This window comes from Halichoerus grypus, chromosome 13, assembly GCF_964656455.1.
Source record: "Halichoerus grypus chromosome 13, mHalGry1.hap1.1, whole genome shotgun sequence".
Taxonomy (NCBI): Eukaryota; Metazoa; Chordata; class Mammalia; order Carnivora; family Phocidae; genus Halichoerus; species Halichoerus grypus.
The window spans coordinates 12,970,575-13,042,663 of record NC_135724.1 but is presented as its reverse complement, the minus strand read 5'-3'; the positions used below and the strand labels follow the sequence as shown (position 1 = coordinate 13,042,663).

The following is a 72,089-nucleotide window of genomic DNA, read 5'->3' as shown; positions in this document are numbered from 1 at the left end:
CAGGACCCTGGGATCATGACCTGAGCCGAAGGCAGACGCTTAATGACTGAGCCACCCAGGCGCCCCTGAACTGGCCATTTTAAAGATTTATTTATTTATTTGAGAGAGAGAGAGAGAGGTGTGGAGGGGCAGAGGGAGAGGGAGAGGTAGAGAGAAATTTAGCAGACTCCGTGCTCAGCGTGGAACACACACTGGCTTCATCTCATGACCCCGAGACCATGACCTGAGCTGAAACCATGAGTCTGAGGCTTAGCTGATTGTGCACCCCAGGCGTCCCTGAACTAGCCATTTTAGAATTTACTTCTAGTTCTCCAAAGAGTGGGCATGTATTTCTACTTCTGCTTTTCTCAGCTTTAGTTATGATCTTTCGACTTTCCACTCTGGAAGGTGAAGATTCAGCCCCTTCCCTTCCCGTCCCCACCACACATGCTTACCTCTCCCATTTCCTAGTCCTTCTTCCTCTCTGAGTTTCCTCCCCAGGCTCGGGCTGGGTTGCTGCTCTCAGTTTACCCCATGTGCTTCTCTCTCTTATCTCCTGCCCCACATTAGATTACAACCATTCACTCGGTTCATTGCTCCACTGGGAATCTCTGAGGATAAGGTCTATGCCTTTCTACTCTGTGTCTCAGGTGTTTAAGACATCCCAGCTAACGTTCGAGGAATACAGAAATTAAACAAGGCACGTGGCAGTCTGTGGGCTGCTGCTGCAAGAAGAGTATGGAACGCCAGTGGCAATTAAAGCCTTCCCCACAAGGAATTCATTAGGCAAGGGACATCCATCTCTCCACACCTGTTACTATATCTTAATCAGCATCCCTCTCCCCTGACCATCCTCCCCCGCCTTGGCTTTTACATTGAGGTTCCTCTTATTTCCCCATCCTTATGTTGGTCAACTTTGTCTCCAAGTTTGTCTACAACTGGGAGAGCTAAAAGTAAATCATTAAGGTCATTTAAGTTGAGTGTTCTCACTGAACGATCCCAAGTGGAACTGTGTTTTCTCCTGAAAAAAGAGAAACAATTAGGACGGTTCTACATTAGGACCATTTAAAGATTCAGGACAATACCCAAAGACGGAGATGGGGCTTTTTTTTTCTTGCAGAAATGTGTCCCAAGTAGAAACTGTGACTGAGCAGCGTGGGTTGTGTTCCAGGAAAAGCCACCCATTTACTTTTGCTATAAATTAACTCTACTTGTGTTGGATGTTCCACCATAATTTTGTTGATTAGATTTGATGCACTCTTGCCTTCCAGAGGAGCTTGTACATATTTGTGGAGGTTTGTGTGTTGTAAATGTGTGAGTAGAGTATCTACCAGATTCTGTTGAAAACCTAGCATAAGACAGGCACCATGCTGGACCTTGCGGATAGATGCAGTCAAAAAGACATGGATCTTACAGTCCAGTTGATGAGATAATCACAATAATCAATAAATAGTAAAATAGATGATCGCAGGCAATTATAAGTACAATAAATGCTATGAGGAGGATGGTGGGGGTGTGGGGGGGGGAGTCATGGAAGGTGTCCCTTGAGAGAACTGGATGAAACTCACCTTCCACTGGCGAAGATTGTAGGGATGTGGTGTGGTGGTTAAAAGTCAAATTCCGGTGCTTTAAGGAATGGAGATAGAGCAGCTATAACAAGGAAATGTTTAAAGATACAAGGCAAATTGTGAATTAATGTGATGAACTTTCAAAAATCAGACATAAAGATGTAAGTCTCTGGATAATTGAATTTAATTCTAATATAGAGAAAAGAAAATAGTCTGGCTACTTTTAAGTCAATGCAGCTACATTCAGTCATTCGTAGGGGGCATCACTGATTTAAAATTTTGCCACTCTCCGAACAAATTCAGTCACATTCAATCTTACCATTCCGGGCACTATTCCCTCCCCCAGGGTGAATATTAGGATGTGATGGGTTTGCATCCCAGCCCCCTGGAAGAGGGGTGGCCACGGCCCGCCCACATGCCCTCAGGTGCCTACACACACACTCTTGGAATGTCATTTCCCCTGGAGGGCCGCCCCACCTGGTAACCCCAGACAGAACCCCTCCGCGCAGCCTGCTGTCCTGTCTCTGGCAGGATTTTGAAGCCCTGGTCTTGTCCATTGTTCTTGGATTCTGAAACTTCAATGAGGCCTTAATCGTGTGCTCTTTCTTCTCCTTCCACCCCCAACCCGATTTGCCAAGGGATAGGCGGATTGTGTGGCTCCCACAGTGAAAATGACCTTCTTGCTTCCTTTTCAAACCTTCCTCCTCCTTCTTCCCAAATGAGAGGGTCTTCTATTTTATTGGAGTGGGAGTGGGAGTGGGGCCTGGGGAGCCCAGCTCTATTATTCCTCCTTTCTCATCTTTTCTGCCTTACTTCTTTCAGCACTGTTCGTATTATAATTCTGGCCAAGCCAGGGCTGCGGGGCAAGCTTGGGAGGTGAAACGAGATTCGGATCGAGGGTGGAGCCACCTGCAATCATAGCTCACGAGCGCCCCCTCTGTTCACAAGGGAACGGGGATTCCAAAGTGGCCTTGCCTGGGGAGGGCGGTGGGCGGGGGTGATGTGGGTCTGGTGAGAGCTACAGCTGGTCGGGACAGAGCAGGGAGCCTGGGAGGAAACAGGGCCAGAGGTCTGCACCAGGAACCAGCGACAGTGGGTACTGGGACTCAGGGGAGCTGAGTCAAGATCAGTGTTGTGCTAGCAGACGTGGAGGCATTCCAAGTAAACAGAACTTAACCTATATTCTAGTTTATGCATTGGTTCTAAAAATTTTATTTATTACTTTTTTTTCATTGTTTCCGATTTAAGTGTTGAAACAGGATTGCTTACTTTATTTCTTGGGCATGAACACTTACTTTCTTTTATCCTTGAGTAAACGCGGAGACATTTGAAAGCGCAATAAATTAAAAGCATGTGGTAGCTTATAAAAATATGACTCGCCCCTCCCAAGCCCAGTATGGCTGAGTGGGTCAAGCTGAGTGTCTCCTTAAAATGTGCTGAGTGGGCCAGAGGTGATGTCACTCGTTGGCAGTGAACCCAGGAGGGCTATCATTGAGGCTGACAGGACGTTAGAAAAAAACGATTCCCCAGGGAAACCCGTTGCTCTGCCTCTCCTTCCTTGAGATGTAAATCGTCTCTGGAAGTGCATCCATACATGCGTTACTTCTCGCCACATAAATATTTATCCCTAGGGTAGAATGAATGTCATGATGGATCAGTGTGGTCAGCATTCATTCCTCAAAGGTACAGTTCCAGAGCCTCATTCCTGGGGTGACCAGGATCCAAAATAGGATCCTTTTAAAAATCGTCCCCTGAAATTCCCTCCTTGCCCTTCCTCAAAGTGTGAGTTCACTGTGTTGAGCCAAGATTGGGTGAGAACAACGGGGCTTGCCCGTGCCCTCCTGGAACGTTCTTTTCAAATGCGTAACAGAGATACACTCATTCATCCCTGAGTACAATCTGGTGGTTTTTTTTTTTTTTTGCAGGGGCCTGTTTGGGCGATTCCTCTGCTGGAGCAGATCCCATGGGAGCTGTGCCCAGCTCCTGGGCAGAGAACCTGCCCACTCACATGTGCATCCAAGAGCCAGATGTCTTACGAGGAAAGGAGCGAGTTCTCCTGGAAGGTTTATGATCACAGTGGGGGAGAGGGGTGGGTCTGATGGAAGTGAGAGGCGGCAGGTGATTTCAGTTTGTCCCTCTCCTGCTGACGTTAACTTTAACCCCTTGATTAGGCCTCTTGTTGTAATAAGGTATTTTTTTTAGAGCGGTGTTAGTTTCATAGCAATGATGAGAGGAAGGTGCAGAGATTTCCCACATACCCCTTGTCCCCACACATGCTCAGCCTCCTCCGTTGTCAACATCCCTCACCGGAGTGGTACCTTTGTTCTGACTGGCAAATCTACAGGGACACGTCCTAATCACCCTAAGTCCAGAGTCTGTGGTTGTCCATTCTATGGGTTTGGATAAATGTACAATGATGTGTATCAATCATTATGGTATCATACGGAGTATTTTCACTGACCTAAGTATCTTCTGTGCTTTGCTTCTTCATCCCTCCTCTCCCCCACCCTCTGGCAACTGTTGGTCTTCTTACTCTCCCCACAATTTTGCTTTTTCCAGAATTCCATATGGTTGGAATCATGGTATGTGGCCTTTTCGGATTGGCTTTCTTCACTCAGTAATCTGCACTTACGTGTCTCCCATGTCTTCTCATGGCTGGATAGCTTTCTTTTTAGTGCTGGATAGTATTCCATGACCAGGATGGATCACAATTTATTTATCCATTCACCTACCAAAGACATCTTGGTTGCTTCCAAGTTTGGGCAAATATGAGTAAAGCTGCTATAAACATCCATGTGCGGGTTTTTGTGTGAACATATGTTTTCAGCTCCTTTGGATAAATATCAAGCAGTGTGATTGCTGGATTATACAGCAAGAGTATGTTCAGTTTTGTCAGAAAAGGCTCTGTAGTTTTCTTGTAATGTCTTTGTCTGATTTGGGTATTAAGGTAATGATGGCCTCATAGAACTAGTCAGAAAGTATTCCTTCTGCTTTTATCTTCTAGAAGAGATTAAAGAAAATTGGTATAATTTTTTCCTTAAATATTTGGTAGAATTAATCAGTGAACCCATTTGGTGCATTCTGTTTTGGAAGGTTATTCATTATTGATTCAATCTCTTTATTAGATATCAACTGACTCAGTCTATTTCTTCTTGTGTGAGTTTTGGCAGATTATGTCTTTCAAGGAATCGGTCTGTTTCATTAGGTTATCAGATTTATGGGTAGCATCTCTTGGCCTCAGTATACCCATCTGTAAAACAGGGAGGCTGCTTGCTACCTGCTTTCTTCATGAAGAAGCAGGATTGTGGATTAATAGCCTGGCCTTCTGACAACAGAGGCACATATACATGAAGGCTTCATTCTCATTAGTAGTAACGATCTCATTGTGTTTTCTGTTCTTTCATTGACTTAACATACAGACTAAAATTTGTTTCTCTCTTGCCTCAAAGAGTTATGAGGCGTAATAGGGCTTATAGGTGCTTTCTTGTCCCCACTTGAAAGGTGCTATGCGAATGGGAAATTGAAAATACTAGCAAGCAGCAAGGTCAGATTCTAGGCTTCCTTGCCCACTGCCTGCCTGAGCCAATTGAGGCGGTTTTTAATTTCTTTGACTCTCAGTTCCCTCAACTGTAAAAGAACGAAAATAGGATTTTGTCTTTGTGAAGGCAGTGACTGGTCCAGTCCATTTCTTTTTTCCTTTCTATCTATATTCAGTTAATTCAATTACTGATACACATACTTAAAATCACGTTATACAAAACAATACATTCATTTTGAAATATCACATTTCTTCACGTTCACATTTCTGAAGGAATTTTATTCAAATTCTTTTGTGTATCTTTGCATCAATGTCTTGTTTACCGCCAGAGCCACTTCCTGAGTCAGACTTTTCTAGAGCCCACGACGGCTTTCATCTGGATTGTCTGAAATGCCGGCTCTGTCTGATTGCACTTTGAAATTGCAGCTGGCCCCCAAGCCTCACAGGGTTTTTCATCTGTTTTATAGGTATCGTAGCTGTGACCTCTGCTATGTCACGGCGGATCTTATTGCTTACTTTTGAACTTTAATTTTCATTTTTATCGAAATCATAGGTACGCATAGTTTAAAAAGTCAGTGTTTCAGCATGCTCACCAAAGGAAGTCTTTACTACCCAGAAGCAACTATGCTCAATACCTTTGCCTCCGTCATCACAAAGCCCTTGTCCAAGTAGGTCTTTCTGTCTTCTTCCCTGCATGTGCATTTTTGTGTCCAAATTTCCCTTGTCTTATAAGGACACCAGTCCTACTGGCTTAGGACCCATCTTAACCCGATCACATCTGCAAAGACCCGATTTCCTAATAAGGGCACATTTAGTTATTGGGGGTTAGGATTTCAGAATATCTTTTGGGGGGCACAATTCAACCCACAAGACCTAATGACTTCCTTTGATGGTGGATGAGAATTTTATATCTCTTACACCTTCACCTCTTTTTCCTCCTCACATCTTCCCAATATAGTTACATCACAGTTCCTGGTTAAAATCTGCACGCTGTTTTCATTCTTATAACGATGTGAGCGATCAAAATTACCTAATGATCTATGAATTCCATGGATCATTGTTTGAAATCTTTCTGGCTCTTGGCTCTGTGGTTCTAGCAATTCCTTAGGTCCACTCTCAGTATTTTGGGAGATATGGCAGACAGTATTTCGTTAACTCAAAGCACAGCTTGTAAATGTCTAGTTTACCCCAGAGGGTAACTGATAGGATGGAGCCAGCATCTCCTGGAGATAACACAGAGATTGTTGACCATCCTGAGAACAATTGCTTTTGTGTCATCCTAGGCTGAACACCTGCTTCAGTTGTACCCGAGGGAGAAATAACTTTTGTTTCTGGCGGGGAGACGGAAGGGAAGAAGGCCATTGGGACGATAGTTGTGGGAAGAAGACTTCTCATTTGAGCTAGACATTAAAGGTGAGTACATGCTCACCAGTGGAGGGAGGAGAAACGGAATGTTCCAGATGCACTGATGGAAATGGCACAAAGCAGGAAAACAAATGTTTATTCAGGGAACAGGGCATTCCCCTTGACCAGAATAGGGGCTCTAGATCGACTTGCTAAAAGTCAAGTCAACTCAATCATTGAAGGATCCATTCACTGAAGGAATAGTCTCAAATAAATTCAGTGAATATATGTGTGTGTATATGTGTGCATTTTTATGTGTGTGCATATATATTCGTGTATGTATATATGTGTATATATGTATATATCCACGAATATTTAGTTCTAATGGATATATTGGTGAATCTGTTCTTCTTGAATAAATATATTATGGTTTTGCCTTTTCTCTTCTTGAAGCTGGAGAGGTGGAAGAAGTTCAAAAAGGAGAGGGAACGTGGGGAATCCCAACAGATGAACTTACATTCCTTCCCAAATGAATAGGCGGCTGGGTCTCCCACCATCTTCTTTCATGTTAAAATTGAGAGTTAAATTGGTTTAAGAGTATCCTCATCCTAAATACAGATTCTGGATCATGTATCATAGAGTTGGTCCTTTGTATCTGAGTGATAGAAGTGGTGGAAATCTAGATGAGTGATTCCCAAACCTCAAAAACACATGAAGAGGGACACCTGGGTGGCTCAGTCGGTTAAGCCGCTGCCTTCGGCTCAGGTCATGATCCCAGGGTCCTGGGATCGAGTCCCACACTGGGCTCCTTGCTTGGCGCTCTGCCTGCCTCTCCCCCTGCTTGAGTTCTGTCTCTCTCTCTGACAAATAAATAAAATAAAATCTTAAAAAAAAAAAAAAAGAAACACATGAAGAGATATAAAAACAAGACAATCTTTTCTGGGGGTAGGGCTCAGAGAAATGTCTTTTCAACCAGATTTAGGAAACATTGGCCACACCAACCTCCTGCCCCCCACACCTCCTTCCTAGTCTTGAATTTTAGTACATTCTAATTAGCTGGAGAAGCTGTTAAAAATGGAGATTTGGGGCCTCTTCCCAGAAATTCTGACTCAGTATGTATAGGGTGGAATCCTCATTTTACAACCAAACCTGGTGATTCTGTTGGATCACAGTTTGAGAACACTCCTTCCTTCCTATCCAGTGATTCTCAACCCTGGCTGCTATTTAGAATGGCTTAGGAGCTTTTTGGGGGTATTGATGCCTGGGCCCCGCTCCCTCCCCCTAGGTCAATTACACAGGGGTTCTGGGGGCGGGGCTTGAGACCTGTCTTTGTTAATTGCCCTCTGGTTAATTACAACATGTAGGTTGGGCAAGGAGGATCCTAGCTAGACAACAGAATCCTAGGGTGAAGTTGGCATTAGATTGCATATGTGGAAAAAATGGTGCTTACTTACAATTTAATGCATTTATTTAAATCTCACAACACTCTATGAGTTTGGTGTAATTATCCCCATTTTATAGACAAAAAAAATCTGAGGCTCAGAAAAGTTGTATAATTAATCTGAAGGTGTGTATCTTATGAGTATTGAAACCAGCATTGGATTCTGGGGCCAAAGATCTCTTCTAATAACTTTTGCTGCCTTCTTCCACCAAGAGATGCTATGGAAGAATGAAAAAGAATTTGATTCAGTTTTGAAATTCAAATGAACCGATGATCAAAATGTCTTAATGGAAAATTGCCCCCCTTAAAACCTATTTTTAAACATTGTTTTATAACCTAGGTAGGTCTCATGCATGTACTGTGATGAACGATCAACCAACCAGTTGGACACAAGTTTGTTAACCGATAAAGACAGTGTTGCTGATTTATCAGGAGTGTTGGAAAGGAGGGTGAGGTCTAGTCTCCCCACCCCCCCACCACATACCAGTGACTTGCACTCCCTGTGGCCAGAGATCCCCTCCGGATGAGTCAGTCAGCTCCTACGAAGCAAGGGCTGCCCAGAACAATTACCTCTTGTTTCTCCCCATTTAATAATTGTTTTGAGTCTCAGTGGACATGAATTCATGTATAATAAAGGAAAAGAAAATACTCAATCACTCATGTCCTCATTTGTGGTGTTTCACACCTGACTTGGCACAACTTCTATGGAGAGGTGTGACCCCAGCAGTCATCTGGCTTCCTCCTGGCCTGTGACATCATTGGCTGCCAGACGAATGGGGCTTGGCCTCGACTTTGGGCAGATTCATACTTACTCACGGAGAGCTTCCAGTGGCCTGGGGCTGTTTGGACACCGCCATTAACTGCCCCACCCATTGCCCCATTAACTCCTGATTTAAGAGAGGGGCTCTCTCCATAGTGCTCCTTTTAATTAAATATAGGAATGTTGTGTATTTTGGGCATTCACATAAGGATTGCATTTTTCTGAGAGGATCGCAACACAAGAACTTTGATTTTGAAGGCAGTCTTTGCGTTTGAAAGAGGGTCTAATATTCCAGGTTGTAGGTTTGTCAGTAGTGCTCTGGAATGATATTTAGAAGTGTTGCTCAGTAGTGCTCTGGAATGCTACTAAGAAGTGTTGCTCCTGTATGATGTAAAACAAGCCACTTACCCGCATGTCTGTGAGCAGTGTGGCTTTCTCGTTCCTCCTCTAGGTGGTCCGCGGGGACACCTTCAAAGCAAGGGCTGGAGGGCTGCCCCCCACGCGCTCCCTCTGCCCACTCTGTCTTCCACTGACAATCTCTGGTTCATCTTGCCTGGTTTCTTATCTTTCCAGAGCCTCTAAAACAGCCCCTGATTCTTTCAAGGGGTAGCTGGTTCGCTACTAGCCTTTATGGGTTACTCTGACTTTATGGAATTCTTTTTTAAATAACTGCTTTACTGAGATAATTCACATTAAAATTCACTCTCTTAAAGTGCACAATGTTTTTTTTTTTATTAGCATATTCACAGAGTTGTGCACCCATCACCACTACCTGATTTTAGACATTTTTATTAGCCCTAAAAACACCCGGCACCCATTCATGGTTACTCCCCAGTTCACTCCAACTTCCACTCTCCTAGTCCTAGCCAACCACTAATCTACTTTCTGCTGCCACTGCTGCTTCCTCTTCTTAAAGATTTATTTATTTATTTTAGAGAGAGTGAGAGAGCAGGGGAGGAGCAGAGGGAGGGAATCTCAAGCAGACTCCCTGCTCAGCGCAGAGCCTGATATGGGGCTGCATCCCACGACCCTGAGATCATGACCTGAGCTGAAATCACGAGTCAGACATTCAACCAACTGAGCCACCCAGGCATCCCCTCTACTTTCTGCTTCTATAGATGTGCTTATTCTAGGCATTTCATCTGGACAAAATCATACAATATATGGTCCTTTGTGATTGACTTATTTCACTTAGCATCATGTTTTCAAGCTTTGCCCATGCGGTAGCATGAATCAATACTTCCTTTTTTATGGCTGAATGATATTCCATTGTATGACTAGACCATATTTTATTCATGCACTCATTAGCTGGTGTATATTTGGGTTTTTATTTTGGTTATGAATAATGCTGCTGTGGACATTTATGTTCAAGTTTTTGTGCACATATGTTTTCATTTCGGGGGGGTATATACCAAAGGGTGACATTGCTGGATCATGTGCCAGATTGCTTTCCAAAGCAGCTATACCATTTACATTCTAACCAGAAATGTCTGAGTGTTCCAATTTCTCTACATCTTTAATTTTAATATTTATTTTCTGTCTTTTTAATTATAGTTATTGTAGCGGGTGTGAAGTAGTCTCTTGAATTTTATTTGCATTTTCCAAATCATTAATGAGATTGAGCATCTTTTCCTGTACTTATTGACCAATAGTATAACTTTTTTTGGAGAAATATCTATTCAAATCCTTAGCCCACTTTTAAAAATTTTGGCTGTTTGCCTTTTTATTGAGAGATGGGAATTCTTTATATATTCTGGATTCAAATCCCTTACCTGATTTGCAAATGTTTACTCCCATTCTGTGGAGTAATTTTTTTTTTTTTGTCTTTTCATTTTCTTGGTGGTGTCCTTTGTAGCACAGAAGTTTTAATTGTGATGAAGTCCAATTTATCTATTTTTTTCTTTTGTTACTTGTGCCTTTGATGTTATATCTAAGAAACCACTGCTTAATCCCAAGGTCACAAAGATTTCCTCCTATGATTTCTTCTAAAAGTTTTATAGCATTTGACCTAATATTTAGGTCAATGAGCCATCTTGAGTTAACTTTTGTATATGGTATGAGGTAGGGGCCCAACTTTATTCTTTTGCATGTGGATTTCCAGCTCTCCCAGCACCATTATTTGAAAGGACTATTCTTTCCCCCATTTAATTGTCTTAGCACCTGCATTCGTCAGCTTGGGCTGCCATAACAAAATACCCTAGAATGAGTGATATAAACAACAGAAATGTATATTTCACAGTTGTAGAGTCTGAGAAGTCCAAGATCAAGGTGCTGGTTGATTCGGTGTCTGATGAGAGTGCTCTTTCTGGCTTGCAGACAGACACCTTCTTGCTGTGTCCTCATATGATGGAGAGAGAGAAAGATCGATCTCTGTTTCTTCCTCCCCTTATAAGGCCACTAATGTCCTTGTAAGGAACCCATCTGCATGAACCAATCTAACCCTAATTTCCTCCCATCTCCAAATACCATCATATTCAGGGTTAGGGCTTCAACATATGAATTTTGGGGCATCACAAACATTTAGTCTATAACATTATTCCCCTGGCTCCCTCAAATTCATGTTTTTGTGTACCAAATGCATTCATTCCATCCATAGCTCCAAGAATCTTAACTCATTCTAGCATCAACTCTAAAGTATAATGCCTAAAGTTTCATCTAAGTATCATCTAAATCAGATATGGGTGAGATTTGAGGTATGACTCATCCTGAGGCAAAACTCCTCTCAGCTGTGTATCTGTGAAACAAGACAAATTATATATAATGGTGGGACAGGCATAGGATAGATATTCCCATTCTAGAAGGGAGAAACGGGAAACAAGAAAGGGTGATGGGTCTCAAGCAAGTCCAAAACCTGGCAAGGGGAATTCCATCAGACTTTAAGGCTTATAAACAATAGAAACGTCCTTCTCACGGTTCTAAAGGCTAGAAGTCCAAGGTCAAGGTGCCTGCAAATTCAGTGTCTGATGAGAGGGCCCGCTTTCTGGTTCACAGACAGCTGTTATTTCACTGTGTCCTCCCACGGTCAGGGGGCTAGGGAGCGCTGTGCGTTTTTTTTTTTTTTATAAGAATACTAATCCCATTTATAAATACTAAACCCATTTATAAGAATACTAATCTCATAAGAATACTAATCTCCACACTCATGACATAAGCACCTCCCAAAGGCTGCACCTCCTAATACCATCATATTGGGCCTTAGGTTTCAACATATGAATTTGGGGGGAGGAGCATAATATTCAGCCCATAGCAACTGGATAACTCAAGTGCTTCTTTGTTTGACAAAAAGTTCTAATATATATATATTTCTTATATATTTTTTTCTTCATCATTCTAGAATTTTCTTTCACACTTGAATGTTTTTCTAATACTATGAATTGCTATATATTTTGGCTATAGGTAAGTTTATCCAAAAGCACCACACACCTCAGGTGAAAAAACCACAGCTTATGCAAATGGGATTTTAGGTATTAACAAACATGTTCTAGATCAAAAGAGATACCGAGAATCCATGAGTAATCACAGTGGCTCCCTACTCCTTTCCTTACACAATGCTTACAATTCCATTGATCTATGATATCCATAGCTCTTTCATAACTGTTCAACATTCTAATTATAGCATTATAAAAGATGAGACCTAGATTTTGTTTCTCTTATGTGTTCAACCCAATATATAATAATTTGTATTTTTCTCAAAGAATTCTGAGAAAACTCATTTTCATATGGATAAAGGATTCCTATAAGTTTGTGTTCTGGTTTTACATAATTTTTAAATTTTTATAACACATCTAGGTATTATTTTGATCAACGTCATGATTAGTATATGTAAGTTTTTATCTAGAATATCTTCTTGAAAAGCAAAAGTATTGGTTTCTGTTCTTGTCAGTAGTGCTGTGGAGTCTTAATTATAAAAGCTATGTGTGTTAATTGAAATACATCTGAAAATATAAGAAAATGAAATGAAACACAGAAACATTCTATAAAGAGTGGGTACTTTTGACCTACCCCAAATTACATTGCTTTGGTTACTCTCGTCCATTCCAGCCAGGTTCCAGAACTTTGTCCTGATGCTTCTATGGGGTAAGGAGAACAGGGATGGAGGATGGGAAGTTGGAGAAGGGAGCTTGATTTCCTCAGAACTAGACTTTGGGTGGAAATGACTGCCCCTTGAGTTTGCCACACCCTACTCTTGTTTTTATTTTGGTTCTTCAGACCCTGACCAGTGGACCACCCTGGTTTCTTCCTGCTTAGGTGGGACTCCCTAATTCTTTGCTCTGGGGTTCTGCTTATTTGAATATTCTATCTCAGGTTCAAAACATTTGATTTGATGTTCCCAATTCATTTGTATTACTGTATAAAGTGAAATAAAGTCACAAGTTTTAGTTATAAAATTCCACTTACTCTAAGGTTGCTCAGATTGATTTTTTTAAACTTTTCAGACTTATGGAAAATTTATAATAATAATACAAGGAATTCCCTTATATTCTTCACTTAAGTTCTCCAAATATTATTATTTTACCTGATTGCTTTATTATTCCCTCTCTGCCTCTACCACTTGAGAATAATTGCAGACATGTAGCCCTATTACCTCTAAATATTTCAACGTGTGTTTCCTCAAAATAAGGACATTTTCTTCCATATCATAGTACAAGTATCATAATTAGGGAATAACCATTGGCATAATACTGTTATCTTCCCCCCCCAATTTTATTTAAATTCTAGTTAGTTAACATATAATATGATACTAGTTTCAGGAGTAGAATTTAGTGATTCATTACTTACATAAAGCACCCAGTGATTATCATAACAGGCACCCTCCTTAATACCCACCACCTGTTTAGCCCATTCCCCACTCATCTCCCTCCATCAACCCTCAGTTTCTCTATTGTTTAGAGTCTTTTATGGTTTGCTTCCCTCTCTTTCTCTCTCTTTTTTTTTTGTTTCCTTCCCATATGTTCCTCTGTTTTCTTACTTAAATTTCACATGTGAGTGAAATCATATAGTTTTTGTCTTTCTCTGACTGATTTATTTCAGTTAACATAATACACCCTGGCTCCATCCACGTTGTTGCAAATGATAAGATTTCGTTCTTTTTGATGGCTGAGTAATATTCCATTGTGTGTGTGTGTGTGTGTGTGTGTGTGTGTGTGTGTGCACACCATATCTTCTTTATCCACATAATACTGTTATATAATGCACAGATCCCATCCAAATTTTTCCAGTTGTCCCAATGTTTCAATAATGTCAGCAGGGAGTCTGCTTGCCCTGCTCCCTCTTCCCTCCCCCAACTTGTGCTCTCTCTCTCTCAAATGAATAAATAAAATCTTTAAAAAAGAAAGAAGTACACAATGTCCAATTGTGTCTTCTTTTGTGATGGTATCAACCATTGATGATCATGGCCTACATGTACTAGTTCACTTGTGGTTGTAAAATGGTGCTCTAATCCTATAACTTCTTTATTCATTAGCTGGAATACATCTGTAAAACAAAAACTCTTTATCAACTGCCTGGTTATCTGAGATTTGCATAGAAAAGGCAAAATAAATGTTGGGTTCTTTCCCTTTTGCATCCATTCTCAAAACAGTAAATTGGTTAGGAGATTGTATTCCTTAAGACAGTGGAAGAATGTAACTATAGATGGTGTTTGCTTATTTGCCAAGAATTACCCATACAAACTCTTTATGACAGTCTCATCTTTGGTTTTCCTGAAGAACATGCCAATGCAAATGGAAAATTCGGCATCTTTTGTCAGACAGTGAGCACCAAGAGTAATGTGGCCCTTTTCATCTTCAAAGCATTTCAGGGCTAATTATTTCTCTCATCTCCCCAACAGGCAGGTGTTATTAACCTCATTTTAAAGATAAGTGAGTCTTGAAGAAGATATGAGAGCAACCTGCCCCAAACTAACAGGGCGTCATGAAAGATGAGAATATAATTTGTGTATGGCTTAATTTAGAATTTCATGCTGGGAAAAAGATACAGGGAGAACCAGAGAAAAAGAGAGTAGAGACCACTGCGTCAGTTCTGACACCATGAATTGTGTAGGGTGCAGGAATTTGAGGACTTGCTGTGCCGTGGGGATTATCAGGGAAGCATTTGATATTGTAATGCCTGACGGATGGCAGGTGCTGAGCAAATGTTTGTCAGATGACTAAAAACAAATATCTTGTTGCCACTATGAATATCCTTGTAGTGTGACGAGGACCAGAAACTCTTCACTAGATTCAGACCCTTCAACTATTGTACACCTGGCATTTGGAAGACGATGATGTTTTTCTCTAAGTTAGAATTGTTTTGCCTGCACTGATTAATTCTTGTGTAAAGGAAAGATAGTATTTGTGTGAAACTTTCAACATTGTTCCTGCTGATAGATCACATGTAATCGTGAGCCTAGATCCAACAAGAGATGATATAATTCTTGGGAATTGGTCTTCTCAACATCAGGGTTGGCACCCAGATTTTTCACTGTAGAGATGGTGAAGTTAAAATAATCCCAATACTTTGGAGCTCGAACATACAAAATTTGTGTTCTCCACCCAGGCTAATTGCCTCAACAACTATAATTGCTTAGACCTTGGGCAAGCTTGCCTCATCAGCACAAACATTTCTGCCAGTGGTACGAGAGTGAGGTGAAAAGCAAGGCAACAGAAGGAGTTTTTCAAATGGAAGAAACCCAGAAGCTTCCTTCTGACATTAGGTTTGTCTTATTAGTCACCTAACCATACCTCCTAAACTAAACCCAGCTGGTGAGCTTAATGGTGACCTGGGAGTTTATCTCCTTGAAAAGCACTGCTAATACTTTCCAGGTACTATAGACTTGTAGTTCAGGAATCAAATTCTACGGTAAGACTTCCCAGGTGAGAAATCTCAATTTAATTTGCACTTCCTGTTTCTTCTCTCTTTTTAATTCTCAATTCATCTGCCAATAAACCTATTTATTGACTTAATATTTTTTTCTTTTTTTAAGGAACTGCATTCCTTCTTAGCTTTTCTCCTTCCCTAACCTAAAGTTAGCTTTGATGGTATGGCTGCTCAGCTGTTTAAAGGCATCCTTGTAATTTTTTGGACAGGTGAAGAGGAAGGAGGAGGGATCCTGCCCATCTAACACAGCCTCCTCCTACTCCAAATCTACTCAAAGCCTTGCTCCACTTTCCTTAGGCTCCTCCTTCTCTGGCTAATGATATCTTCCTGTGAAGTCATGACTGCTAACAGTATGCTAACATTAGTTTGCTCATTGAATCTGGGAATACTAGAAGCTTGAAGAAAGTAGGTTGAAAACTAATATGAAGGACACATTGTCTTACACAAGGAGAGTGAATACATCATCTTTTTAATACTAATAGGTGGTAGATCTGGCAATATAATTCAGCTTAGGGGTGTGTAAGAATCATGGCTCTACCATAGAGATGTGTGGGAGACACCCATTATGGAGGGCAGCCATGACTCCCACCAATGAATGGCGATTCACACAAGGGGTGGGAGGGAGCTTGATTCTAACCAAATGAGTCAGGATGGTGGTTTGGCTTTGTGGTGAGTCTTTGGGCTTCCTCTTCAAAACTGCTTTTGAAAAGAACACTGATAATAAATGTCAAGGGATTCAACTTTGATTCATTTATTTTCTTCCATTCTTGAGCTGTAATTAGGACTCTACTTATTTGTTAACTTTTTTCTTTTTTTTTTTTTTTAAGCAGTGGAGGTGGTGTAGTATTCGTACAGGCTCAGACTTTGGAGTCTGAGTTCTGGGTGTGAGCTTAACTCCATCGCTCACTAGTAATTACTTAAATTTCTAATATCACTTTTCTCATTTGTAAAATTGGACTCATGATATGTAACTGACTTGAAAGAGATAATCACAAATTAAATAAGCACAAAATTGCTTTGGGGAAAAGGCTGGGTGTACAATAAGAACTTAAAAGTTGCAAAGTATTGTAGGTGGCCATAGGGATAGTAATAATAAATATCTATGATTTAATATGAAATTTAATATGAAATATTAAATATATACTCCCCTCTTCAAAGTCTTAATCCTCCTCTCTTACTACTAGTGAATTCCACTTTTATTTTTGTTTTTCATATTTTTCTTTTGCTGTTGCTCTTTGCTATTTATAAAAAACCCAGACCTAAATGTAGAAAGGGAAAACCTCATCTAAATTGGGTGTGTGTTTGTGGATATATGTGTGTGTGAGTGTGGATGTCTGTGCATGCATGTTGTACAACCAGTGATTGTTAGTTCCTCTCAAGCTTTGTAGACTTAAATTTTCTTCCATTAAAAAAAAATCTACACTTTTTTTTCTCTATATCTACTATCTAGGTAACATTAATCTTTCTGAGGTTTGTAACCTCATGGCAAGTTTTAGAGAGTAAAATTCATGATGGTTAACATTTATTGGACCTTTATTGGTGGCAGGCACTCTTCGAAGCACTTGATATGTGTTCTCTCATTTCGTCCTCATTATATGAAGAGTTGCTAATGTCACCCCATATTACAGATGGGGAGACTGGGGCAAAGTGAGTTTAGTAATTGTCCGAGGCCACGGAGTCAGTAAATGGCAGAGCTGGGAATCAGCCAGTCTCACCACTAACCATTGGATGGCCTGTGTCAGTGAGTCCCCTGATGGAAGCCTGTGATTTTGAAGGGATGATTTGTGAACAACCAGTCCTGAACCACTTAAAGGAATTCAGATTCCAGGGCCTGGACCTATGGAATCACAGTGCCTGGAGATTTGGATCTGGGAATCTGAAGTTTGACTGTACTTCCTTTCCTGTCCCCCTTCCCTCACCCCCCCACCACCTCCACCCACCACCCCATCGCCCCACCAAGATTCTGATGCATGATGGTGTCAAAGAACCAGTAGCATAGGTATTTTGATCTAATTAGATAGAAAAAGAAAACTTTGATTTATTTACTATAATTTTTAATTCTTTATGTTTGAAAATACTAAAACAGCAACTCTCTTTCTTGGAATTGGACACCAGTTCCTTTCATGATAGTCATTGTCTGCACCCACCATTGCTACAGATAACTTATTACTTTCCTACTACGGATTTCTGCTCATGTGTTGGTTTTACAAATTTAAGATACGCTTATTTAATGTTAGTGTGCAAAGCACTGTGTGAATTCTAGGAAGGAGGAGTAGGAATGTAGAGATAAATAAAATATGGTCCTGCTCTCATGTAGCTTGGAGTCTAGGGAGGAATAAAACTCAAATACACTGATATATGGGTGTGGATGAAGGGGTATACGTACAGAATGGGGCTCAGGGAAGAAAGGCCAGGTCTCAAGTTTCACGTTGGGAGGATTTGGAGCTCCAGCAAGCAAATCCCAGAGTCCTCGAGGTGTGGGGCAAATGAGGACCCTGGATAGAAAGTTCCCATCTTAGGAGGTAGAGCCCAGAACTAGAGTTCTCATGTGAAGAGCCTGGCATGGTGCCTTACATGCATAGTGTAGGCTGATTCATACATTTCTCCTCCTCCCCCCAAATTCCTTGGAAGCCTCCTTGAAAATTTCCTCCTTTTCCAAGTGAAGCCAGTTGACTTCATGTTTCTAAGACATATAAATTCTTACATTCACTCTCTCATTTTGTTGGTTCTGTCAGCACAGAACCAATGCTCATTAGAGGAAGGGGTACTTCATATATTTTACATAATATATCCCGTAGTCCACATGAAATGGGTACATTAAAATTCAGCTTAAGCCAAACTCTTGTGCTTCATACAAGAGTAAAGTATATTTGTTAAGGGCACCACCTGGATTTCAACCGGAATCTGGTTCCACCATTTACTAACGTTGTGACCTGGGGGAAGTTATTCAATAGCCCTGTCCCTCTGTATTTTTTTTCTTTTTCATTTATAAAATGGAATAAAAGTAGAATTTATTTAAAATAGGTTATTACAAGGCATGTAGTAAAAAAAAATCTTACATCATTTTTAAAAATGGGCACACAAGACAGTGTGGGCTTAAGTTTCACCATTTGGAAACAAGGGATTTGGACTTGGTGATGGCCAAGTTTCTCTTAGAGCTGTGTGTTGGCTTCTCCTTGACATGATTTAGTTGCATCATGTAGCAAGGCAGAGATCAAGGCCCGCAACTGAGTCAGCATGGCAGCTAAGCCTGCGGGGGAGGAGGTGGGAGGAGGGAGAAAGAGGGTCAGGCCTGTTCCCACTTGTGCTCCCCTCCTGGGGTGGGGATCCTCCTGGAGGTGCTCCTGGGCCCCAGGGCGTTGGGCTCCTGTTCTCCTTGGCCTGGCTCATCTAGGGAGGGTTTGGGTCTGGTTGCCGGGCTCAGGTGGGACACCAGGTTCTGCTGCATGGCTGAGCAGTCCTGGACCTCATCAAAGGAAAACTCTGGAATTTCTACTTCTTAAAAAACACCATTTTGCTTTTGAGTTGCATAGCCTTTATTGCACGGCATGGGTAATCATGGACTACAACTTGAGATTTATTATGCAAACGCCCGGTTGTGGCAGATAGTTTTTTTGAAAGTAACTTGTCCAGAAACATAACTTTCAATCGTAAGAAATAGATGATAATTCTAGAAAATTTGGCAGATACAGGGAAGTATAAAAAGAAACTAAAAATCACTTTCAATTGCATCAGCTGGAAATGATTACTGTTAAATTATTTGATGCACTGTCTTTAAGTCTTCTGAGTATACACACACACGTCATTTGTCAACCTTAAGTGCATTACAGCAAGAACCAGAGTCTCTAAATCCGTGTATATATATATATATATATATATATATATATATATTTCTTAGCCTACTGTTATGCAGCTTAATCTTGTAGGCACTACTCTTCAAAAACATATATTTAGTTATTTTCCTTGTGATGGATATTCAGCTGGTTTCTAGCTTTTCTGTTATAAATAATATTACTGTGGATATTTCTGTACATTAATCATTGACTCTATCTGTAATTATTTCCTTAAGAAAGATTTCTAAAAGGTGTATTATTGGGTCAAAGGAGATGAATAATAAAAAGGTCACATATTGCAAAATTGATATTATTATTTCCCAGAAAAGTTGACTAATTTACATTTCTATTGGCTGTATTGAAATTCTTATTTCTACTGGACATTTTGGAAAGATTGTATTTTGATTCTTATATTTGTTCCTTTTGTCTTATAAGAATTACATATAAAAGGAAAATTATAAAATAGCTTATATATACAAATATTTGAAAAGCTGAATGAGAAGTCGCCAGATCACATAACTTGATTACCTAATGAATTAAAACCCAGTCTTTAATGAACTAATATATTGAATTTTCATTTCATTTTTATGTCACATTCAAGGCATTCCATACTATTCATTTTCTTGAGTCATTGAGCTCTTTTTTGGTTAGGTAAAGGCAAGTTTCACTCTCTGACCTTTACGTCTACAGGGAACATTAGAACCACGGGTCCAACCCCTCTTTCCTCTTTATGTTGCAGGAGTCTGAGGCCCAGAGAAGCTAAGTTTCTTGCTGATGATTAATACTTACTGAACCATGGAGTGTGGCTCAGAATTGACTCCAAGATGAATTGAATCCTCTTTCCCACACTGTCACCTTCTTTTCCTCTACATCCATCAACCAAATATAAGTGATTTGATATTGAATTTTCTGCTTGGATATATCCTGACACTCAGTATGAAGAATTGTACCACTCATGCTATCTGCTTGTGGTTTAATTCTGGAATCTTGCTTTACCCTTTATTTGTTTTTTCAGTGTTAGTTCCCCCCCTCCCCCCCCACCCCGTAAGTTTGCATCTTAGTAGAAATTTCATGTGAGTCATTTTCCATTACAGGTTACCATTTAATATAAAATTTCTTCTAGACACAATTTTAGGCTTCTCAAACACTAGATGTTGATAAGTCACAAAGCATGAAAGTGTGTTAAGCTGTTGGATTCTTGAAATGGACATAGTTTAGGTAAAGGATTATAAATCTGGGGTTTTGAAGACTTTTTTTTTTCTGTCTCTATTAGAAACTCTAAGCTAAAGTTGTCTTAACTTTTCTATTTCAGTTTCTCTACATGTGAAAAGGAGGTGACTGTTCTCAGGGACTGGGTGTGGGCTTTATTGTGTGATTTCTGTGAATAGTTGGAAATTTGCACGGTTCTCATTATTCCTCTGTTGTATGGGAGAACTGTTATATGCATTGGTGGGAATCCTACCTATCAGTGGTAAAAAAAAACACTTGATGATTTGTAGGTATCTGGGGAGAGTACTCAGGAATTCTTGGCTGAAATTTATCTTCTTGGAAGAGAAGAGAGAGAGAGAGAGAGAGAATTCTAAGCAGGCTGTAACAAAGCTCCTTTGAATGGTTCCTGGGAGTGGCTGGGTGTGGTAAGCCATCCCTCAGCCAAAATGCTGAGTAATCAAGTTAATAACGTTTGCAGTGTTTCAGACTACAGGTAAGAAAAAGCACCAACAAAATAGTCTCCTAGGTTATTAAATATTTGGGCTGATGATTGCTTTTGTTGAACTGGAGAAAATTCTGTCTGATAAAATTGTTTGATGACTGAATGGATAATTCATTCTTTAAGCTCTATTTCTTCTATCTAAAAAAAAAAAAACAAAAAATCTACTCTTTAATGCACAACCACATGGTTTTTGTGGCAAATGAAAGAGAAGAAAATTAGAGGTCATTTGGGGAATCGTAGAGCAAATGGTACTTCCTACAAACAGCCGGATCCCTTTCCATTTAGTATTTTTAAAGAAATATTTATTTCCAACAGTCAGAATTATGTTCGGGTTTCCTTGGGCATTGCGGAATTCCTGTCACCAGAAGCATTTCTGTCCAGGTTTGACAAGCGCTGAGCAGGAGTGTTGCAGAGGGAATTCAAACATCAAAAGGGAGAAAGGACAAAGCTGTCTGATTTAAGCGCAAGTCTCTTGAAAATCTTTGGGTCACAGTGGCAAGCGTGCAGCAGCTGTTCAATAAATTATTGCGGTGAATTAGGTGTGAATCCTCTGAACCAGGCTTTGGGCCATTGTGAGTCTTCCCTGAGCCTGTGCCTGCCTGAGGAACCGGCAAAGCGGTAAAATAGTAACGGCCATCAGCAGGGAGCACACACCATGTGCCAGACGAATCCTATGTATTGTGTCTTCATGCGTATGTGTATTTCATTTTACAGATGAGGACACAGGCTGGAGCGGTTAAGCGCTTTGTCTGGGATAGCTCAAGCAAGGAGAGGTACTGTGAGTTTCCCAAGGAATGACTCTGCCCCTAAACCCACATTTCCCCACTAGGACTGGAGAGTGTAATTTTTGAGAAGCTTCCTGCCCACATCACCCTCTGATGACCTTCTTACCTCCACTTGCCCCGCTGATGCCTAAGAGTCTACTTTCAGAGTTCAACTCATTTAGTTTATGACTTTGCTCCTGATTAATAATAACCAGGCATCCGGGGAAGGGAAGCTATCAGTCAATCTTAGTTTGGCAGAACGAGGTGCTCTCATTCATTTAGACAACAAGCATTTATTGACTGCATACTGTCTATCAAGTCCGCACCAAGGGTTGGTGTTACAAAAATGAACGAGGCTTGGTCTTTATCGTTAAGATTCGTAGCTGGATAGAAAAGACCGTGCAATAAACAGCTGATCGTGAAAGTGTGTGATAAACGAACAATAGAGAACCTTAGGTGAGTACAGCAGAGAACCAGTTGGCTTAGTTGCAGGTACTTTCCTGAGAACAGATTTGCTAGGAAGGGTATAGGTCGTACTAAATGAAGGAGCTGCAGGGAGGCAGGAAATTCGGACTCTGCAAAGAGCAGGCTCCGCAAAGAGCAGAGCTGTGTAATCTTAGTCACTGGGAGCTTCATCCAGCACTTCGTCCTATCAATGGTATTACATATTTTGCTAAGCAGAATTTATTTAATTTATAGACCCTCTTCTTTTGTGATCGCCGCTCTGTTTAATTGGTAGTACCTCTTTGGCATTCTAGGCAGGATGAGCTATTCCAGTTGACGTGGAAAGGTAGAGGTTAGGGAGCTTTTTGGGGCACCACCCTATTTGAGAAGTATGAATCATTACGACCATCACATTTTCCTTCTATTTCATATCATATTTCATCTTCCGGTCCCACGTGGCCTCCCAGGGTTGCCCTTCTGTACCTAGGAATGTATGTATTTAGCCCAAGGCAGGATCCACCGACAGCCCTTCCTGCCCGAGCACGTCAGAGGCCTTTGGAAGCTGTGCAGACAACAGCAACTTCAGCCTGAATCATTTTTTTCGCTCATGGACCAGCTGCCAAGAGGCCTGAGTAAGAGCTGGGAGTGCAGCAGTGGGAGGCGGCGGGAGCGCGGGCTGGGAGTGGTCACAGAGGGCGTGGGGCCGGTTCAGGGGAGCCAGCCTTGCCTCTGCCCCACAGAGGGTTTGCCCCTACATCAAGGTCCTTCCGCGTCCCTCACTTTCCTTTTCCCTTGCCGTGCATTTTCCAGGATAACTGTGACTCCAGGTAAGCAAAGTGCGGTGGTAGGGCTGGTGATTCCTCTTTTCAGGAAGATTCTTAAAACCAAATAATGATTTGAGCTGCTTCGAGGTGGTGAAGGAAGTTGACATAGTGGTTATTGTCCAGGACAGGCGGGGGGCTTGAGCTCTTGGTCCTTTGGGAACCAGGAATGCCGTGTAGGGAGCGACATCACTTAGCCAGGAGAGGTGCAAGTATGAAGAGATAACACGGCTAGGAGGTTTGGGTGGTGGTGGTGGGGCTGTGTGACAGTGATTTCTGGAGGGGAAAGTTTTTCTGAGGACCTTTTCAGCCCTATCTGGGAATTCAAAATGAATTTTGTAATGCTAGTTTCAGAAAGGGCATGGTGCTGGAAACCTGGAGAGACTCAGCAGGCATTTGAATGTCTGGCTCACCTTCCTGGTTGGGTGAGAGTCTGATTTTGGAACCACTTTTCTTTTTGGCATTTTTAAGCACCCAGTCAGTGTTCGCTTACTAGGAACCACATTCTTCCAGGCAGGGAATATTTTCTCTCCCTATTTCTGGGTTTCAGGACACTTGAAACATATTACGTATTTCACATGTGTGTTCTTGGGCAACATTTCAAATAGGCTGGTTCATAGTTTCTTGCTCATAGACACTGTGGTTTTTATGGCTTCATTGAGGTGTATCATACTAAAGATCAATTTTAATAGGCCAGGCTGTTCTGTTGGCTTGTAATCAGATTAGGTACAGATTCACAGAGCTGAGGGGTTAGCCACACTCTGGCTCAGCCCTTTACGTTGTGGTTGAGGAATGGAGGTTCACAGAGGTGAAGTGGTGTCCACAGTCAAACAGCTTATAAGTGGGGAGATGAAGTAGAATCCAGGCCTTCAAGCCCACAGCTTGTAGACTTTTTCCATGAACCCCCAGGTACTCCTAACGACTTCTTTACTCCTACATCACCAAAGAGGTTTTGAATAGAATCAGGTGGGTCTCAAACCTCAGTCCCCGCCAGTGTGTGCAAGTGTTTGATGGGTACCTTGATGGGTGGAGAGATGGATGCCTGCCTGAAGAAAGGATTCTCCATATGACTCAGTGGGTTTATTTCTTTGCTTCCTAACGCCTTGAATTCTGCTACTTCAATCCCTATGCTTGACTTTGAAGGTACGCAGTCTGAGCAATTGGTCATTCTGGTACGGCAAGCCTGATTCTAGTTTACTGTTGGGCAGCAATGGGAAGGCTCAGTGGTCAAGAGCAGGCTTCTAAACAGAGTATCTGAGCACAGGAGAGGCTCCCCCGCCATTGGCAATTAAGCAATTGACCTTATTACTAATAGCTGCGTCGTTCTCTCCTGCTAACAAAGCACTTTTCACACACATCTACTCATTCAAAACTTCACTTAATCCTCATGAGATTCTTTCACGCTGCAGAAGCTGCAAGGTCTCCCATTTTCTTAATCTGGCTCTGACTTTCTCTTCTTGTGAGTGCAGACAGCAGAGACTGTTTTTAGGCATTCCATTATAGTTATTACAATAGGCAAGGTTTCTCAAGACCTTGCCTTGGGACTGGCTAGACCAAATACTGATTTTTTTCACCACATTTTTCTTCATCTGTAAACTGAGGCCAGCTAGGCTAAATGATATCCACAATAATGTGACACAGTGAAAAATAGTTTTTAAGGAAAAAAAACCATGCACATAGCCGTGTGTGTGTGTTTGTATGTGCAAATGTGCGTAGAAGAATGGATCTATACATAGAGTGAAATTATCTTGTTCAAATACAACATGTTTGAGAGCAAAAGGGGCACTCTTGCTAATTTCAGGACAAGACAGAAAAACCAGGACTGTCTCAGGCAAAGTGGGACATATGGTCAACCTACCCACAAGGTCTTTATCTCATCCAAATGGTCTATAGATGAAAAGCTTGAGGACCATTGGCTTAGATGCATTAAAAACATTAGGAATCTTTATGCAGGGGCCAGTGACCAGCTATAGGGCTAGAGAAGTGAGCACACTGACCCTGTGCACATCCTAGTGTGTGTGGCTCCACTCATTTGGGACCCCCTGCAGTCTCTGAATTGGGTCCGTTCTCTCTGGCACACAGTTTTGCATGGCTAACTCCTACTTCTCCTTCAGGACTTGCTTTCGTGTGACTTACTTGGAACTGTCTCTGAGGAGACCTCACTAAGATTGTACTGTGAGTGAGCTGTCTCCCCTGAGGGCTCCCACCAGAAACTGGTGCACCCATCCAAGTGCTAAGGACACCATCACACGTGACATGCCACATGACAGCTCCACAGAGGCAGGAACCGTGTGTGTTCACTTGTGACTTCCTAATGTCTAGCTCAGTGCCTGACACAGGAGGTCCCCAGTTAACACTTATTAAATGAAAGCAATATCGAATTCATAGTTTGCAATGTAAAGAGCAGGAAGAGAACAAGAGCTTCTTGGAAAATGGTAAAAAAAGTTTTGTGTGTATTTAAAAAAAAAACATGCAAAGTCTCTGGGTATCTCTGAAAGGGTAATTGAGGACATGTAGGATTTTTGGAACTCTGAAGACTTCCGAGAGAACACACACCAGTGAAGACACAATTACCGAGAGGGAAGGCGATGAGGTGTGGTGGGGAGCACGTGGCCGGCAGCTGGTGGAAATGAAGGTCTGGATTTGCCACTCTCACTCCCCGTGTGAGTGGCCTGGGACAATCACTTCATCTCTGTCTGCCTTACTTTCCTCATCTGTAACATGAAGGGGAGGAGCCAGACTAGATCCATTCCAAGATCTTGTCCCACTTGAAAGATCTATGATTTTAGGATTCAATGCAAACAACAGGCAACTTTGCAATACATTCTGACAACTTTTTGTTTGTTGCATTTGCATTTCTTACTTAAATTTCCATCTCACTTTTCTCTGGTTAACATAAAAGTGCCTCTTAAACATTTAAGTGACTAAAAGATGTAGTGTTTTCTATGTTGAAGCTGTAATGGAAGTTCTCTTTATTTGTTATAATTGTCAGAAGGTTTTCATGAAAATGAAAGAAGTTCTCTCTGTAACAAAGTGAAAAGTGAAACCAAAAAAGTTGCAGCGATTTTAACACTCTGAACACATGTCATTAGACATGTACATTTATTATGTAGGACTTGCTAATCTGTACTCTTTTCTTTTCTAATTTCTACTCTTGTACGCATAATTTTTATAGCATTCACTACTCAAAATGGTCCGTGTAGGACCTGACGCATTTTCCTGGGCTCGTATTGCTAACATTGCCAAGATTTGTTTGCGTGTTTTGTCTTGCAGCACAGCGAGGTGGTAATTGGCTGTGGCCAAAGTCATCCCTTGGAGCTACTTTAGACCAGATCAGTCTTAAGTATTTTTAGGTCAGTTGGTAATAATCACCAAGCAAGGGATCAGATTTACCATGCAATGTCTGATTGATTACTTGCTTGGTGACTGCCCCTACAGCAATTTCCACGTGCTGTCATTTTCTGCTTCCTTTGTCAAGCATCAAACAATGTTATTGTCTCTGGGACCTCAGATATGAAGGGGCTGCATGACCTTCCCCAACTCGAAGGAGACCTTTTCTGGGAAAGGAGCTTGTCAGCACACAGATAAGAAAGCACACCTCACGCACTGAGGACTCTTCATGCAAAGGAACAGACTCTTGAAAGGGAGGGTCTGCTCCTGTCAGGGAAGCCTCAGCTGATAGACATGTACTGATTTGTATTTTCCAACAGAGGCCTGACTCTGAGACTTGAATTGCAACACAGTGTTAATTATATTGTGTAATCAACTGTACTAAAACCACCACAATCTTGTACTCACATAGAACCATTTAGACTACGTTTATCTTCAAATGCTATAAAGCATGAAAGAAGAGTGCTTCACTTGAACAAAATGAGAATTTCCTTACCCTTCGATCCGCTTCCTGGAGTTTGCTGTCAAAATTCCCTTAGTGGATTACTCCAAGGCCTTACACACAAGAAGGAAATCAAACTTTAGTAAAGTTTGTTATTGATTATGCAAAATTATTCTAATTTCTCTTCGGGACGGTGGGAAATAGATGCTTGGAAGGACTGCTGATGTCTGTTCGAGCAGAGTTGGTATGTTTTCATATTAGTATTAATGTGATTAGGCCTCAAGTTGTAAAAGCTTTGAGAAGTTCCCAGTGACCTGGGTTTAGGCTTTCCTCTTTGGTGAAGAAATAGCTCATGTAGGCATCTCTCTTTGATGGAGAAATAACTCATGCTGAATTTTAACTGTAGATGAAGTCCGCACCGTCAATGTTAAATTTGCTGTTGGAGAAAGCCAGACTTCTTGTCCTGAAAGTCCGTATACATGGATTCCCCAAACCTTTTGTGAAGTTTTTTTAAATTTCCCTGTAGTGGTCCTACCGGTCCAAACACCCCATATGCTTCCGTTTCTATCTCATTGCCTTCTGCACACCTGATACTGGGCTCCTTCGCCTGAGAATGGGCTGTCATCCATGCAGACCCCAACCCTGAGGAGAGAGGAGAAGGTCATGGGCCCCAGAGAAATGTAAGATTGAAGGTTACCTTGTAGTAGGTTTTCAGTGAGAACACAGACCTAAGCTCACTTAGCTGTTCTTATCGGGGACATAAAATGAAAGAGGAAGAAGTCATTGGAGATGACAAGCGAGCATGAACGGGTCAACAAAACATTTTTTTTTTTTTTTTGGTAATGAATTTCCTTTTACAGACTTCGAGATATATTATAGTCTTTTTGAATCCATCCTACACACAAGCCACATGTCCCATAAAAGGCAGAATTCTGAAAACATATTTGTAGACCAGGGGCCCATTCCTTGGTCTTATTTTTGTATCTTTGAATTTTGAATTTCTGTTAAGGTATAAGGTACACAATTGAGATCCTATTCATGCATTGACTCTAACAGCTCTTTAGGTCCTGTTGGCAGGAAGCCCTCTGTCCTGAGTGCTGATACTTTGTCTGACACCAGGGAGCGTGTCCTACCAGAGGTCCTTCAATGTCATGTTCGCTCTTTGTGTCTGTGTGTGTGACTACACAGTGCCCGACGGCTTTGGGGGAATGCTTCAAGCCTTGGCCTGTGCCCTAGTCAGCCAGGGGTAGTAATATCATTCTATGGCCCTCAGACACATTCTGTCCTGGGCTCAGGCTGAGCCTGAAGAGTCCATGTAGCTCCGCTCTGTTCTAGAAAGGGTTATGCCCCGACTGCTTGAGTTACCCAGGTGCCCTCCGGCTTGATCATTAACTACTGGATTGGACAGACAGGTGGACCTTTCAATAGAACAACAGTTCTCAAACTTTTAAATTTCAAGACCCCTTTACACTCTTAAAAATTACTGAGGATCCCAAAGAGCTGTTTTTCTTTCTTTCTTTTTTTTGATGTCAGATATGTCTATCAGTATTTCCCAATTAGAAATTAAAACTGGAGAAATTTTGAAATATTTACTAATTTATTAAAAATGACAATAATATAACCATGACATATTAACATGAATAACATATTTTTATGAAAAACAACTCTTTTCTAAAGGAAAAAATTGCAGAAGGATGAGTAACGTTTTTTATTGTCTTCAAATCTCTTTAAAATTTGGTTTAAGGGAAGACACATCAAACAGCCTCTGGAAAACTGCTGCATATTTGTGAGAGATTGAAAATGAAAAGACAAACAATGTCTGAAAGTTATTATGAAATTTTAAAAAAATTATTTAATCTATGCCCAGCAAGGGGCTTGAACTCACGACCCGGGGATCAAGAGTCGCATGCTCTGCTGACTGAGCCAGCCAGGTGCCCCTGAAAATGGACCCACTAAAGGGGTCTTAGGGACTGCCAGGGGTCTCTGGACACCACTTAGCGAATATGCATCAGAATAAGAGTCCTCAGACAAGACTAGGTGCCTACTCACTTCCCCAGGCTCCATATTTTTAGCTGAACCCACCTTCCCTCTTTTCTTTAACTCCTCACATGGCTCACATGGCAAAGGCAGCCCTGCATTCTACTAATTTGTCTCCGTATCTCCCCAAAGGGATTGCAGACTCAGAGAAGGAGGGACTCAGTTGATACTTCTAATACTTTGTGTGGTGTGTCTTCCACATTGTAGGTATGTACTCACAACAAAAACAAGCACAGCTGTGTTTATTCAATATTGCTATGTGCTAGGTGCCCTCCTAGATTCCTAGGTCCTAGATTCCTAGGACCGCTGTAACGAAGTACCACAGATTGCGTGGCTTGAAACAATAGAAATGTATTCTCCCACAATTCTGGAGACCAGAAGCCCGGAATCAAGGTGTTGGCAGGGCCCTGGTCTCCCTGGGAGCTGTAGGGGAGAATCTGTCCCATGCTTTTCTCTTAGCTTCTGGTATTGCCCGTGATTCTTGGGGTTCCTAGAAGCATCACTTTGATCTCCTCCTCTGCTATCTGTGGCCTTCTCCCTGTGTGTCCTCACATCATCTTCCCTTTGCTCATGTCTGTCTCTGTGTTCTGTCTCTGTGTCTTTTCTCCTGTTCTTACAAGGACCTCAGTCACCCTCTTAACCCTAACTTGATTAAATCTGCAAAGATCTTTTTTTTTTTTTTTTTAAGATTTTATTTATTTATTTGAGAGAGAGAATGAGAGAGCTAGAGAGAGCACATGAGAGGGGGGAGGGTCAGAGGGAGAAGCAGACTCCCTGCTGAGCAGGGAGCCCGATGCGGGACTCGATCCGGAGACTCCAGGATCATGACCTGAGCCGAAGGCAGTCGCTTAACCAACTGAGCCACCCAGGCGCCCAAATCTGCAAAGATCTTATTTCCAAATGAGATCCCATTCACAGGTACCCAGGAGTGGGACTTCAACATGTCTTTTTGGGGGACACGATTCAACACATTACACTTACTAAATATTAAATTGAACCACACAGAACTGCTGTGATTTGACTGTTTTTCATCTGCAAAAATGTTAATTTTGTATGGTTTAGCCTAAATCCTAATTGAAACAAAATTGGTGAACGAAACCAACTGATTTTCATCAGTGCTGTCAGCTGTCAACTGAAATAACCTCATCCTTGTACTTGCTCCAGACCCACAATGGATGCTCTACGACTGGCAAATTCGGCCTTTGCAGTTGACCTGTTCAAACAACTGTGTGAAAATGAGCCAGCAGGCAATGTCCTCTTCTCTCCAATCTGTCTCTCCACCTCTCTGTCCCTTGCTCAAGTAGGCGCCAAAGGGGACACAGCAAATGAAATTGGACAGGTAAGCTCCGTACCTTGTTTCTGCTTTGAGTGCAAACAGGCTTATTAGAACACATAGGCAGTGCCTAAGGAAAACGAATGGGGCTCTTAGAGAAAATTGCTCAGCATTGAGAATTGTGCTATTTCTAGCACCCTCTTAATCAGTCTTTAAATGTGAAAGTTCATTAATCTGTCCTGCAACCCACATTTACAAGTACCATGTTGTGATGGAGAACCTGGGACCTGCTAGGCAATCAATCTTTATACCAATGGGTGGCCTTCGGCAAGTCTACCTGTTACATTAGAAGAATCAATCAAGATGGTGTTTGTTAAATGTGCCGCTGCAGACAACCCCTGTCTTATGCACAAAATTTATTGACAGCATCATGCTTTATTTTAAGATGTAGGCTCCACTGCATTCTACTCTATAATATATGCTACCCTATAATATGGTAATATCTGTATTAGATAAATATATCCGCACTTATGTTGGTACAGAAATAACATTTAAAATTTTCTACCTTCAAGTAACAGGGATGAATAAGAAGACGGATTGTGCTTTCTTATGTTTCAGAATACTCCCTAGGGCTTGAGTATCCCATGTGAGAAGAATGGACTAAAATGATGTCACCCCTCCCCCATATATGTTTATAGTTATATGCAGATGCGAGTGTATGTGTGTGTGCGTGTGTATTTTTTTTAGAGTTACTTTTTTGGCTATGGTTGACTATTTGCTTTGTAAAATTCTTAGACCTTCAAATGAGGTGATCTTCCAGGTTGCTACATTTTAAATACTCATTTACCTTTATTTCATTTTATCATTATTTTTAATTGTGATATAATTGACATATAACGTATTAGTTTTAGGTGTGCAATAGAGTGATTTGGTATCTGCATATATTGTGAAATGATCACCGCAGTAAGTCAAGTTAACATCTGTCACCTTACATTGTTACAATTTTTTTTCTTGTATGAGAACTTTTGAGACTTACTCTCTTCGCAACTTTCAAATGCACAATACAGTAATTGTTAACTATAATCACCCTGCTGTCCATTACATTCCCATGAATGACTTATTTTATGCCTGGAAATTTTGACCCCTTTACCCATCTCCCCCTCTTAGATAGTAGGTAGATGTGCTTCTATTTCCATTCCAGTATTATTTTTATGTTGATCATTTTAGGTTCAACGGAATCTTTTTTTCCATCAACTCACAAGCATTTAAAAAAGGAATGTCAAAAAAAAAAAAAAAAAAAAAATTAAAAAAAAAAAAAAAAGGGCGCCTGGGTGGCTCAGTTGGTTAAGCGACTGCCTTCGGCTCAGGTCATGATCCTGGAGTCCCTGGATCGAGTCCCACATCGGGCTCCCTGCTCAGCAGGGAGTCTGCTTCTCCCTCTGACCCTCCTCCCTCTCATGCTCTCTGTCTCTCATTCTCTTTCTCGCAAATAAATAAAATCTTAAAAAAAAAAAATTAAAAAAAAAAAAAATAAAAAAATAAAAAAAAAAAAATAAAAAAGGAATGTCTTCTTATATCCATAAATCCCCGGAAAGTATGACCCACAAAATATCATTTGAGTCAGGATGAAGAATTTACACTCGAAACTGAGTGGGGCTTGAAAAAGAAACTTCAGTTGTGGGCAGAACACCTGTCTCTTCTTATCTGTCCTTCACTCCCGACTCCCCCACCCCTCCATCCCTACCCCATTTCTCCTTCCTCCTTCCTCATCTCCCATTAGAGAAGGGATAGTAAAGAGAACTTCCTGGTAGTGGGTCTGTTCTCAATATTAATAATAAAGCTCTTTTCAGTACCTGCAATTGTTTTCCTGGAAGTGGTTACCTGGGTTCCTTAATTTTCTGGTCTTTTTTCCTGTCATTAAGCGTGAGAGTGCTGCACTACTTGGACCAGCCAATGTGACCCTGCTGTACTGAGGTTTTTGAGTCATCGGCACGGTGTGCCCATTTAGTGACAGTATCTGAGGTGTGGCAACCAGGGCGGTTATTATGACTTAAGAGTGAGGAGACGATCACCTTATGCTGACATCACGTTTTGGGGCACAATGAAGCAGAGGAGCTGCTGGGCTATTGGTTGGAACAAAAGAAAAGTTAGGAACAAAATGGAAGGAATCAAGCCTTCCAGAAGACAGCATCCTAGTTTTAAGTGACTTCCAGTATTACTATAAGAATAATTATTAATGTTTCTGAATCCATATGATGTTTTAGGTGTTTTACATGCAATGTCTGTAATGGTCATACCAACTCAGAAAAGTAGGTATTCTCAGTCCCTTTTCCAGAGGGGAACGTGAATCTCTGAAGAGCTGGGCAAGATTACATGTCTAGTGGGTACAGGCTGGGATTCCAAGGCAGGGCTGTGTGACTGTAGCCCACCAAGTGCAGCCAACCATGGATGGTGGCCGCCTCCCAACGGCGATGCATCAGCACACTTGGTTAGAGCAACCGAAGGGGCTAGATAGACCCTGGCTGGAGACACCTCTATCCCCGAATCTGATACCTGCCTAATGATTGTCTCTCTTGGTATTCATCTCTCTCTTCTTCTGTCTTAATTGGATAGACATTATAACCCAGCTTTATTCTTTACCAAGTTCAGAAAGCCTTCTTTATGAACATTGGAGGCATCACTTTGAAGAATGGGCAAAATTTCCCCATAGTTGAACAAACAGAAGACTATCTTCATGGCAGTGTTTCTCAACTGGGGACAGTTCTGCCCCCCCTCCCATCCCAGGGACATTTGGAGACGCCTGGAGACATTTTTAGTTGTCACAAATGGAGGAAGGGGCGCTATGGGCACCTAGTTAACCAGGGATGCTGCGAAGCATTCTACCATATCCAGGACAGCACTCCAGAAAGAATTATCCAGCCCCAAATGCCAATAATACTCAGGTTGAAAAGCCTCCCTTTATGGGGACAATTGAGCAGGGAGATACTGACCCCCCCCCCCCCCAGCGGCAGACCATTGCCCTGTAGCCACTGCAGTGGGAAGAGGCAATGCTTCCTGGGTAATGCATTTTTTTCTCTTCACAGGTCCTTCATTTTGAAAATATCAAAGACGTACCCTTTGGATTTCAAACAGTAACATCGGATGTGAACAAACTTAGTTCCTTTTACTCACTGAAACTAATCAAACGGCTCTATGTAGACAAATCTCTGAATCCTTCTACAGTAAGTGGGTTAAAGCAAGTAGCACCATTCACCTTTTTATCAGGAGGGACATTTTCACATGGTTAGACCCACAACTTTGTTGTCAGTGAGATTCACTTCTAAGATGCTCGTTTATGATTTCAGGCTTATCAAAAATAAATCAGTCCTAATGGAGAATGTGGGGGGTTTCCTAATCAGATAGGTGGGCCACCAAATGTGGGGCAACCCAATCGGGTATAAGCTGGCAGCTTGGGTGGTGAAAGCATTCACACAAGGCGGAACAAAGGAGATAGAAGTTTATTGAATACACCGCAAGGGAGTGGCGGGCAGGACAGCAAGGAAGAGACTGTCTGCCATGGGGCAGTGGTTGGGGGCTGTAGTTAAGGGGCAGGTGAGGAAGTATGGAATGTACGGAATTTTCCTCTTGTGGGTACCTGAGTCTGGGTGTAAGTAACCCATGGGTTAGCTAGGGCTTGTGGATATTTTGAGGGGGGGGTCGCCTAATGGGGCTGTTTTTATTCAGCCAGGGAGTAGGGGGTCCTGGCGGGGCCTTCTACCTTTCTCAGGCTTCCATTGCTCAAGTTGACTGTCTAAAAGCGGCCTCTACAGGGAGGCTGCAAATAGCGGGAATAACATCTAGCTAGAATTGCATTGCAGTCACATTATGGCTCAAAATATAGAGAAGCTTGTGGGTTTTCCTTTTTCCTCTCAAACACACCTTCATCTCACCCTTCCTCCTAGCTTCCTCACTGAGAGGAATAGAGAATGGGGGTATTAACTCTTTAGTCAATGTATCTCTGTAGATGCAAGACAGCTCATGAGTTAAACCTCTTTCTCCTTAAATAGCAGGACCTGTGGCCTGGGTCAACATTTTAAATTCTCTACCTCATTTGTTCATGCACACAATGTTCTCTTGATGTTTCTCAAAATCAATAAGAAAAATAGCAACTGCATGAACTAGTTACAAATTGATTTTGTTTGCTTTCCTAGGCTGGTCATGTGGGCATCTATCCAAGGTAGCTCTAGGTATTTAATTTCAGCTGTTTCTTGAAGGAATCATATAAAGTACACTGTAGTATCCTTACATTTGACCCCAGAGTATATCATAATTTTTAAAAAATCTGTATTTGAAAAACAAAGCCAACATCTTTGATGGCTACATAGAGGTTCTTTCTCTACTTTAGTAATATAGAGTTGATTCCATTTGTGTTTGCATGATCAGAATTGCAAGCTTTCCACATCTAAAAGGTAGACTTCCAGTTAAATATTTTACCATAGTTTTACTACTTTATGCTGTACCGTTTGTTTTTCTAGTCGAGATCTTTTTTTTTTTAAAGATTTTTATTTATTTATTTGAAGAGAGACAGAGATAGCGACAGAGATAGCAAGAGAGGGGAGGAGAGGGAGAAGCAGATTCCCCTCTGAGCAGGGAGCCTGATGCAGGGTTCAATCCCAGGACCCTGGGATCATGACCTGAGCTGAAGGCAGACGCTTAACTGACTGAGCCACCCAGGCGCCCCCATTTCTTCTATTCTAGGATATATATATACATATATATATATATAATGCACATTTTAATGTTTCTAAGTTGGAATTCATATTATAATTATTGCATACATTTAATGTAGTGTTTCTTTTTTTCCCCCAAAGCTGCTACTACGTTGATGGAGGCATTTAATAATTGATATTCCTTAGAATTGAAGAAATGAAACACTTCAGACAAAGAACATTCATTGATTTCCCCAGGAAGTTTCCATTTGTACAGTGTTACTGATTTTGAAAGGGTATTCACCAACCTGGACACTTAGAAATCCTTTAGTTAGAATCATGGAAGGTCGCAATGGCCTAACTATGGACTTTAGGTACTTTGTGATTTTAAGAACTGGATGTTTTTCAGGAATTCATCAGCTCTACGAAGAGACCCTACGCAAAGGAAATGGAAACCGTTGACTTCAAAGATAAATTGGAAGAAACAAAAGGTCAGATCAACCAGTCAATCAAGGATCTCACGGATGGCAAGTATCCTTTCCTTACTTGGACCCTGTCTTCTCATGAATCTTTCTGCTAAGCATAAACTGGAACATCCGGAGGCTTCCTCGGATGTTTTCAGTAGACAAGCTAAATTCTTGCCCTTCCAGCCATTTCAAACATGCGGATGGATTCCTGGGCATGTCCAACATCATCTTACACTTGGCAGGAATTCGTGGTGCTTCAGTTTCTTTTTTCTTTTTTAAATTTTTAAAATGTGTTTTTATTTATTTATTTATTTATTTTTGGTGTTTCCGTTTCCATCCGCCTTGCTGTGCTCCCCAGTGAGCTGTCAGCCTCCACATGCCTGCTCCCAGCTATGTCTCTAACAGAGGGTGGCTTCGGGCAAGTCACTGGCTGCTTTCTCAGTCTGGAAACGAAGGGTTTGGGCTTTACCTTGGTCTCTGAGGCCACCTTCAGTTCCGCTGCTGCGGTCTGGGGAGGGACACACTTCTCAGGCAAGGGAGACTCGCTTCCTGTGGGAGTGGCCAGAGGGAGCCTGTCTTGGTGCTGACTCAGGAATGCCGGAGTCCTCGCAGCAACTGCAGAGTGAGACCCTGGAGAGGCCTTGGTCTTGGAGTCCTTCAAAACCTGGATTCAAATCCAGATGCTGCCACTTGGAACTGAGTTCCTTGGGTAGGGAGCCTCAGTTTACTGACCTGTAAAATGCGGCATGTGTTACCTGATTAATTTTTACATGGTGGTTGTGAGGATCAAGTTCGATCTGTAGGGTAACAAACCATGTATGATAGCTGTGCGTGCACACACACGGATGTATACGTACGTATATATCTGATATTGAAATGATGCTTCTTTGCCTTCATATGTAAAGAAAAAACTGGTAAAACTAACACCAGGTTAAGCACAGTTTAAAGATTTATAAGCAAAAAGCAGTTGCTGTTTAAACTGCTGTGTAACAGTTTTGCTTCTAGAATTGCCAGATAATTGTATTTTCTCTATATGGGCCTTTAAAAAAATCTTCATGAACTTAAGATTTTACTGGAGAAGGTAGGTTATTGAAAAGTCCTCCGAATTTAGAGTCGGAAGCTCAAGATTTAAGTTGAAACGACCACCTACTGGCTCCCCTCCTTGTCTGGTCTACCAGTTCCTTCCTTAACATGATTAGTATTCAACCCGTCATGTAACACTGGCAAGACTGGTTACATGAGCTCAGTGCAAGATGCAAACGCAGGGTCCTTTATTAAAAAACGTATTAAGGACTTCAATGTGGTGACAGAGGAGCAGGAAACCAGAACAGGGCCCTGCACACGCATGTCACAGGTCTGTGGAGTGGGCCCTGAGCCGCAGTGGGAACATCCTGGGGATTAGGTACATGAAAATCCCTTGGAAAAAACATCAGTGTTATTCACATGTGAGGCCTCCGTTTTATGAAGGCATTATCCTCAGGGAGCTGTTGGGGCTGCTGGGGACAGGATCTCTGCAGCACTGACCCTGCTGACTTTGATGCTAGCCCGCATCCGTGCCAGGGCCCTCTGGGGAGGGCGAGCCCAGCTAGAGGGTCAAGAGCACAGTGCAGTCCTGCACAAACAAGCATTCCAGCCCAGTGAGCCGGGAAGGCTGCTCGGCCTCCCCGAGCCCCAGGTTCCTTAAGTATAAAATGGGGATAACGATCTTGGCCTTCCAGGATCACTGTGAGGTAGTGCACGGGAAAAGGTTAAAATTACACTCGTGCATTTTCATTCCAGAGCACAGGCTGTGGAGTCCGAAAGACTCAGCTCTGAGTCCTGAATCCGACCTTGCTCATGTGTCATCTTGGGCCAGTGACTTCACCACCACGTCTCAGCTTCCTCATCTGTAAAATGGGGAGAAATACATGACACCCTGCCCAGGAAACCTCTAGCACGCTAGCTGGCACAGGGTAGACATTTGAAAGTGGTAGCTCGTGGGTCTCTTCTTCCTGTTCTTCCTTTCTTTTTCCTCCCTTCCCCTCTGCTCTCTCCCTGCTAGGTCTCTTTGCTAAGTGCTCCCGTGGCAAGAGGGAGGGGGAGAAAGAAACCCTTCTGAAAGGAGGCATGTGGGCTATCAAACCTTGGGCGGGTGGCTCCAACAGTGATAAATACCCCGCGAGCGGACGTGTGTGTGGAGACCGGATGTGGTTTGGAAGAATGACAGGTGCAATCTGGAGTTTCCTATAATTGTTTGCAGGCCGCTTTGAGGACATCTTGGCTGACAACAGCGTCAATGACCAGACCAAAATCCTCGTGGTTAATGCTGCCTACTTCGTTGGGAAGTGGATGAAGAAATTTCCTGAATCCGAGACCAAAGAATGCCCATTCAGAATCAACAAGGTATGGGGAGGGGAGCAGCACGTCAGAGGCTCCCAACTATCGATCTGAAAAATTAGAGCAACACACGGGACCATAGGGACTCAGTCCAGTGAGGAAAATTGAGGCACGGGAGGTGGGTAGTGCGCCTATCCTGAGACTAACGGCTGGGAGGAAGGTGGTAGACAGAGAACCATGATCCAGAGACTCGCTCTCTTTTCCAGAATGGTTAGATTGTTTTGCTGGTGGTTGGCTCTCCTCCCTGGAAAGGCCTGGCAGAGGGGCCCTAAGTTATGTGTAAGCAAAACCCGAAACAGTTTGTTAATGGTGTCTGTCCTAGCGGCCGCAGGGCAAGCCCGGGACCCGATCCACACCTGGTGATAGTCAGGAGTGCAGTATGGGCTTTGGCACCAAGCGCCCCAGACGTGTAGTTTTTGCATCTAGCAAAGTGTGGAAGGGCGGAAGGAAGGAGGAATGTGTGCTACTCCTTTACTGTGACTCAGTCGTAAAGGTGGGTCATGTCAGATCCTGGAGACTCTAGGAAGAGAATTAATAAGGATTTGAAATGTCATTGATCTTGCCGTGTTTCATCTAACCAAGCAGTAAAATACTGCTCAAGCCTGCGTGGGGATCCGCCTTCCTTTTGAAAGCAAACTTTTCTTTTGTTTTCTTTGCTTTGCTTTTATAGCCCCTGAACTTTTCCACTGATGTTACTGAACTTTTCCCTCGGTCCCATGGTGTTTCCTTTAAGGGTAGACTAAGTTGATGAAGTTATATTATTAAAAGTTTAGTATAGTGCCTATTCAGACAAGGTGAATTCACACACACACATATATACAATACACACACACACACATACACGTACACATTTCTTGGAATAGTCTTTATTTAGTCCGGTGTTCAGAAGATACGTCTCTTGATTTCAAGAGATGGGATTATTGTATATCCATATTCTGTGCTGATAAGTGAAATCGATGATGGTTTTTGGTGGCCACGACTATATGCAAATTCATATGACTAGCAGTCTAAGTTGATGGAGATTTTTAGACAAATCTATATCTTCTTTAAGAGAAATAAATGGAAGAACCAGCAGTTAATTTCAAAAGTAGTATGTTTTTCTCTCACAGTTATGTTTCTGGTTGTACATAGAATCGAAGTCTTTAGTTATCTATCAACCAAATATTTAGTGAGCAACTACTACGTGCTGGGATATACCAAGATAATAAGACATGGTTTCTGCTTTGACAGAAGTAGTCGAGTTGGGGTGGGGGGTGGAAAGACACTCACATAGATAAATATTCTAACCATGTGACAAGTATTGAAATAGAGGTGTTACAAAAAGTAAAATATGGTCTAGCTTTGCTTGAGAGAGGTGTCGAGGGAAATTTAGTTTACTGTTTGAAGATCCCAGATAAAAATTTTACTGCCATATCATCCCCTAGACCTGCTATGAAGTTTGAAATCTCCCCTAAACGAGATTTAGTTAACAGGCAAATATCCCGTGGGAGGTGTAGATTGAAATAAGAAGTCACCCTAAATTACGATCAGTCTCTTGCTTTTGAGTATGAACTAATTTTCCTTTAGGAAATCAGTGTCTTTGTAGTAGAGACCCAAAGTCAAGTATTAATGGGGACAGAGAGAAGAAAGGACCTGGAGAGAAAAGCTTGGGCACTAAGGCCCTTTTCTGAGAAGTGATGAAGGCAGTGGAACTGGAAGCGACTTCAAGAAAATTCTGTTATTTAATATTTCCATTTAAAAAATTATGAAATATTTCAAGCATACAGAAAACTATAGAAAGTATTAAAACAAACACCGATGTACCCAACAACCAGCTTTGTAAATCTTTATATTTTACCTTATTTCAGATATTTTAAAGAAAAAAATATAGCAACAGATACACTGCCCTGTGCGGCCTCTCCTGTGTCTTTCTCTCTTCCTCCCCAGAGGTAGCAGTCATTCTGAAAGGTCCAATTCCCTCATTTTACTGACAGGGAAGCTGAGGCCCAGAGAAGTTAAGTGACTTGCGCAAGATCACGGCATCTGTTTACGTCACGTTTGAGGCTAAAACCCGAGGTTCTTAACTCTAACCCAGACTCTTCATCTGCTCAGATCCCAGTAGGTTGGCCGTAGAGGAAGAGGGTGAGAAAACCAAAGGATAACAGAGGACAAAACAAATGTGATGTTTGTCCTGCTACATGCTGAGTGTTCTCTATTACGTGTTCTAGCAGAAAAAGCTGCATGAGGAGATGCGTGGTTTGCACTAGAACTTACTTTCAAGTCAGCTCCACCAGGAATGGCTTAAGGAGCTTGTAATTATGAGCATCTATAAAGACTGAGTCAAAGTTTCCCTATGTTTTCAGTCATACTGCCTTATTTTTAATGTTTAATATAAGCAAGTTTAGTATGTCTAGTTCCTGAAATAGATTGGAATTATGAGGCATGTGAATAACTTTTCAAAGGAAGTCATAAACTCTTCAGGGGCTAGTCTGTGATGGTTTGGGTCCAGATGCGGGACTGCGCCATTATGGCCTGAAACTATAACAAGAACAAATGTCTGTGTGTATTTATGCTTGTGCTTGTAACTTGAAAAACAAGCGGTCAAAATTTCTTCTCCTCTTACAGACGGACACCAAACCAGTGCAGATGATGAGTATGGAGGCCACGTTCTGTATGGGCAACGTCGATGGTATCAACTGTAAGATCATAGAGATTCCCTTTCAAAATAAGCACCTCAGCATGCTCATTCTGCTACCCAATGACGTGGAGGATGAGTCCACGGGCCTGGAGAAGGTGAGGAGGGAGGCGGGGTTCAACACAAAGGTGCCACCTGCCGTGCCACGAAGATGTGCGGCCAGCACTGTGTGCGACCGTGACAAGGGTCTCGCAGTCCTTTCCGGGTCTTTCTGTTTAATATGAAAACAGCCAACATTTACTTGGCACTTGTGAGGAGCCAGGACCTGTGAGGTCCCACGTGCTCCTTGTCACTGGTTTCTCGCAACAGGCCTATCCGTGCATTGGAAATTATCACTGTGTTCTTGTTGACCGGGGAAACTGAGGCACAGCAGGGGAGGTGACTGGTCCGTGGTCACATAAGTTGTCAGTGGCATGTAGAATCAGAATTGGAGCCCAGGCAGTTGGAATCTGTGTTCTTAATCTAGCCTCGGGTACCTATGACTAGCACCTTGCATTAGTGTTACAGCCGATGAGCCAGTTATCAGCACATTATCATAGAGTCCGCAGCTTGCTTTAGGGCTCACTCTTTGTGTGGCACATGCTATGGGTTTTGAAAAGCCCTTTTAATGCATACACGTATATGAGATTTTATTATGCTTCATCTTTTCTGTAGGTTATTAGAGGCTCGGGGTTTAACTAGAGGCTCATCTGCTTGTGAATGGTGCTTTAGCTTCCTGTCTGCTCTGGCAGACCCATCCAGCCACGCCCTGGCCACCTGCTCCCCCGCTTGGCCCTCACTCCCCAGCTTCCCTAGCTCCCCTCCACCTGGGTCTCGGCCCTTAGCCAGGAAGAAGGATGGGCTCTTTGAGGAACCCAGAGATCACCTGCTTCATTGCATGCCTCAGTTACTCCCTGACTTTCCCGGGGACGATCTAGGTCTAAGTCAGTCTCCATCCTACTTGCTACTTTAATGATGGTTACATTCTCTCCATCACCGGCCTTCATTGCTCTTTTATTCACTGCTCTTTCTCACTCCACTCCATGCCTTGGTCTCTTTTCTCCTTGGTCCTTGCACTTTCCCTTATGGGAAATACCCTCATACCAGACTTTTCCTGATTACAGTATAGAATGGAAGAAACTGATCTCTTGGGTCTCAGGAAAATGCAAGAACACGTGTAGCATTGGTCTCCTGCGGCTGCCATAATAAAGTACCACAAACTCAGGGGCTTAAACAACAGGAATTTATTCTCTCACAGTTCCAGAGGCTAGAAATCTGAGCTCACGGTGTTGGTTCCTGCTGGGGGCTGTGAGGGAGACTCTGTCCTCTGCCTCTCCCTCAGCTTCTGGAGATAGGCTGGCACTCTTTGGCCTTCCTTGGCCTGGAGATGCGTCACTTCAGTTTTTGCCTCTGTGTTCACATGGCAGTGTGAGTTAGGACTTCAACATATGAATTGATTTTGGGGTGGGAGTACAATTTGACACATAACACATATATAATGGAAGAAAAAAACCACTTTTTTCCCTCTGAGTAGTCTTTTTGAGTTAGGGATGAATTTTCTTCCCTCTCTTCATTCCCAGATAATAAACGGGCAAGAGAATATACCTTTTGGTAGCTTTTGGCTCAAAAATTCTAGTTACTTATGGCAATCTTTTGGTCTGAATAATTTGTTGTAAATGAAACAGTAATCATTGAAAACATAATCATTGTAGATTAACAAGAGAATCCAAGGGGACCCTCCCCCACTAAAAACAAAACAAACAAACTTGTGCCCACTCTGTGACCTTGCTGTGTTATGGACTTTTATGGGGTTTCAGGTGAGTAACTTCAGTGCGGGGTGACCCCATGATAGTAACAGTCAAGGTGCTGTCATTCTCTTTTGCACATGTTTCTCCGCTAGCCAGTGGGGAGTTGGCTGGGCAAGGAGCAATCTAAGATTTGCTCAATGAAGAATTTTATGACTAAACCATTTTATGTGTCATTGCATATCTCTCATTTCTAAAACCACCAACTGAAATGGATGCATTCATCACCTTGGGTCTTCAAGAATGACCATAGACAGTTCAAGTTCTCATTTTAGAAAGAGCAACTTTAGCTTTAATTTACGTTACTAATTTTGATGCCATACCAAGTACATGAATATTCTGGATTTCCTGGCAGAGAAGTTAAAATAAGCATTCAAGAAATAGCATGTCTAAAAACCCTTCTCATTTTATGTTTATTTCACTCTTATTTATGCAACATCATCCATGCGTTCATTTCTTCTCTACAGCTTCAAAGAAATGCCCTCAGACATGCAAAGTGACCATTGTTGGAGGGTGGGGTGCTGGGTGGCTGGGTGCATCTTTGGTAAGGAAAACTAGTCACATACCTAAACTACAGGACTGACTCCATGTTCGGTGGCCCATCTGCGCTGCTTCAAAACTGGGTTCACAATGGCGCTTTCTGTTTTCAATCAAACAGGGTCTTTTACAACTGGGAATAATAAAAAAAGTAATTTCCTCTCCTTTGGGTCCTTCAGGTTGAACAACAGCTCAACTCAGAGACACTCTTGCAGTGGACCAATCCCAGCACCATGGCCAACGCCAAAGTCAAACTCTCCATTCCAAAATTTAAGGTGGAAAAGCTTGTTGATCCCAAAGCTAGTCTGGAAAACCTAGGGCTGAAAAATATCTTTAATGAGAATACATCTGATTTCTCTGGAATGTCAGAGACCAAGGGAGTGGCCCTCTCCAATGTTATTCACAGAGTGTGCTTAGAGATAACGGAAGATGGTGGGGATTCCATAGAGGTGCCAGGATCGCGAATCCTGCAACACAAGGATGAATTCAATGCCGACCACCCATTTATTTACATCATCAGGCACAACAAAACGCGAAACATCATTTTCTTTGGCAAGTTCTGTTCTCCTTAAGTGGCAGAGCCCAGGTTAAGTCCCACCTGACTTTTCTGTAAACTCTGCATCCAAAGAATCACTTTCTAAATACAATAATTGTTAATATTGCTGGATCAGGAAGTAGCTGGTGCTTGACATGTGTAACCCTCACACTAATAGGCTCTTCTTTTCCAATCCTTTCTTTTATTCTCCCCACCCCTGCCCCCCGCCATAAACTACAATGCTTTTAATGAAAAGGAGTTACAGTAGATGAAAAATATGTATTCATTACTTGCCAGATTATCTAGGGTCATGCGCAGGAATGCAGTCTTCCACAACGAAAATTCCTGTAAGGAGGATCTGGAGGATTTTAGAGCTTCATCTTCCTTTACTGGGATACAGAATGTTCCAGACATTCTCACTTCCCTGGAAGACTAAAGAAACTGGTACATGGGATTCACAAAACTTTCCTGGCTCCAACAAAACTTGGGCACGTGTTTAGGCTGCTGTCGGCCCCTGGTTCCTTTTGCTTAAACTGTGGTCCCAATGTTTTCTCCCAACTCTGGGACTTTTTGGGATTTTAGAAAGCTAACATGTTGCACATACTATATGTTATGGAAGGAACTCCATTGAGAGAGTCTGGGGCAGCACCCTGTAAATCAACATTTTCATATTTCTGCCACAAAACATAGAATATTCACACAAAACGGGTGAGTAGCCCATAATAAATGTCAGGTTTTACTGCCAAATGAGTGTGCCACCCGCTTATGAAGAAGCTTTTGGTTTTCAGACCTTTTTGAAATTTTGGGAGGTTGGAGAGGGCATTGCAGACCCATAGTAGTGGAAGTGCAGCACCTCGAGGGGAGGTTGGATTTTATTAAAAATCCACTTTCACTTTCGACAGAACACGCACGTGGTCACTTGGCTGGTGGTAGGTCACTGATGGACAGGGAATGCTGACAGCCTCAACAAGGCTCTGGGTGTCTGATGATCAGGGACTTCAAACACGCGGGGATTTTTAAGGTAGCCGATAAAAGAGTATTTTGAGTGTTGAAGGAACTTGGCTCTTTGTCTAACGTGCTAGTGGGAAAGGGGAAAGGAGCTAATGCCTTTGGAGAGAACAACAGTAATTGGAGTGTTCTCACTGCCTTGACATGTATGTTTCCAGACTACGGGTTTAGTTATGGTACATAGTTAGTTAGTAACTTACATTAATAGTAATTTGTGAAGTTGGTCTGTTACGTGATCTGTGCTGCAGCTACACGGGTTAACTCACTACCAAAAGAGCACATTTGCTGACGATTTCGTGACATTCCTTCACCCATCTCTTCTCTGGCATTCATTGTAAATAGGTTCAACTTTCTTCTTGCCCTGAAGGTTCAATATTGAATGTCTTTTATGTCACTGACAATAAAATATTATTGAACTACACGTCTTGTTTTTTTCATGACATTAGATTTACTATTTTGAAATGGAACCAAGCCATCATTTTACAAAAGCATTCCTGTATGTAAGTGCTTTTTGAGGCCACTGATGGAAAATGAAAGGGAGTAAGAATAATTACTGCTCTTATTCCCTTGTCTTCCTTTCTTCCTGCCCACCAGGCTTGCTTCCTCCCCCATTCCCTTTCATCATGGGGGCGGGGGAAAGGACCAGGGGCTGCTGGGATCACTTTCTGCTATGTGTAACTATGCAATTAAATGAGAGGCCTGGCAGGACTACATGGAACTTTTCTCCAGCAGAAAAGTTTGGGCCTAGCCTCAAAATCTCATTAAGTAAGCTGTAGATGCTCAAAATATTTGTAAGTACATTTTTCTCAATGTACATTTGCTTTCAATCAATTACAGTATCCCTGAACCTAATATCAACATAGCCCTTGTCCTGTCCCTAACCTGTGCTCCAATAGAATGTGTCCCCAATTGCAGTAATTGCTGAGCACAAAAGGTGACAAATGCTCCCCAACCCCCCAAAAGAAAAAAAAAATTTGTGCAGGGTTGCTGGGGTGACCCAAGCCGGGTTTTGCCACTCTTGGCTCATCATCCCCTTTAGGCTACGAAACAGAAAGTAGGGGATAATCACAAAAGGGTTTAGTGAGTATTTAGAGGAGGGAAGGGATTAGTGTCTCTTTAAGTCAAGTGTTCAGGGAGCTTAAAGTGTCTCCTGAAATTTGGAAAGTACTGGAAGTTTTGATTAACTCTTGCCTGGGATACTTTAATCCAGTGGTTTTCAATTAGGGGCAGTTCTGTCCCCTAGGGGACATGATGTTATGGTCAAGAATTCTCAATATTCTACCATGCCCAGAACAGGCCCAGAGCAAAGCATGCCCACGCAACACCAACAGTGCCAAGGTTGGGAAAGCTGGGACCCTATCCAAAGGACAGAGGCTGGCTGGAGGGGGTCCCTAAGGCAGAGCAGGGCGAAGGGGCTGCAGAGGGCGTGCGGGGAGGGTGCCCGGTGTCAGCTGTAGTGAGATGTGCAGGGAGCCAGGCTTGCGTGTTTTGAGACTCTGCTCAAAATGTCTGCCCAGTGAGGGTGTGCGGTCTCCGAAGAGCCCACGAGAGCATCCTGTGAGAAAGAGGCGGCACTTGGCACTTCTCGAGCTAGATTCCAACTGCACCAGTGAAGCCAGGTCCTTCCCTCCTTCTCTCTCTCCTCCCCTCTCCTCTCTCCCCTTGCCCCACAAGTTGGGTGTTGTAAGGAGTAGCGGAAGAGCAGGGTGGGTAAATGGTGGGGCAGCCCCCCTCCACTTCCCTCCCCTGTGGGTTGGTGAGCCCCAACTGGCCCCCAGCGGTGGTGGATGGAGAAGCTTTCAGTCAAAAGAGGATCTGAAGTTCTGACTTTGAAGAATTCTGGGCTTTTTCATTTCTGAAAAGGTCTTTATTAATACATGAAAGTGACTAGAGAGCTGTTAGTCTAGGGCATGTGTTTAGGGGATTTGGTCTAGGGGAGGGGGTCTAGGTGGCAGATTGGTCTTGAGAAGGCATGGAGAAAGGGCCATTTCCCTGGCACCTGCCCAGCCTGGTTCGCTGATAAACCGCTTACTCACTTAATCATCACAACAACCATATGAGGAGGAAACCACAACCCCGTTTTACAAACGAAGATACTGAGCCTCGGAATAGATGCAAGGGCGCAGAGCTAATGAAAGCTGATGGCTGCAGATTGAGTCCAGAGCTGGAGCTCAGACTTCGATGCCACCATCGTGCCCCTGACAACAGCCGCCGCACGTGCCTGGAAGAATTCCTCTGTCGTCTGTATCTTCTCTATTTTGGAGTTCCCAGATGTTTGTCTTATCCTGGTGGTCCTTTTCTTGTCAACCCAAATGTGCCTAGAGGTAGCTGGCTCAGTTCGGTACATTCATAGAGCATCTTTTATGGGCCAGGTGTTGTAGGGGCAGGTGCTTTGTGGATGTTACTACATTTGCTTATTCTCCCGATAACCCTGGAGGTACACCCATATATTTTAGGAGGAAGTATGGGCTCAGAGGAATGGAGTAAAGCATCCAAATTGGTGATTAGCAGAGTCTGTCTGCAGCTCTGTCTGACCCCAAAGCCTATACTCCTTCCGCTGTGACTGAGGGCCCTTGGAGCCCTGGGGCAGGCTTGCCCTGGACGGCTTTGCATTCACCCGTGCATCACATGGACCTCAGGCCACACATTGTTGCCCAAGCAATGCCTGTCTCTGTCCTCTAGGAAATCGGAGCAAAACAAAACTTCTTGGTTAGTCCCTATGCCGATCCCCCACCTGGACTCCAGGGGCAGCAAGGCCTCTTTCCTGCCCTGTGGTGCTGTAGGGGCTAACTGGCAGTCATTGGCAGGCTCGTGTCTCTCTGCGGAGGTGGCTGGGCCTAGAAAGCTGTAGAAAGAAGTGGGATTTCAGAAAGGCCTGGAGCCTTAGTCCAGATGGGGAAAGACAGAGAGAGGGCAGGGATCCCACAAGGGAGAAGCACATGCTCATTGTTTACAGAAGAAGAAGGAGGTGCTGCATGCCCACGAGGCTCAGAGTGGATGGAACCAGAAGGAAAGAGCACGAGGCCGGATTGTGTGGGTGCATCACGGGCCCTGGCACCAGGGGGCCTGGCGACATCGGTGTCCGGGGCTGTGGGGCTCATGCCAGAGCTGCTTTGCCGTGACCATATATAAAATGGGCACACAAAAATATAACTTATATATATTTATATATACACATACCTGGGAAACAGGATTCCTGAGCCATGTGCAAATATTCAGCCAGTTTTCTGAAGTGGTTGTCCCGCTCCTCACTATCTTTTATTAGTAATAGTATTACTATTATTATAATTATTACTGTAATTACAATAGTAGTATGTTATAATATAAAATAAAGCTGGTATATTATTACCAGTAGTATTATTATTGAATAATTATCAATGCTTATTTTTTCAATTATTACTTGTATCGACCCCCTGCCATTTATGAGCTGGGGACTGGGCTAAGCGTGACCTATATTATAATTCAGCTTCCACAACAGTCCTGAGGACCGGCTTGACGTGAAAGGAATTGAGGTTTCCAAGACATGAAGAAACTTCCTGAGCAAGTGTGGCTGGTAAACTGTGTTGTGAGGATTAAACCCCCTTCCACTCTCGGACTCTAGAGCCCTCCTGTTAACCTCAGTGCATTGATTCCATTAAAAACTTTTACTTGATGAATTCAATCATTTACCTTCAAGGGCAGATTTTGCTCTTTTTAGGTTAAAAATGGAATTTCGTGTTCAATATAAGACAAATGAATGTAGGTAAAGATAAACCTTAGCTGAAGATTTACATAGGAAGCAAACCTTCTAGCAATGTTTACTTTTCAAACATTTCTGGTTAAATGTAATATATTTTTTAAAAAATTCGGAGCTTTTCCCTCAGGGGTGACAGTCACCTGTAGACTGTTTGCTTGCTCTTCACACCAGATCTGAAAGCCTCTCCTGTTGTAGTTTTAGCTCTTAGACCTGGAACTGCTTCTACAGCATTCTTGCCCTCAGCCCCACCCCCCTGCCACAGAGGATTTAGTGGATGGGCGTATCCCTGTTTGAAGGCGTCTGTCCCTGTTCCCATCCTCTGGCCCAACAATAATGGCGCCTCCAGTGTGTGAGGGCTTTCAAGTGAGGGGATCAAAGTGTGTTACTAATAGTAAATGACTATTCCTGACCCAAGTTCTGGAGCAGAATAAGTAGATGGTGCTGTTCTCCATTAGAGATAAGATAGGGACGGATGTGTCACTAGCACTTCTCACCGCCTTAGAGGAGCCTTGCCAGACCCGTGTAGCCCAGATAGAGCCCTGCCTGTCTCTACCATAAGCTCCTTCATGCCTCCCCACAAATAGTAAATATTAATACATACTTTGGATTGATGGGAAAAGAGCGTCCGATTGGGCAGGTGATCCGTGTGTTTGAGTTGTTTTGCTGTCTCTCAGAACTAACAAAGCCTTCTTGACTGACTTAAAAAAAAAATCATTCAGTATTTCTGAAATGAGTCTGGAGGATCACTAGTTCTGTGAGGATAAGAAGCTGCTGTGAAAATAGGAATCCATGCTTAAAAAGTCATGAGTAGCTTGTGTTGAACGAAGTTAAACAGGTTCTGCAATACTTTCTAAGCTTTGGAGAGAAAGCCTTGTAACTCTCTGGGGGAGCACATGGAGCCTTGTTTCTTAAACTTATATGACCTCTAAACCTGCTAGTTACACTCTAAGTTGGAGGACTATTGTTTCATGGAGCAAGTTTTGGGAAAATAAACTTACCGGGGACATCAAATCGAGGAGAAAATTCCAGATTTGTCAGGTTGCCAGGTGCTGCGAAAAGAGCATTGGCAAGGGGAGCAGGAAGCCCAAATTCCAGCAGCCAAGCCATTCACCCTTTCAAGGGCTCAGGTGCTACTTGAATATGAGAGACAGCCTTTATCACAGCGATCTCTGAGATTCCCACCGATGGCAGAAATCCCCCGGGGCGAGGCAAATCTTCTCTACCTGAGCCAGTCCTCACTCATCCATCTACGCAGAGCCAACCACCACCTCCATCCTCAAGAGCACGGTCAAGGGTCTGACTGAGCTGACTCTCCTCCTTGACATTGGGAACTAAGGTTGGCCTTTCCGAGGTGAAGAGGCATGGTTGCTATGGCCCCCCCACTTAGGGAGGGGACAGAAACACCTCCATGCTAATTCTCCGACCTCATGTTAGTAGTCAAATGACTCTCCCTCCAGCAGTCCCAGAGAGAAGGTTACTGAGGCAGGTGGAAAGTGTTAAGGCAATGAAACCAGCTTCTTCTCCCTGACGTGGTATATATATATATATATATTTTTTTTTTTCTTTTTCTTTTCTTTTCTGTCTACTTATAACACAGAACTGGTTCTTTTCCTACAGACTACCCAGTCTTTTCCCCTTTATGTGGGTGTCCCCCTACATGAGTGTCCCTGCATGTGGTGGTGTCGGGGGCGCCCTAGTGAGAGGGTAAGGGGGCTGACACCAGGCTGGCATTCCATTCAGATGGCAGCGCACCAGGGTGTGGGGCTGTGTCAGTCTGAGAAAGGGTCACCTCTTCTGAATTCACACAAAGGTGCTGTCCAGGCTAACAGTGGCCCTGTTCAGTTCTCTGTGAAATGTGCAAAAGAAATAAGAGCATCATTACATCATTATTTCCATTATCATTACCATTGCCGATATCATCATCATCAAGTCAATACTTTGTTAAGAGAATGATCCTTATGTAAAATTAGGCCAATTAGAAATAGATGGAGTTTCCCCTGTACACTGTTGGTGGGAATTTAAAATGGTACAGCTGCTATGGAAAGTGGTATGGAGGCTCCTCAAAACATTAAAAATAGAACTACCCTATGATCCAGCAATCCCTGTCCTGGGGATTTAGCCGCAAGAATTGAAATCAGGATCTCGAAGAGCTATTTGCCCTCCTAAGTTCACTGGAGCACTGTTCAAAATAGCCAAGAGATGGGAACCACCTAAATGAATGGATGTCGAGCACTAGTTGCAATGAGCATCCTGCCCCTGTGCCCACAAGCTGAGACCTGACTCAACTTCTCGGTTTCACCCTTGCCTCCTCCTTGGTCACCCTGTGTCCAAAAGGGGTCCTTACCATCACTATCTTCAGTTCCATCACTTTTTAGGGAAAATGCCTGGATAAAGGGAGTTTTATGCCGAAGGACCAAAGCTTGGACACTGCAGGAGCTGAGCACTTCGTGCCCTGCACCCAAATAAACAGGCCTTCTTTCCTTTTTCAAGGGCCTGGTGTTGATGACTAAGTTTGACCTAACCCTGAAGGCAAGTCATGGGGAGCTGAGGTAAGCTGCGTTCCCCTGTCCTTAATTCATATTCTTTGCTGACTGAGGAAAAAGCAGAAACTAAATGGGTAGAGTAATTAGGTCAATGGCTATCCAGGTAGAGAACAGGTTTTCCCATTCTTGGCAAAGCATCATTGCAAAGTTGCTGGCCCAAGAGTCAGCTGGTGAACATGAGGCCATCCTGAGCATCGTTCTCTTTGCCATAAAATTAATCCCAGTGGGAACCCAAGCACTAATGATGGAGTTACAAGAGGTGGCGAATAAGCTTGACACTACTGTTTTCAATAATTTTAAGTGCATCAGTCTCAATAATGAATTTATTATTTCTTTTTTAGATAAAATTGTATTGAGTATCCAATAGGCAAGGCTGCTTGCTCACCTACCTGTGAAACCACCGAAGTGGACTATCATTTCCTGCCTCCATCTTGTCCACAAAATTATCAAGAAAATTTTCGTCAGCTCAGTCATTCATTTGATAGACATTGATGGTGTTAGACAGCAGTCAAAATGTGGGGAAGCAAAGACATGAATAAGACACAGAGGCCATAGTTACGTAGGAAACGAGCTATCGGCTAGGATGAGGATAGGGTATTTAGAGGGTCTTCTGAGCACAGAGGGAGGGCTCCCAGCCCAGCCTGAGGGATCCTCTAGCATCTGAGCTGAGTTTTAAAGGACCAGGAAGCATTACCCAGGTAAGGAAAACAAGGGAGGAAACAGTACATGCAAAGCAGAGAGGCAGGGAATTAGGTCTAGTTGTTGGGTAGAAGGGGTGTGAGAAACTCCTGAGAATGTTAGCTGCTTATCTCACTTAGCATCATGCCCTCAAGGGCCATCCATGTTGTTGCAAAAGTCAGGATTTCCTTCTTTTTATGGCTGAATAATATTCCATTGTATATACGTATACCACATTGAGAAGGGACTTTTATGTAGCACTTTGGGAAGTGTTGTTTTTCACTCATATTCATGTGACTATTTTTCTACATTAACGAACTTGTTTTCAGTTCCAAGTTTTTTGTGTGCAGAGGCCAAGTGAAGCAACAGCTATAGATCTATTGGTTCCATTAGTGGAAGAATGCCCCAGTGACATGATGGCAGCTTTGTATCAGGGTCACGAGCTGTTTCAAATAGGAAATCATTTATGTTAATTTCAACAATGGTTGTCTTTTTCTTTCATAGCTTTTAGAATTACCACTTATCAAATGAAAAACATCTGACATGAACTCAATTGTAAATTTGAAAGGTTAAAAGATTCAACATTAAAGATAAAATTATTATTTTTTTCCTTTTTTAAATTAACATGTAATGTATTATTTGTTTCAGGGATACAGGTCTGTGATTCATCAGTCTTACACAATTCACAGCGCTCACCATAGCACATACCCTCTCCAATGTCCATCACCCAGCCACCCCATCCCTCCCACCCCCACCACTCCAGCAACTCTCAGTTTGTTTCCTGAGATTAAGAGTCTCTTATGGTTTATCTCCCTCTCTGGTTTCATCTTCTTTCATTTTTCCCTCCCTTCCCCTATGATCCTGTCTTGTTTCTCAAATTCCTCCTAACACTGAGATCATATGATAATTGTCTTTCTCTGACTGACTTACTTCACTTAGCATAATACCTTCTAGTTCCATTCACATTGTTGCAAATGGCAAGATTTCATTTTTTGATGGCTGCATAATATTCCATTGTATATACACACCACATCTTCTTTATCCATTCATCTGTTGATAGACATCTAGGCTCTTTCCATAGTTTGGCTATTGTGGACATTGCTGCTATAAACATTGGGGTGCACGTACCCCTTCGGATCCCTACATTTGCATCCTTGGGGTAAATACCCAGTAGTGCAATTGCTAGGTCGTAGAGTAGCTCCATTTTCAACTTTTTGAGGAACCTCCATACTGTTTTCCAGAGTGGCTGCACCAGCTTGCATTCCCACCAATAGTGTAGGAGGGTTCCCCTTTCTCTGCAAAGATAAAATTATTTTTATAGTGATTATACAAATAGAAACTTTGGTAGACCTCCATGTTATAATGGAAACAATTTTCTTTCCTAAATTAAAAAAACCCTCATGAAACAGCAATAGACTAGGAATTGTGTGCATTCATAAAATTCATAATGGTGTCCAAATATGGTGCTCTATTCTACCAACACAGAAATCGCCGTTGTAAAATTTCATAAATTTGTAGATGTTCACACAGAGTCACTACAGAATTTTTGTGACGCCATCATCAGTTGGAATTTGGAAAGGCTTGATGTAATTGGGGCGCAGGGGTGCAGACCAGATTTAGCCACTTGCCACTGACAAAATCTAAAGGCAGAGAGAGGAGGAGGGGTGAAGCAAGAAAGGAATTTATTTTGGGGACGCCAACACCGGGAAGACAGTGGACTAGCATCTCAGAGACTGTCTCCAACGTGCTAAAAATTCTTCTAGGTTTATATACAGAAAATGAAGGACAAAGGTCAGTGGGTACATGCAGGTGGGCAGTGGAGGTCAGGTCGATCATTGTCTTGGGGTCAGTCACACGGGGTCTTGCTGGCTCAGGGCAGTCCTTACGGCTGGAGAGGGTGGTTTCAGTTCCCATCAGGGGATGCTCCCCCCAAGGCTTTTGCCTGAGTGAAGAGATACGCTAGAAAGAAGAACTTAATCAACTAGGAAGTACAGACTGAGGTCAAAATGGAGGTGGTTGACGCCCTCTTTCACAGAGTCTGTGAAGAACTGTGTTGTAAACCAAGTCGTGTTCTCATGTCCGTGTCTTAAGGTTCTTGTTTTTAACAAATGGATTCTTCACCGTTTAATTGCATTTTGTTCACGATCAGCTGGGAGTCTCTAATCAAAGCATCCCCAAACCTCAGCTTTTGATGCTTTTAGCTAATTGCAAGTATTGAAAACCAAACCTGCAGACAGGAAGACATTTAAATTAATTACGGAAGAAGAAAGGGGGAACTGAATACATTTAAGAAAAAGAGTTGCTCAAATGTGTGTAAGATTTAATTTTGAAATCCTGCAACTGCACTTTAGAATATCTCAGCTTGTGGAGAGAATCTTTTGATAGAACTTGGATTTTTAATTCTATATACATTTGTATTTTCTTACCAGAATAGAATACAGGGGAGGCCCTCAATTTTGCACAATCTAAATTTAGTGTTATGTTCAAAAGGATCATAGAGAGAACTTATTTGACAAGTTTTGGGTTGTAAGATAAATGTTCTCTGAGTAAAGGCAAAGACATTATCTATGGCACTATCGGAGCTGGATTATTTAGTCCTGAACTGCAGAAAGTTCAAATAAAAAATATCCCTCCTGCAGCAGAATTAGCTTAAGCGTCTGCCTGTGGTTCAGGTCATGATCTCGGGGTCCTGAGATCGAGCCCCACATGGGGCTTTCTGCTCAGCAGGGAGCCTGCTTCTCCCTCTGTGCTCTCCCTGTCTCTTTCAAATTAACTAAATAAAATCTTAAAAACAAAAAAGACAACGTGAAAAGAATGGTTTTCTCCTGAGAGTGTTAGGGAAGAAAGGAAAGAAAGGAAACCCATGGCATGTGGTGGAATCAGTCAAAATACTGTCAAGACAAGGGCTTCTTGTTCTTATTCTTCCAGTTCCCTGTCTCCACGTTGACCTTGGGTGGGGTGTTTCGTTTGTGGTGGTGTGAGGCTGCTTTTGGTTGTTATCTCAACCCCAGCACCATAGACGGGGTTTGTTTCCATGTTGGAGTTGATGCAAAGGCTGAATTAAAGTTGAGGATGGGAATTCGGGAGAGGAAGATTCTGGACCCCGAGGTGTCGGGAATTTACACAGGCCTTGGAAAAGCAGAGGGCATTCTGCAGGGCGAGGAATGGGGATTTGATCCAAACCTTGTGCAGGTCCTAAGGAGCAGGGGGATCCCAGGGACACCTCGGTCACAGTTAGTCTGGGTCTGACAGTGTTCTGTGACCCACAGTCCCCTTGGAGGTAGTAAGGCTTGGGAGCCCACAAGCCAAGTAGTAGTTCTAGCTCTCCCTGGAGAACTTACATAACTTGTGGGGAAGTCAAACTCAGTTCTTGTGGCCTATGCTTCCTCTGTAAAACATCTCTCTAAGGTTCATTCCAACTCCAACTCAATGTGATTGATTATCAAGGAAGAAAATCGGTCCTCCCCCGGCTGTTCGGCTTACCTTCCACGAGATGGCGCTGTTCATCACACTATAGTTGCTCCTCCAGGTCTCAAACTGGCAATTTTAACAGCTTTCAAGACTTAAACTCCAGGCCCTACCCCTGCTTCTCTGGGGACGTTCTTGAAGTGCTTTCTTCTCTTTGCTGCCCAGACACAGCACTCTTCAACTCTCCCTCTGCCTGCCCCTGAAGTGTTAACATTGCTTAACGTTTTATTCCAGGTGCCATTTGTTGTCGATAACAATTAGTTGGCTTCGGTCGTTAGTTCTATGTTGACCGCTCTCCAATCTTTGTGTCCCGGGTCTCCTTGCCGAGTTCCAGCCGCATATCCAACTGCCCGTGGCCGCCTACGTGTGACACAGACACTGCAAGCTGAATTCACCTGCCCCTCTTTCCCTCTTTTCTCTTGTTGAATGGCCGTACCATGCACCCAGAGGTCCAAACGGGACTCCTATCATTTCCCACAATGATTTTCCTCCTTTACCCACACAACCAGTCACTACATCCTGTTATCTCTCAAATTCACCCACTGTCCTGATCCAAACTCCGTGGCCCCTCCTCTGGATAATAGAAACATAACTCTATCTAAAGTGCCTCCCTTCTTTTCCTGCATCCATTCTCCGCAGTGCAGCCACATGCACACGTGTATACATATGTAAGAAACGTATACAGGGACGCCCGGATGGCTCAGTCGGTTGTGCGTCTGACTCTTGACCTCAGCTTAGGTCTTGATTGCAGGGTCTTGAGTTCAAGTCCCGCATTGGGCTCTACGCTGGGCGTGGAGCCAGTTAAAAAAAGAGAAATGTATATAAATGTTTGTGTTTATTTATATATTGCCTCCTCTTCGCCCCAGTGTAAGGTCCGAGAGAGCAGAGATCTTGTCCACTTTGCTGTGTGTCCTGTGGACCTAGTACATAGTACGTGCTCAGTAAGTATTGGTGGAATGGCCACATTCCCCATTGAACAGATAATTGTGGCCGGAGGAATGCTCTGTGGTGGTTGGTCTTAGATACTGGTCGTATAGGCCACTTATAGGGCTGGGGGGGTCTCTGAGAGACATGACATATTGGTTTCCATCCTCTTAATTTTGATAATAAATATGAAATCAATTCTCTTTGATGATGAAGGACCCACCGCACTGGCGGGCTAATTTCATGTGTGGGTGAGTTAGACACTCGCCCAGCTTAGGAGTGCTCCAGCTGGGCAGGGCCCCCAAACCGAGGTGAACTGAGGACACGCAGAGTCTTTTTCTCTTTCAGATCTCTTTCTGGCAATGTGCCTCGAACTCCAATAATTGTGTCCCTCCTCAAGGGACATCTGTAGTGTAAAGTTATTTTAAAGCATTATCTAATGGGAGGGGCAACTCATGAGCTAGAACATAAATAAGCACAGGCTGGTTTATGTGATTATTTTATTATCATTCTCTGCTATCTTGAAAAGTGCTGGTTTGGTTGAGGGTGTGTGTATAATAAACTCGAATGGGCTGGGGGCAGTGTGGGGGAGCTGGGCATTTGGAAGCTTGGCAGAGGATCCTTGAAAACGAGAAAGACATTTCCAAGAATAGGAGGGGCAGAGAAGAAAACCTTCTACTTTATAATTTTGCTTTGGTCTCGTTCTGCTTGTAAGACTGCTTTCAAAATCTGTGGATTTGTGTATTTCATATTTCATCAGTTCTGGGAATTTCTCAGCCTCCTCTCTTCAAATTTGTCCCTCATCCATCCTCTGTATTTTCTGCTTCTGAGACTTAAAATAGACACTATTTCTTATTCTGTTGGGTATCTATTAATCTCCCTTTTACATTTTCCATCTCCTTACTTCTTTACAGTCCATTCTCAGTTACTTCTTTATATCTATCTTTTATCTCATTAATTCTTTCTTCAGTGGTGTCTAATGTTTAACCCTCTCTTCAATTTTTAATTTCAATACTTATTATTTCATTTCTAAAATTTCTGTTTGGTTCCTTTTAAAATATGCCTGGTCATATATGATGGTCTTACCACTTGTTCATTTTGGGGACTCTAACTTTTTTTTTTTTTTTTAACATTTCAGACATGGTGATTTTACATTCTGTATATGGTAGTGTCAGTAGCTGAAAATCTTGGGCTCTAAATCTGTTTTTGTTTGTTTCTGCTGACCTTATTTCATGGTCGCTTGTTTCATTGTATGTTTGGTGATATTTTGTAAAATCATAGTTGGTTGATATTCACCTGCGGGAATACTGGAGGCATTTATTCTCAAATGATTGGCATCTTTCTTTTCTGAGAGCCAGGAGGCGCTACTGATCCATAATTGATTTAGCATCCTCTCAGCACCCAGTGCCTCATGTGGAAGTCTACGAACCAGATTTCCTACTTTTTGAGTTTGCTTACCCTCTGAAGCTCAGATTTCAGGTCACAAGTTTTTGTTGTTGCTCTTTTTAGATTCTGGAACTGCGCTGTCCAATATGATAGCCACTAGCTGTGTGTGGTTAGTAAAATTAAGTAAAATTAAACACAGTTTCTCTGTCACACTAGCCACATTTCCAGAGATCAATAGCTACATGTTGCGAGCGGCAACCTCATCAAACAGCAGAGAGATAGAACATTATCATCACTGCAGACATTCCTATTGGACAGCGCTCTTCTCAAACGTGATGGGAGTCCAATGATGCGTGAAAGAGTGTGCTTTAGAGGAGTAAGCTGTTTTGTAGAGGAAGGAACCTTCAGAGTACCCAGTATTTTCAGAGTACCCAGTATTCCATACAGCCCAAGGCCTAATATAAAGATCATCTTATGCATCTTCCTCTGGAGAGCAATGCAATAAACAATGCAGACGATAGCAGAGATTTTTAATAGGAGGTAGGGTGTGATGATCTCGTTTGTGAAGAAGACTCACTAAGACAGCCCTGTGGCAAGTGTCTCAGAGGGGAGAGAGATTAGAAGCAGGAAGCGAAGCCTGGAGGCTCTTGCAGAATTCCAGGTGAGAAATGCCAGGGCCTCAGCTAAGTAAGTCAGCGACAGTGCAGGTGGGGAGGAGAAAAGAGCCATAATATTTAAGTGAGTGTTCACATTGACAGGATGCTTTGGAGACAAGAGAAAAGAGGAGGAGAGCGGAATACGATTCAGGTTTTTGGTTGAGCTGAGAGCCAGATGCAATGCCTTTGATCAGAATCGGCAAAACTAGAGAAGGGACGGTTTAGGGGAGAAGATGAGTTCAGTTTGGACCGTGTTGTGTTGGAGGTGCTCAGCCTAGCACAGTGGTGTTTGCAGGGACTTTTGCAACCCTTAGAAAGACTTACAGGTCGCCCTGTTAGGGTCAAAGGGAGCCCCAGCCAAAAAGTACTGCACACCAGGAGTGAACAAGAAGCCTACTCTGATCCCCTCCTGTGATATCTGAGCAGATTGGCACAGAGGAGAGCCAGAGGACAGCTCCAGGGCCTGTTCGGTGACCAACGCCATCATCTTTAGCCTTCTGTGCACATTCATCTTAAATTTCAGAGCTTCACCCCTTTCAGGCCTTCTGGACCTCATCCTGTATCTTGTGTTCCTCTGATTTACCCCCACAATTCAGGGCGAGGAGACCAGAATATTTGGTAGCGTGGCTTGCAGAGGCTGGTGCCACTGGGCTTTAATGAGTAGGAGCAACACTCTCCCCAAGGGCACCCCCATCTGCATGAGCCTTCCTCTACAGCTGAGACTACGAACTCAGCCCCACTTACCTGACGTCGCTTGTGGGCACCAGATGTGTGTGTTGGGGATGGTGCCCATCCTGGTTGAATTCCTTAGAACCTTCTCCAGCCTCGGCAGAATGCACGTGAAAGGGAAACTCAGTGGAAATCATCCTGGGGTGGTTGCCATCTGTTGAGAATCTCCTCTGTACCAGGTACGTCCCAGAGGCTTCTAGACGCTACTGAATTTATTTGCAGCACAAAAGCCCTATCAGAGAGGGACTGGTATCTGCATCCTCACTTAGCTTCTTGAACTTTTGCTAATTGCCTTTCGCCTTCTCCTCCACCCCACCCCCGTGCTCTCTCAGCTCGACACGCCAGTTGATTCCCTGGCTAGCTTTGTTCCCTACATTCTAGTACCATTCAGTGCATTATTGCAACTCAGTGATGAAAATAAGGAATCTCTTTTATGTCAGGGACCTGGGTTTGCTGGGTGGGAGCCAGTGCAGAAGGCAGGGTGTTGGTGGGCTTATCATTTTACTTGCTGCCATGAGACGCCTTATCACTCATTCTAGGAACACTAGAAGTTTTGTGTGCATCAGAATCTCCCCAGAGCCTTGTTGAAATGCAGATTCAGAGGCCCCATCCCTGTGAGTTCTGATTTATTATTTGGGGTGAGGCTCAAGAAGAAGTATTTTGAAACAGGCACCAGAAGTGATTCTGAGGCAAGTGTCAAGGATCCCACGTTGAGCAGCTGTGTTACTGCCATGGGGCTGGTGCTTCTTCATAGCCACCTTGCTTCCCCACCGCTCCCTCTGAGTGGTATTCCACACTAAGAGGACCATCAGGACGCTGTCTTCTAGCCCTGGGAACCTTCTGTCATCCAGACCAACATCTTCCCCCTCAGCTCAAGGCTGGTATCAAGTTCTATCAGTCAATATAATCAGTCAGCAAGTTCTTACCAGGCTGCCAAGATTGTGAAACACATCACACTCACAGACTCAGGTTTTCCCTCAAGAGACAAGTATATAATTAAATGAAGTGTGTTCAAAGAAGGGCAGTAATTAGAACAGTATTTTTCAGTGGGAGGGAGAGAATGAGTTGGTAAAGCCTTATGGAGGTGGTAGACTCTGAACAGTTCAGAGACTCAGGTTATATTTAATAAACATTTACTGGTTAGTGAGTAAGCGAGTAAGTGCCAGGCACTTCCATATACATTGTTTTTGCTATAAGAAGTAGAAATTCATATTTATGTACTTATGAATAGAATTTTGAAGTCATATTCTTCCCATTGGCAGAAAGAACCAAGAATTCTTTATAATCTTTAGGGTTCCTTAAAGCACTATAGACCTAAGGCTTTCATCACAAAATCGTAGCCTGAAGGGTATAGTGTGCTTGCCCGAATGTGCTGTGGTCTGCCAGGGGTGACAGCTGGGACTTGCCAAACCCCAAATCCTCGGGAGAGTTCGGCATTTGTCAATAATAACCCATACACATAAATAGACTAAGAGCGTTTCCTTGGGTCCTTTAATTTTCTCTCGCCATGCAGATCTTTAACCTTGAACACCTGAAGTCTTTCTTAAATTCTGGTTAACACCTGGGTCAGTATTTGTGCCGACTTCACAAGGAGGAAGGAAAAACCGCCAAAGATGTAGGTTGAGTCTATGGTTTTTGAACTTGTTTAGGAGTGAACCCTCATACAATTTGCACTATTGTTTTTTGGATGCAAAATACAGGTGTATAGCTTTTGAGGCAAACTCGATTTCAGCATAAGAAAGACCTGGGTTTGAATCACACTATTTAGAGTTTACTGCTTAGAGACCTTAAGCAGGTCACTCAACCTCTCTGAGCTTCCATTTCCCAGCCTGTGACTTACAAAGAATATTCCCTGTCTCGTATTGAGGGTTACATGAGATAAACTAATAAAACACCTTGTTTAGTGCCTGTTGATGGGACACATTCAACAAACATGTTACTTCTTTCATTCTCCAAAATTCAATACCATCTGATACCTGTTTCTAATATAAGTAACTTTCAGTAAATGCCAAAGGTGGAAGAAATTATTTAAATCACATCTGTTTTATTTTATTTTATTTTATTTCTGTGAATGAGGAAGTGTTATTTGATTGTAGTCAAGGAACATTTTGATCCAAATCGTGGCACCCAGGGCACTGTGGGAGCTCAGCCTGAGAATGTCCAGCCAGTGTGATTTTAGGAATGGTGTTGTTTCATGCGATATGGACGTTGGCCTGCTTTGCAAACCTGTCCTCACCCCTCCCTGCACTCATTCTCGATTAGGGTTGTTTGAGATCGAAGAGATCATCTCCATAGTAGATGCAAATATTCTGGAGGCCTAGTGTGGAAGAATTTGCTACTATGAAGAACACTGTGCTACCCCTAAGGGTGGCATAGATTCTGGCTTCTGGGCTCCGTTGGAAAATGAGCATGATTGCAAAGTAAGGACAATGGTAACTACAGCAAGAACAATCCCCAGCACCATTCTTGCTTTTCAGGGACCGGCATGTTTGAAGGGTGCTGCTAAACTTTCCTGAGCCCGAAAAAGTTGACCTTGGGAGTAACAGAAGCTCCTTATAACATGAATTCTTGTTATATAGCAAGTACTCGTGTATGTTTATTGAATGAATGACTCCAAACTTAAGTTCTCGTGGTTGGGGGTGTGTAAGAAGGTTGAATCATGAATATGGCCTTTAATGAGATCTTTCAACCTTGACATCTTGGTATGATCACCAACCAGTCAACCAAGTTGTTGCCTTCCCATTGAGTTCTCATGTTAACAAATATGGCACCCTATTATACTTTTCAACAATTCCAATTTCAAGTCTGAAATTACAGAATGTCAGGGCTGAGAGTTCTCATTGCACAAACCCTTAATTTTACTGATAATTAGATGGAGACATAGTTTTAATCTTTTTGAAAACATGTTGATCCATATACCTCATGACACTAATGAATAGGTGCTGATCTTCACTGCTGACCCAGAGCTGGTGTTGGAGAGGTTAGTTTGCCTAACTCCATTCATAATGGTGTATTTATAACTTTGGCAGCCTCCTACCTTCCCTTTGTAAAACTGGTGGTTTCTTGCATTTAAGATACATTTATGCACCTTGTGACATACTTTTTTTTCTCCCTCCACCAAAGGAACACCAGTTTTGGGTTTATTGGCATCTATATAATAAAAACTTATTTGAAAAGAAAGGTGTGTAAGCTCAGTTTCAGATTTACTGCTCTGCTCTCCTCTCAATGGCTTGGTTGTCAAGTTCACTGTGGGGAATTCCAGAAACTGCAATATACCAACCACAACTATCGATGATTTTTAGATTCTCTCTTGTGTTTTAATTTTTTTCAAAGCTATGGTTTAGGTTTCGCTGTATGTTTCCATTTGTAAACCATTCATCTAAATTGTGATTTGAAATTCTAATTTTAAAGAATTTTGTTTCCAAAAGCCATTTGAAAAATGATGCTAAAGTTGCAAAAATATTTTTTTAAAAACAATTTTGATATAACTGAGAAACTCATTGTAGAATTAGAAACAGTAATCCAAAGATCCATTTGATTGAACATAATTTTGGTAGGCAGATGAACTGATTTGTAGGAGCTCATGGTTCTTTGTGTCATCAAAAGCAACTGTAAAATCCGTAGTAATTCATACTCTATTTTGGAAGGAGATAACTCATTTAAAAAACAAAACTATTTGTGGAGACGTAGGGACTTACCAAGTGAGAGGACCCTGAATTTTTTCATACTATGTCATCCTGCCTTATTGTGCTATTAATTACACAGAAGGACTAGATTTTCCAAATCACTTACTACTCAAAAACAAAAATTGTTTTGTTCTATGAGCTTTCATGAACAAGCATGGTTTTGACCAGCACAGAAGAGCCAGACTTTGTGAATTTTGGTTGTACTCTTGTGTTCTGAGGATTAACTCTATTGGAATTCACAAGCTTCCCGCCCTTGCCCTCCACTCTTTCTTCCAGCACAAAGTATAGATGTTGAGGAGATCACAGCCAAGTAAAATCTCCAGTAATTTGTACTCATTCATATTCTTTTTTTTTTTAAGAGAGAGAGAGAGTATGTGTGTGCACGAGTGGGGGAAGAGGGGGAAGAGGGAGAGGGAGAGAGAGAATCTTAAGCAGTCTCCCCACCTGGTATGGGGGCCCGCCTGATGCAGGGCTCAATCTCGTAACCCTGAGATCAGGACCTGAGCCAAAATCAAGAGTCCGAGGCTTAACCAGCTGAGCCACCCTGGTGCCCTTGTACTCATTCATATTCTAATATAGTATCTCTGTACTTAGTCATCAGTACTTTTGAGTTCCCTTTTCAGACTTGTATGACTTTGTAACAGCACTTTTGTGCTAAGATGACTGGGTGGCTCAGGAAGGTAAGTGCCTGTGATCAAGCTTATTTGGAAATTGAAACTGTAAAACATAGACTCATTCGCACCACATTATGACTAACAAACTAGAGCAGGCCAGAGTCACATAATTATGTGGGACACCCTTAGATTTTCTATGAACAGAGGCAATGTCTCAAACAAATGGCCATCTTTTTCTTAAAAAATTTCAGATGAGAGGTTGAAAGCAAAATATAGATAAGCTATGCTCAGTTAGGATTTTTTTTCCCCTAATGGTCTACTGACTTTAAGAATGACTTCTTAGAATACCAACTTATATAAATAAATACTGATTAGAAAATCACTATTTTGAAACAGTTATTGTAATAATTGATCCAAGCAAGAATCTTTAATGGGTGCTAAAATCTGAAAATGTTTGATGAAGACAAGGTTATTTACAGTTTCAATATATTTCCTTCCTTTTTATTTTTATAATAACTGTGGCTTATGTAATAGAATGTCATTTTTCTTACAATATAAAAATATTTAAGGGCAAAGGGGCATGATGTATGCAATTTATTCAACAGCACTTCAGAATATGTTTGTATGGATATATGTATAGATAGGAGAGGAGAGAATTACAAAGCAAATGAGACAAAAAGTTAGTGAAGTGTATATAGTTATTCTTTGTAACATTCATGCAACTTTCTGCAAGTTTGAAATTAGTTCTAAATAAAAGATAAAAAACCCCCTTTTCCTAGAAAAGTTATAAAGAAGGCTGACTTGATTTAATAAAAATTAAAAATGTCTATACTTTGAAAGTATAATCAAATTTAAAGGTCAAATGACAGCAATGGAAAAACACAATAGATGGATTTCATTTTGTTTATAACATCAAACGAACATCTGTAAATCATGAAAATACAAATAACTCAAATTTTAAGTGTAATGCATAAAAAATGCACTTAACAGAAAAAAGTAAATGCCAGTGAATATGAATAGATACCTAATTTATAACTGACCAAAGAATTAAATTAAAATGAGATTAATTCCATTTTTACCATTTTTAGCAAATTTATAAAAATTGATAATCTTAGGAAAAATTGGGCGCTTCCTTTTTTCTACTCCCAGGAAGGAAGCATGGATAGACTAATACTTTCATATTTTTCCACTCCCAACTCATTCTGCCCAATGAGGATTTGTTAGATTGGACAGAACCTGATCTGTATTGGGCTAAGCTAATCAATATATTCTGTTGAGAGCTCCCATGTACTAGACACTATGTGGAACACATTATATACATATATTATATCACTCAACCCTTAGAACATTCTATAAAGTTGGTACTATTATTATCTCTCTTTCATCAATGTTTTAGCTTTATCATATATTAAAACTAATTGGCCAATAAGAGAAGTAATTCCAACCAAAGGAGAAGGAGTTGGTAATTCACCAAATAGTGCTGGGAACATTGACTAAGTAGTTAGGGGGTATTTGAATATTTATTTATATTCCTACCCCACATCATAGACCAAAATAAATTCTTGATGGACTGAAAAGAAAAAGGTAAAAAGAAAACCTACAAGAAACTGTAGATGAGTAAATTACCTGTTCTCTGAAAGAGGAAAGACTATAAATATAAAACACAAAGTTATCAAGGAAAAGGTACACTTATCAGATAAAAAGACATATTTTTCAGGATCATCCAGTACATATGTATATCATGGACTGATTACCATCTAGAATTTGTTTGGAGAGAACAGCTAGGGCCCTGTTAGAGAACTAGTGTGCCAACATTCGCAGGGTGACATCGCATGTACTCTGAGTCTCTCCTACTAAATGATGTGTTCCTCCAGGGAGGGACCATGTTCTGCTCATTTGTGTGTCCTCAGTGTCCTGTGCTGACCTGGTCCATCCTGTGCATTCTGTTCTGTGTTTTGATAGACTGAGTAAACAGAGGAATGGTATCCAGGTGTGGCCAAAGCAACGTGATAGAAAGGCACAGTAGGCATGTCCTAGACCGGTGACATACATGGGTAATGAGACAGCTGGAAAAGTTTAATGCTTTAAAGCAATTTGATTGACTGAGTTCTACACCCTTATTTCTAAATTCACTAGGAATGTGGATGAACTGTATGATTATTCTATGGTGCCCAATAAATTGTTATTAGAAGTTCGGGAGACTAAAGCAAATCAATAAAACTCTGATTTTCCAGAGAGTCAACTACAAACAAGTTATCACATAAATTATCTGAATTAAATATTATCCTATGGAAACCCCCTTCTGTATAGTTTAAAAAACCCCATGAAGATAGATTATATTTATGGAATTACATTTAATGACTGATCTTTCAAAATATTTTATTACTATTATTTAAAAATAGTATTATGTTTGTGCACTTAAAATGAGGTTTAGAGCATGAGGAAGACTATTTGGCTGAGTAGAGGGAAGGAGAACAGGGATGAAAGATGGAGTGTTATGTCATTGTGGTTTGGATTTGCACTTCCCTAATGACTAATGATGTTGGGTATCTTTTCACATGCTTATTAGCCATTTTGCATATCTCCTCCAGAGGAATTTCTGTTGAAATCATTTGCCCATTTAAAAACTGGGTTATTTATTTCGTTATTGTTGAGTTGTAAATGTTCTTTATACAAATCCCTAACCAGATACATGATTTGCAAACATCTTCTCCCATTTTGTGGGTTGTCTTCTCCATTTCTTTTTTTTTTTTTTTAAGATTTTATTATTTTTTTGACAGAGAGAGACACAGTGAGAGAGGGAACACAAGCAGGGGGAGTGGGAGAGGGAGAGAGAGAAGCAGGCTTCCCGCTGAACAGGGAGCCCAATGCGGGGCTTGATCCCAGGACCCTGGGATCATGACCTGAGCCGAAGGCAGGCGCCCAACGACTGAGCCATCCAGGCGCCCGTCTTCTCCATTTCTTGACGGTGTCTTTTGTAGCACAAAATTTTTTAATTTTGGTGAATTCCAGTATAGCTATTTTTCTTTTGGTGCTTTTTTTTGTTTTTTTTTGGTGTCACATGTAAGGAACCATGGCCTATCCTAAGGTCGTAAAGATTTACTTCTGTGTTTTCTTGTAAGAGCTTTTGGGTTTTAGCTCTTATACTTAGGTCTGATCAATTTTGACTTAATTTTTGTGTATGGTGTTGGATAAGGTCCAATTTTATTCTTCTGTTTGTGTAATGCCCTGGATTTAATTTTGAGTTATAAGAAAATATCTCATTGGTATGATGGAAGGCCTAGGGAGGTGAGGGCAAAAGTTAGAGGTCAAAGGTGAGGAATACAAGGACTACTGGAGTATGGAGCCTATCTAAATACATATTAAAAAACTCAACAAAATTATATCCTTTGCTCTGAGACATTAAAAGGGAATATGGCTCAAGAGGACTAAAAATGAGGATTGTAGTGGTAGTTTCACAGGTGTATACTTATCTTCAAGCCCATCACGTTATATACCTTAAATATGTACAGCTTTTTTTGTATGTCAGTTATAGCTCAATAAAGTGGTTTAAAAATTAATAAGTATGGAATTAAAAAATAAAAGAACAAGCAGGTCAAAAAGAATCTGATTTCTTATTGTGATCGGATCCTTTGAATTATTTTTTTTGAAGAATTTATTTATTAATTAGAGAGGGAGAGTGAGCATGAGCAGGGTTAGGGGTAGAGAGAGAAGCAGACTCCCCACTGAGCAGGGAGCCAGACGTGGGGCTCGATCCCAGGACCTTGGGATCATGACCCAAGCCGAAGGCAGACACCCAAATGACTGAGCCACCCAGGCATCCCTTCCTTGAATTATTGAGCAGAGGACAAATGCATCTTGGGCTCAGCAAAGGACAGGTCATGGCTCTCGTTATATCATGGATGAAACAGAGAGATGCATTGTTCCCCGATTCTCTGCCACCAACTTTGATTCATGGCTTTCTTCTTTGCCACCCTAACTTCTACTGTTAGTCCCCTTTCTTTGTGGCACCAAAATTTGGAGTTGACATGTATTGTGTGTCTACTTTGGACATTTCTTTTATCATCTGGTGTGGAAGAAACCAGAAGGCTTGGTAGGTTTTGGTGAAGAAACTGAGTCTCAGTTTTGCTGACTAGGTCAGTGTTATGCAATGAGGAAGTTTGACAGAGAGTTTCTGCAAATATCCTGATGCTTCCCTTAAGTTTGAGCATAATTATTAGACTGAACCGATTCATATATTTTCTGTTGTTGGGGTTTTATACATAGCCACGTGCACTTACACTCACTGGTATCTGAAAGGAGAAAGTTTACTGGAGACAAATAGAATGAGGCAAATTCCCTGACTTAAGACATAGTTATTTATTCTTTCCTCAAAAGTCCAAGGTAACTGAATTGAATTTTATAGGAATAAATTCTTGAAAAATTTTCTCTTATTTCTGGCCAATATTTAAACTATGGACACTCTCCTGGGAAGGCTGGGACTACCAGCCATTCTCTCTGTGGGAAAAAGAAAATCAAGGTTCCACATTTACAGAGTCATTTCTTCTCCCTTCGCATTGTTTCCGTCTTGTGATCACGGCTTTCCTCAGGGGCTCCTGTAATTGTCCACAGCAGCCACAGCCGAGGCCATTCCAAAGGCTCAATCAGAGCCAGGAAGAAGGTGGGAAACCAGAAAGCATGTGTTCTTACTTCCTGCGTAATTTTTCAGTACACCTAAAAAGGCTCTTGAAAAATCTATTCAAAAAGGGTGGGGGGGGATAAAAGGATGCACAGAACGTTCACACTTCTTCAACAAAACTGAGTAAGCACCAGGAGGTGTTGCATGTCTCGGGGTTTTTACCACCATCATCTCCAGAAATAGGGAGAAGGCTCTAGGACGTGGGAGAACAGAGGGCGTCAGGAAGGGAATGTGGGAGGTCACCAAAGACTTTGTCTTCTTGTCTGGCTGTGTCAGGAACTAATGTTTGTCCTCACCATCTTCTCCCTCTCCTCCTCCCACCCTCCGCCTTCAAATAAAATGCCATGAAATCTTCCCATTCTGTTTGGGTACTCACATCGATGTCCAGCGCCTGGCTCTTCTAAGTGAATTATATTCCCGAAGCGCCCTGGGAGACAGATGGTGGTTGGATGGTCATTCTCCCAAAAACCCTCATGGCAGAAGGTAGAACCAGCTAGGTAACTTCATGGATAACCCCCATGTACACTGCTTTTTTTTCAGTCTAATTGTGTGCACTAATATAACCAGATGGATTCACCTTTTTTTTTTTTTTTAAAGATTTTATTTATTTATTTGACAGAGAGACACAGCGAGAGCAGGAGCACAAGCAGGGGGAGTGAGAGAGGGAGAAGCAGGCTTCCCGCTCAGCGGGGAGCCCAATGTGGTGCTCGATCCCGGGACCCTGGGACCATGACCTGAGCCGAAGGCAGACGCTTAATCATCTGAGCCACCCAGGCACCCCAAATGGAGCCCCATGGATTAACTTTTTGAGGGTTGTTTTCTAAGTTTTGAAATGGCATATCCTATGCACGTCATTGCTGGCCACCACGGGACGCACAGAATTGCTACGAGGTGGAAGAGCCCCAGGGGAAAATACAAGAAAGCTAGGCTCCAGCCTGTCTTCAGTGTTGCCTTAGGAATACTCTGAAATTAGGTGGTCAAATCCTGTTCCCACTCCCATGGGAGAGACTAGTTGCAAGCCGCTCAAAACTTGACTTGAAAGGATCATAGATGGTCTAAACAAGTCACTCGTCTAGTTGTGCAAAGTAGTGATTTGTGTAGCATGAGTGGTAAAGAATGCTGACCTTTTTCACTGTTCTCTCAGGGACTTTTCTTAGGAGGGAGAAGGCTTAGTTACCAGGTTTTAGGAGAGGAGAAACTGGTTAGTAAAAAAACAGTGGAATGGCCGCTCTTTCAATGGTGGGATTTCTCTGGAGTACATTTGACATAGTGTAGTCAGGCATACAAATGTTCATAAATTTTATCCATTAATTTAATACTTAGATATCTATGCTAAAAAGACCATCTGAGATTCAGATAACAGGCTAAAACCAAATACTTTCAGTAGCAGTATTTATATAAATTGGAAACCACCTAAATGTTGAATTAATAAAAGAATGGATGAGTAATTTATGGCACATTCAAGTAGTCATTCAAAGTAATTCTTATGAACAGAACTTTAAAATATGGAGAAATAATTAGGGCAAAGTATTAAATGAAACAAAAAGAAAACATAAAACTACAATATAGTGTGAGCTCAACTATGTAAAAACAGGATGTATAGAAAAAAAGAAAACTGTGATTTGATGGGCTTGTAATTATCTTTATTTTTTATTTACATGACTAAATAGTTTTAATTTTCTCAAATAATATGTATTATTTAAAACTCATTTCTTTCTTTCTTTCTTTTTTTTTTTTAAAGATCTACTTATTTGAGAGAGAGGGAGTCGGGGAAGGGGCAGAGGAAGAGGGAGAGAATCTACAGCAGACTCCCTGCTGAGTGTGGAGCCCAGGACAGGGCTTGATCCCAGGCCCCTGAGATCACGACCTGAGCTAAAATCAAGAATTGGACGCCGAACTGACTGAACCACCCAGGCACACCTACTATCCCAAATTTCTAACTATCTTTCTAATTCAAAACTTTTATTGCTTTTACAGTAGTATTCTTAGTTACAGTATTATTCTGTGGGTTAAATCTGACTTATGGAAGAAACCCAATTTCATATTTGCAAGTTATATGTTACTTTGAGTTCCTTTAGATTCTCTGAGTCTCTGGTGTATAGGTTGGGAGTTCACAACTTTAACATTCCATAGAACTGCAGGGTTGTCTTTTGTAATGGGATAAGGTCTTCATTTTTGATATAATTACAGATAGTATTTGCTTCTCAAATTATGACTCTCACTCAGTCATGGCTCAGGGATGGGTTTTCATGGAACATCAAGTATACTGTCCTTGAATTACATAAAGAGGAAGGGCATTTTTATGGAAATTCAATGCTATAGCTTTGCTGTAAGCTGTAAAACGAACTAATTGGCCTCGAAATAGCTAAAAAAAAAAAAAAAATCCTCCTAGGATGTGCTATTTTCCTTAACAAAATCTGAGCCATGTTTTACAAAGGACCCAGTGTTTCTCTATGATGATAGGTAATATTTGGTGAGTTTTGCAGGTGAATTAATTCCTCTGAAATAGACTTACTCAGAGAGAAAGAGCAAGACCAATGGGGAAATAGGTCAGATGAGACTAGGGCAAAGGGAATGAGGAGGTAAAGAAGACAGAGATAAGGGGAAGGAATGGGGGAGATAAGGGAAGAGGGGAGAGAATTTGTCCATTGGTTAGGTTTTGTCTGAAGTGAGAAGAAAAAGTAGTAATTGGCGAGGATGCTCAGTGAATTGTCCTAGATAGTTATGGAGGTGCATCACAATGGGGTAGGTAATAGAGCCACAGAGAACATAGTTTGCAATATCTGATTATTCTCTCTCAGCTGCACTTTCCTTCGCTTCATACTTAGCTCAAACCATAGAGTTCTGTCGCCACTCAATCCATTTGCTGGGGTTGGGTTGGGACACCCTAGGAAAACCATTCCTCTTGGGTTTTGTGTATTCCATTTACAAACTATAAACTTATGGAGTTTCACAGTGCTGAAAGTTCTCTGTAAGTTGTCTGGGGAGAATAAGGAACAGAGATAGAAGTCCAGGCCTTCCTAGCAGCCCTTTCTAAAGGCGTCCTCTGTAACCCATGGCTTCCTGGAAAATAGCAGGCTGTGGGTAGCTTCTAAAGAGAGGCTGTGCCCGTGGAATGATCTATTCTAAAGGAGTAATAACAGACTGAAAGATAATTAATTTAAAATTCATTGAGCTAATGACCATAAATGTATGTCCTTTTTCCCCCTCTGTCTTACAGGTTCATCATTGTGATTCATGGTCATAATTAGAAAGTCATAGAATTACTTGCTCAACAACTACCCTTACCAGTTTTCATAGGCTGTAGGACTTGGCTGCTCCCTCCTCTGTGTGATAATTGAACTGACTTCATCAGAGCACAGACCTTAGCTGGGGACAGTCCTCACTGGCTTCCAGGTATGTACTGGGAGGTGGGCAAGCAGTTGGTGGTAGTTGTCCCAGTGTTGAAGCGAGATGTTTGACGATCTTTATTCTTGGTATAGAGTGCAAGGGAGGTGCTATGTTATCATCCTATCATCCTGCTACTTTCTAGCATCATGACTGTGAGCAACTTAGTGTGTCTGAGTCCCAGCTCTCTCATTTGTATGTTGGGAAAACAATATCTTCCTCCCTGGTTTATTGGAAGAACTGAATGAGGTAGTGGTGCAGAAGGGTCTGTGACATAGTGCGTCCTCTGTAAATGTTTATTACATCTAGATGTAGGGAAGACAGTCTGGGTTGTACGTTCCTGCTGCGCTAGCCATCGTGAGTCCAGGAGCAATCACGCTCTTGTTCACTGGATATGCCTGACCCATAGTAGGCACTCAATAAATAGTTGTTTGGCAAATGAATGTCTGGGCTATTATTTTACCGCGATACTCAAGGGGTCTAGAGTTTTGCCCAAGATCAAGGTCAAACCCAAATGGATATTTTTAATTTAAGAAACTGTATTTCTTATCTGCATTATAACATTTGTTTTATGTAAGGAGAGGTTGTATATCTAAGGATATAAAAATTTCATGGGTGTTAAAAACAATGACGCAAGGATCGGCAAACTTTTCAGTACGGGACCAGATAGTAAATATTTTTTATTTTGCAGGCCATATGGTCTCTTCACAACTACTCAGGTCTGCCAATGTAGCTGGAAAGCAGCCATAGACAGAAGTAAATGAATGGGCATGGCTGTGTGTTGATAAAAATTCATTTACAGAAACAGGCAGTGGGCTGGATTTGCCCTGAAGGCTATAGTCTCTGGACCTCGATTAGAAGGTTGAAGCCCTGATTTACAATTGCAGAAGAAATAAAGAGATGTCATGTTGATTTGGCTCAGAAGTGAAAAAACATTTATGCTATACTAATTCTATATAATTATGCTAGTAATACTAACATTCGTATAACATATTAGAGCAAGGAAAGCCATACTTTTATTCCTATTTTTTTGTAGGTGAGAAAATTGAAGTGCAAGAGGGTATTTGCTCTAGATGTCAAGCTAGTAGGATTCAGAGCAAGATCCGGAGCCTCTGACTGCAAATGTGCCGCCCCTTCTCTGTTGTGTTCTTTGCCATCTTGTAGCTTTGGCTCTTTGGTCTCCGTGTCTCTGTCTCTCTGGGGCAGGCAGTTGGTGTTGTTTCAAGCCTGGAGGCTTCAGTTTGGGATCTAGGAGAACAGAGGGCTTTGATGGAAAGGGTGATTGATATCTTAAGGGTGATTGCAAGTTTTAAAATAAGCTTAGTGTGTTTT

General features: G+C 42.0%; 2 protein-coding genes across 4 annotated transcripts in view; both read left to right on the top strand.

Annotated features, from left to right (window-relative positions):
• The first annotated feature begins 22,748 nt into the window (after nt 1-22,748).
• SERPINB5 (serpin family B member 5) lies at nt 22,749-44,693 on the top strand. 3 transcript variants are annotated; one of them, XM_078060198.1, is made up of 8 exons: nt 22,921-23,067; nt 29,063-29,137; nt 30,095-30,269; nt 33,287-33,424; nt 35,301-35,418; nt 37,598-37,740; nt 40,339-40,506; nt 42,909-44,693. In XM_078060198.1, exons 3-8 carry the CDS (start codon nt 30,102-30,104, stop codon nt 43,299-43,301), a joined length of 1,128 nt encoding a protein of 375 aa, XP_077916324.1. In that variant the 5' UTR covers nt 22,921-23,067; nt 29,063-29,137; nt 30,095-30,101; the 3' UTR covers nt 43,302-44,693. The 3 variants fall into 3 exon arrangements, with proteins under 3 accessions (XP_077916325.1, XP_035973104.1, XP_077916324.1); XM_078060199.1 differs by lacking the exons at nt 22,921-23,067; nt 29,063-29,137 and adding an exon at nt 22,749-22,872; XM_036117211.2 differs by lacking the exon at nt 29,063-29,137 and having other exon boundaries at nt 22,916-23,067.
• A 25,980-nt stretch (nt 44,694-70,673) lies between these two features.
• The window catches only part of SERPINB12 (serpin family B member 12), a 21,544-nt gene continuing 20,128 nt past the window's right edge, over nt 70,674-72,089 (top strand). Inside the window, exon 1 of the mRNA XM_036117212.2 lies at nt 70,674-70,766. The gene's annotated coding sequence lies outside the window, so the exon portion shown is untranslated. The remainder of the gene's footprint in view (nt 70,767-72,089) is intronic.

Coding starts and splice junctions, on each gene's coding strand:
- SERPINB5 (XM_078060199.1), top strand. CDS start 30,102: ATGGATGCTCTACGACTGGCAAATTCGGCCTTTGCAGTTGACCTGTTC. Junction 33,425..35,300: donor AATCTCTGAATCCTTCTACA/GTAAGTGGGTTA, acceptor GATGTTTTTCAG/GAATTCATCAGCTCTACGAA. Junction 35,419..37,597: donor AATCAAGGATCTCACGGATG/GCAAGTATCCTT, acceptor AATTGTTTGCAG/GCCGCTTTGAGGACATCTTG.